General features: G+C 37.3%; 2 long non-coding RNA genes across 2 annotated transcripts; one reads left to right on the forward strand and one right to left on the reverse strand.

Moving 5' to 3' along the window:
* Positions 1-40,121: 40,121 nt before the first annotated feature.
* On the reverse strand, positions 40,122-41,675 carry LOC129643400 (uncharacterized). The gene is made up of 2 exons (XR_008710287.1): positions 41,217-41,675; positions 40,122-40,874 (listed from the first exon to the last, which is right to left on the reverse strand). It is a non-coding gene; the product is annotated as an uncharacterized LOC129643400 (long non-coding RNA).
* A 1,265-nt stretch (positions 41,676-42,940) lies between these two features.
* LOC129643401 (uncharacterized) lies at positions 42,941-55,138 on the forward strand. Its single transcript, XR_008710288.1, has 3 exons — positions 42,941-43,120; positions 44,620-44,699; positions 54,677-55,138. It is a non-coding gene; the product is annotated as an uncharacterized LOC129643401 (long non-coding RNA).
* Positions 55,139-72,089: the final 16,951 nt, after the last annotated feature.

Below are 72,089 nucleotides of genomic sequence, written 5' to 3' on the forward strand. Positions count from 1 at the left end.
AGCACTTCACAATTACATTGATAAATCACAGATCCATTAGGTCAATTAAAAAAATATTGGTGTTCTCTTGAGAAAGACCCCATCAGTACTAACAGTGCTTTACTACCCAATATGGGATGACTCCAACAAAACTGTCCGAGGTTCACAGAGAATAGTCTTTTTGTGTTGACAAAGAGGAAGTTGCAACAATTTCCGTTTAACTGGCATTTAAATATCAATTAGGCTTTCTTCCTTGCCTTGTGATTGAGAGTTTGGAAATCTCAGTAAAGAAAGAAAGTATGGTTTATGTAATTTCCATTGGCCTTCACTACAGTTACATCGGTTGTCTTCTAAATCAACTTATGGTTGGCAGCAACGGAAACCAGAAGTGGATTACCAGTGTTCAGACTCATGTATCAGGTTATGACAATGAAATTAGGGAATAATATACACTAGTAATCATAATAGTCTTTTGCCTTAAAGCTAAAAACACACAACCCTCCATTATGTCCCTGAAAGTATTTACAAATGACTTGAATTGGAACCGATTATTCTTTTCACAAAATGCAATGAATGCTTTTTCATCATGTCTGGTAAGGTTTTACAACCTTCAACATAGTTAACGTCCAATGGTTGATTGGTTTTATGCTTTTGCTGGCCCACTCATATTTTTTAAGTCTAATAATTTTCAGGAGCTGTTGCTGGAATTTCAGAGCATAAAGTATTTTAAGATAGGAAAAGAAAGATAAAGACCAAAAAAGAACTTTGCCAAAAACATATATTGTCTATTTGACCAGAGACATCTAGCCAGTGTGACACAAAAGAAAAACGCTCCATATTAGTGTTTTGTTTCAAGACATGTATAATCATAATGTCACATCTAACTCCCTTTTCCCTGATCTTGACATGTTAGCAACGTTCCAGTCAATAAGTTATTGAAAGGCTATTTCATTACCTGGCATTAGCCTCAGAGATACAGACGATCATCCTATATTTTGAGAGGAACATAAGATAGATCGGAGGACATTAATCTGATGGAGAAACACAGCTCCCAAGTTCTTCCAACAAAATGGGCAATGCACCGTGTTATTACCTGTTGCTGAAAAGGAGATAAAAAATCTTCAAAAATGACCCTTCTTCCACTTCAACAATCTAACTCCCAACAAATTACACTGCTATAAAAAGAATGACTAATTATGTTTCCACTAGGTACTATAAAGTGTCCAATTATGGGTCTAATTAGGAGGGAAGGCTGTAAGGTAATGGGCCTTTATTTAGAAATGTTGTTATTCTCAGGACACCTTCCAAAGTGGTTTCTATGTTTTGTTTTATGTATTACATTTATTCTACCTTTCTGCAACTTGCTCAGATTTATCTCAATAGGACAAACATCTGTCACATCTTGCATATTGCTTTAATTTGATTGTCCCTGACCCCTTAGGCAAATACAGACAGGTGGAAAACATACTGGCTATTTCACACAACATCTGTAGTCAGTCTAGCTGTCTTTTTTTTTTTTATATAGCTTATCACAGCATGGGAGGGCTGCTGAAACCAAACTGCTCTCTCATTGTAGCAGAGAGAGAGAGAACCAGGTGGAAGTCCATCCTCTGTTTGCTTGAGCAACTCTGCACCACTTAGCATGTACAAATGCTGGCTAAGGAAAAGACCCGCCTGCTTACAGGACTGATCCTTAGGCATTAGGGAAGAGGTAAAAAAAAACCAAACAAACAGGGTTAGGGTTTCAATTAAGTCATTATCTTTATTCTGGAACTCCAAAGGAATTTAATAAATGACCATACACACACACACATTCATGCACGTGCTCACACACATACACACATATTCACCCAAAATGTCTTTAGCAGCAATTTGACGTGATTAATGAGGCTGCTCTGGTACATCTTGAGGATAGCATATTAGTCACAGTTAATGACTCTCACATAGCCGCCTCAAAGAGCAATATATCCTTATTAAATGCTTGAGCATAGAACCAGGAAAGACCTTACAATATCTTGTTGTCAATGACCCTATTTCCAATAACGGTGAAGGGACAAACCCCAAAATAGCCAGAACTGATAGATAATGAGGATGAAGGGGAAGTTTTTTTTTTTTTTAAGCAAGACAAAGCAAAACAGGAATATAGATTCTCCAAAATACCCTTCATGACAGTTCTAGCCTAAAATCATTATTTAGGTCAAGAAATCTTTCCTTGTAAATGAGTTTTTACTTGAATCCAAGTCAATTTCTTCTTGTGTAGGCAACAATGGAAATGGAGAAAAATTGCTCAGCTACCCTCATATATACACTTAATATACTTGGAGATGGTTACTAACTCATTCCCTTGTCTTCTGTGCCATAAACTAAAGTTAACTTCTTTAATCTTTCTCACTGAAACTAATATCCATCTTTTAAAATGCTATTTACATTTTTGTCTTCCCAAGTGGCATAGTGGTAAAGAACTCACCTGACAATGCAGGAGATGCAGGAGATGCGGGTTCCATCCCTGGGTTGGGAAGATCCCCTGTAAGAGGAAATGGCAACCCACTCCAGTATTCTTGCTTGGGAAATCCCATGGACAGAGGAGTCTGGTGGGCCACAGTCCATGGGTTGCAAAGAGTTGGACACAACTGAGCATGCACACACACAATATTTCCAGAGTGGCAAGGATTTTCCTCTGTCACTTGAGAGGTTAAAGGCAACTTATGTTGCCTTTAAAAATAAAGGTGGCACCACCATCTACACATGGTCACAGAAGATTGGAGGTTGGGGCCCAGAATTTGCATTTTTGACAATAATTTTTTGAGATCCATATGCATACGGATATTTGAGCACCAGGACTCTAAATTCTCTTCACTTAAAACATCCATATACCTTTTTTAAGCAAAGCACAGAAGATACATGATCTCCAGTAAACTTTTCTATTTCATCATTTCACCATATCTGTATTTCAGTTTAATCAAATGATGTAGGCCCCTCAATTTGACATGATTAGTAGGTCCCCATAAATGTAGGTCCTTCAAACCTACTTAAAACCGTTCAAGATTTCATTAATTGTCCCTAATTATGTCTTCCAAAAGTATTTCATCTCTTCTTAGCATGTCCTCCTAATATGATTGCAAGGTGATTCTTGTTACTCCTTCCTTTCTAGTCTAACATATAAAATTCCTTCTAGCTGCTCCCCCTACCAAGATCTATATTTTTCATTCCTGTTCTTTGCTCAATTTCCTGTAACTTAAAAAAAAAAAAATTCTTGATGAGACTGAATTAATTTACTTTTTTTTTTTTTAAAAAACAGTGTTGTTTTGAATGAATTGGCACCTTTGGAGGAGATATTGTCATAATTGATTTACCAATTAATACACCTTTGCTTCTTCCTACTCCATCTTCCTAAAAACCATTTTATACCCAATCCTAGCATCTCAGTTATCTTCTTCAAATTTTTTTCTTAATCTGGACTTTCTGTACAACAAACCTCCTTTTTTGTTTATTACTAAAAGTTAAATCTCTGTCTCATTTTTCCTCAAACACAGTTGTGCTAATTTCAACACCTGGTCTTTATTTGTATTGCTCTCTGTTGGAATGTCAACAAATATTTATTGAGCAAAATCATTAAGAATATGGTCTTTTGAAGTAAAAAACAACTGAGATGAGCTCTCATTCTATCCTTCCATTAGTAATTCAACTGCTCTACAATTCACTTTTCTCAGCTATAGCTTAAAAACAATGGTGTTTATTATGTAATCACCATTAGATGATAATAATAAATGATGTGACATATTTTTAACTATTTGCAAAATTCCTGGTATAAATAAGTTCTTGTTACTAGTAGTAATAGCAGTGGTAATTGTGATCTGATACTAATAGCAAAGTAATCATAGTAATGTGCAATGCACTATACTACATATAGGAAATACCCAAGAAAGATGTTGCTCTTACTTTAAGGAATCTATAGCTTACAGAGGGAAAAAAGAAAGTTAATTCAATACTTAGAATAGTCTGTACCAACACAGCAGTTAACCCTAAATTAATTTCAACATCTTGAGAGGCCTCGCCAATGAAATGAGGCTGTGAGGTAAGAAAATATCAAAGTCATGATAATTGGAGAAGGGGAGTGGGAAGAAAGGGGAGGCTTAGGCAAAAGGAAAAGTGTGTGTGAAGGCCTGAAAGTTTGAGGCATATTGGACGCAAGTAAGGAAGTTCTGCCTCTCTGAAACATGGTAAACCTGTAAAATGAAATTGTCAAGAGAGTAATTCAGAGAGTTAGAAGGATTCAGACTGTGGGCTTCTTTAGGATTTATGAAATAATTTGTATCTTATTGGAAGAATATAAAGAAGGGTGTTAAGCAATAAGGTGACCTGATTGAAATTTTTTTTTTTTTAATATTATGTTTGTTTCCAAGGACTGCTGTAATAGGTACCTATAAACTGGGTGACTTAAGACAACAAAATGTATTCTTAAAGTTCTGGAGGCTAAAGCTCTGAAACCAAGGTGTCAGCAGGCAGGGCCATGCTCTCTGTGAAGGCTCTAGGAGAGGGTCCTTCCTTGTCTCTTCCTGTCTCCTCTTGGTTTCTGGAAATGCTTGGTGTCCCTTGGCTTGTAGACGTATCCAGTCTCTGCCTCTATCATCTCTCCATTGTCTTGTTGTATTCTCCGTAATCTTTTTTTTCCTGTGGCTAAATTTTCCACTTTTCATAAGGACACCAGTTATTGAATTTGGGCTAGTCCTAACCTGGTATTCAGTTCAGTTCAATCACTCAGTCGTGTCCGACTCTTTGCGACGCCGTGAACCGCAGCACGCCAGGCCTCCCTGTCTATCACCAACTCCCTGAGTCCACCCAAACCCATGTCCATTGAGTTGGTGATGCCATCTAACCATCTCATCCTTTGTCGTCCCCTTTTCCTTCTGCCTTCAATCTTTCCCAACATCAGGGTCTCTTCAAATGAGTCAGCTCTTCGCATGGTGGCCAAAACATGTTATAGCTTCATGTTAATTAATTTCTAAATAAAGTTACATCCATAGGTATTGGGGGTCAGCACTTAAACATACCTTTTGAGGGAACATAATACAACCCACAATACTTATTAGTATTTGGTGGTAATTTGGAGAACTGATTCTAGCAGAATAATTAGAAGCAGAAGAATGGTTAGACAGAATTAGGAGAAAAAAATTCATTGAAAAATCATAGATACACTAAATTGAGTTTTGGAAGCAGAATTGATAAAAGCTGTTTATTGATAATTATGTTGGGAGAGTGGGTAAGGTAGAGAGTTTATGATGATTCATGGTTTCTTGCTTGGGCAAGTGGATCAATGGCAACAATGAGAAGGGAGAGTGAACAAAAGTTGATATGTCTTTGGAGTGAAGGACCCATCATTTTTATTATCCAAGTGTTGGATTTGTGTCTACAAGGTGCTAGGTTGTAGATAAAGCAGGCAGTCACACAGTTATAGGCCTGCCCTCCTGGAGCTTATGACCTTGGGTAGTCACATAGGAGTTATTTTTGCTTTAGTAGGAATTCCATACAAGTTTAGAGTCTAAATCATACACCTACATAGTCATCAATGTTTTATAAAATTGCAACTGCACCTGCTTTTCTGTTAAATCTCTGGCTCTTAATTCTCTGGCCTCAGTATTTTTCTAAGCAAAGATTATATAATCTTTTGATGTGGTAATTTTATAATTATAATTCATCTGGCTATGAAATTGTCTTCTGCATCACCTGACCTTATTTTCTGCATTTCCCTTCTTTCTTGCTATCCACCTGGATTCTGACCCTACTATGATGCATTTTTCTCAGTTGCATTTCTCATTTTTCCTCCTAGCTAGTGAGATTAAATACAAACCTGCTTTGGCCTATGCTATGCAATTTATCCAATCCTCTACTCCCAACCATATGCTTTTGTCCCTGCCTTTGGTTACCTGGTTGGGAGGTACAGCTCAGTTTTTACCCTTTTTCATTGATTCCAGAGCTTCAAAATCACATGCAGCTAAGCGAAATAGGAAAGACCTATTTAGGGTCTTTCCATTGGCCTGGCATTTTCCTCTGCTTGTTCTTCATCATATACTCCCAGGTTTTTCTAGGTTTCAGGTATTATTCATTCACTCATTCATTCACTCATCAAACACATACTGAGTTGTTTCATTTCAGTCATTCTGTGTGCTCTGGAGAGTCCAGAGACTAACATGAAATTTCTATTTTCAAGGAGTTTAGAGTGGAGATACAGACAAGCCAACTGACTATTACAAAATCGTGCAATGAATGCTGAAGATTAAAGAAAGCATTCAGGTTGAGTACATATTTTGAACTGGCCAGGGAAGGCTTATCAGGACAAGAGATAAAATAACTGAGTCACATAGTTCAGGTAGGAACTATCCATGAAAGTGGTGTGATGGGAGGGTGCAGGTGTGGAAGTGAAGCTGATGTAAGGGAGAAAGGGACACAGGAAGGGTGATTAACAAATATAAATGTCAGGATGAAAGAGAGAACATGATTATTAAAACTGCAGAAGTGCATGCCATGAAAAAGTTATAGTAGGAAGAGATAAAACTAGACAGGTAAGTAGAGCCCAAGTCAAGATTTGTATGCCTGTGTGTCTTATATGAAGGACTCATTCATTGTCAGCTGTGTTTCCTGCACTGAACTTAGTCTTGCATTTCTACATTCCCTCCATTGTTTTCTAACATCCCTTATGCAATTTCCTTTCTTTTAATGTTTGTATATAGGTATGGGATTAGAGATATGATTTTAAATGTAGGTTAATGCTAGGTTATGGGGCCCTACGAATGTCATGTGCCATGCTGAAGAGTCTGGCAGCCTGCTTATAGACAATGGCAAAACAAGGAGTATTCCAATTAAGTTACAATGGCTATGTTTTAGAAGGTTGACAAAATAAGACATTAACTGGTGAGGATGAAGTCAGAAAGCTATCTCATGTAGTGATTGAGAACATGAACTCTGTGGGTTGACTTTGTGGGTTTGAATTGATTCCCTCATATAATAGGGATGCTTTACTTCTTTGTTCCTCAAAATAGAGATTATAATGGTAATACTTGTTCTGAAGTATAGTTGTTCAGGAGTAAATGAGTTAATAACAGTAAAGCATTTAGTATTAGACACATAGAAGTGTCCAAAACTCTTCCTTTATTATATTTCCAAAATAGCCAATGATGATAAATGTCTATGGTGGTAAAAAAAATTCATTTTTAAAATAAATCCTTCAAAGCTGTATTTATGTAGTAATCAACTGTATAGTCCATGGAGTTGCCAAGAGTCAGACATGACTGAGTGACTTTCACCTTCACTTTCAATAAAGTAGCTATTAGCTTTAGATTTGTATTACTTTGCTAGGGTGACCAAAAACTGAACATTTCAGAACAGTGGTCCCCAAGCATTTTGGCCCATGCACTAGTTTCATGGAAGACAATTTTTCCAAGAACCAAGGTGAGGGTAGTTTAAAGATGACCCAAGTCCATTACATTTGTTGTGCATTTTATTTCTATTCTTATTACATCAGCTCCATCTCAGATTATCAGGCATTAGATCCTGGAAGTAGAGGACCCTAGCTTAGGAGAACAGAAATGGATTCTCTCACTGTTCTAGAAACTGAAAGTCTGAAATCAACATGTTAGGAGGGCCAGGCTCTCTCTCAAAACTGTAGAAGAATCCTTCTTTGCCTCTTTCAGCTTTTGTCCTAGATATACCTTGGCTTGTGGAATTATAATTCTAGCCTTTTCATAGCATTCTCCCAATGTCTTTTTGCATTGATGTCCCTCTCTATGTGTCCAAACTCCTACTTTCTTTCTTTTCCATGAGGACATGTCATACTGGATTAGGGTACATTGTAATAAACTCATCTTAACTTGAGTTCATTTACAAAAACCCTTTTTCTAAATAGGATCACATTCTGAATTACTGGCAATTAGGACTGGAGGAGGCAATGGCACCCCACTCCAGTACTCTTGCCTGGAAAATCCCATGGACGGAAGAGCCTGGTAGGCTGCAGTCCAGGGGGTCCCTAAGAGTCGGACACGACTGAGCGACTTGACTTTCACTTTTCACTTTCATGCATTGGAGAAGGAAATGGCAACCCACTCCAGTGTTCTTGCCTGGAGTATCCCAGGGACGGGGGAGCCTGGTGGGCTGCCGTCTATGGGGTCGCACAGAGTCGGACATGACTGAAGCGACTTAGCAGCAGCAACAGCAGGACTTCAACATATCTTTTTGGTGATAGCATAATTCACCCCATAACATCCCTTCTGCAATTATAGTAAAATATAAATATTTCTAAAATCTTGCCATTGAACTTGAGTTTTAGAAAATGAAAAGATTATCATTAACCAAAATTGTGCATGGTATTACTAACATGGGCTTTATTAGGCCATCGTCCTAGAATTAGCAAACAGTGCAAGATGTTTTAAATAAGGAAGGAGTAAAGAAAATTAATTTATATTATTTTTTCTTATCAAAAAAGCCATAAATTTAATTTGTGATTCATCATTTAAATATCAGTGAAACCAGAATACTGGCATAGGATTTTCAAATGTAAATTGATAGAGACAAAAAGAAAGCACAACAAAACATGATGATAGGGAAAATATTATATGTGAAATTAGTATGGGAATTCTCAAAAACAACTTGTACTTTCAAAGAATTAAACTTGTGAGCTTCTTTATCACAAGAAACACGTTTGCATCTAATACAACACATTAGGAAAGAAGGGGTGGATCATACATTCAACACATTCTCTCTTAGAAAATAACGATGTAGTAGTACTTGTAAATTCACATATACATTACTTCCATTAAAATTCCATTGATGAAATTGGAGGAGGAAAACAATAACTGGAAACTGGAAAAATAAATTTATAATGATACTTAACACCTATGTACCTAACAATATATTAGACAAAATTCTCACTTTTGAAATCAAAATTTTATAGAATAAAGAGGGAAATAATTATGTTTTAGATTTTATTAGGATATGCAAATAGGGATAATAGAATCACTGCAAAATATTTTCACAAATGGGAGTAGTAAGTGCAAAAGGATTAAAGAACCTAAATGAGCAGATTTTTTTTTCTTCTTATACTACATTACATTCACACTATATTGATTTTTTCACTTAAGAGAGAAAGGTAAAGCAACTGAAAATGAAAACATTAATGACAGCTTTCTCACATAAGATTCCAATATTATTTAATGTAAAAGCAACCACAAAGATGGTCAGTTGATAATTAACAGGAAAAATTTTTGGACAAATTATTAAAAACATATATTAAGGATTATCTGAAGAATTATGATGGTGAAATTTTTTAAAAATAGTTCATGAAAAGGATTAGACATAAGACAGGAGGAAGTACTACTGGCCTTGCTTTTTACATATAAAATAAAGTTATAGGCAAAACATGCAATCCTCAGGATATGGACTTTAGGAAAATCTTTCACTGAAGGATTAAATATTGACTGCCAGAAAATTGACTTGATATTACCAGGAAATAGTGTTCATATTGAGAACAAATAAAAGGCAAAGGAGAAAAGGGAACAAAAATTTAATAGGTATCTACTATATGTGAGTGCTTGGAGAAGGGCATGGCACTCCACTCCAGTGCTCTTGCCTGGAGAATTCCATGGACAGAGGAACATGCTAGGCTACAGTCCATAGGGTCACACAGAATCGGCATGACTGAAGCGACTTAGCACACATGCATATGTGAGTGTTAAGTTGCTTCAGTAATGTCCAACACTTTGCGACAGGCTCCTCTGTCCACGGGATTCTCCAGGCAATAAAACAGGAGTGGGTTGCCATGCCTTCCTCCAAGGGATCCTCTTGATTCAGAGATTGAACCCACATCTCTTGTGTCTCCTGCATTGGCAGCGGGTTCTTTACCACTAGTGTCACCTGGGACCCCATCTACTATAATAGTTTATATATTTATATGAGGCAGTTTATATCTATCATATTGAATCTTTGTAAGAATTCTATGAGATCAATATTATTTCCATTTGCTATATTAGGCAAAGAAAGCATAAGTAGCCAGCCCATGGTTGTATAACTAGTGAGTAGGAAAATATCCATATATTTTGTCAGAGTCAAGTTTTACCCACTATAACATAAACAGCTCCCGGGAACCAAACTTATTTTTTGAAAATTTATAGAAAATGATGTCACGTTTTCATCCAGTCAAATTTCTGAAGGTCTAGGTGACTTTTGCCAACTATTCCCCAAGACAACATTTATTTGTGTTAGTAAATGGTGGTACACGTCTTTGGAATAAAGCAAGGATACCCAAGACAGATGAGACATAGTGAAGATTCTGACAAAACATGGTCCACTGGAGGAGGAAATTGCAAACCACCCTAGTATTCTTGCCAGGAGAACCTCATGAACAATATGAAAAGACAAAAAGGTATGATACAGGAAGATGAACACCTCATGTTGGAAGGTGTTCCCTATGCTATTGGGGAAGAGCTAAGGGCAATTACTAATAGCTCAAGAAAAAATGAAGTGGCTGGGCAAAAGTGGAAATGATGCTCAGTTGTGGATAGGTCTGGTGGTGAAAGTAAGATCTGATGCTGTGAGTAATATATTGCATAGGAACCTGGAATGTTAGATCCACAAATCAAGGTAAATTGGATGTAGTCAAGCAGTAGATGGTAAGATTGAACATTGACATCTCAGGAATAGTGAACTAAAATGGATGGGAATGGGAAAATTTAATTCAGATGATTGTTACATCTACTACTGTGGGCAAGAATCCCTTAGAAGAGATGGAGTAGTCCTTATAGTCAACATAAGAATCCAAAATGCAGTACTTGGGTGCAACCTCAAAAAACCATAGAATGATCTCAGTCATTTCCAAGGCAAATCATTCAACATCACAATAATCCAAATCTATGTCCCAATCATTGATGCCAAAGAAGCAGAAGTTGACCAGTTCTATGAAGACCTATAAGACCTTTTAGAACTAACACTAAAAATGATATCCTTTTCATCATAGAGGATTGGAATGCAAAAGTAGGAAGTCAAGAGATACCTGGAATGACAAGCAAATTTGGTCTCAAAGTACAAAATAACTCTACAAATGGACATCACCAGGTGATCAATACTGAAATCAGATTGATTATGTTCTTTGCAGCTGAAGGTGGAGAGGCTCTGTACAGTCAGCAAAAACAAGACCTGGAGATGATACTGGCTCAAATTATGAGCTCCTTCTTGAAAAATTCAGGCTTAAATTGAAGAAAGTAGTGAAAAACACTAGGCCATTCATATATGACCTAAATCAAATTCCTTAATTACACGGTGGAGATTATGAATAGATGCAAAGGATTAGATATGGTAGACAGAATGCCTAAAAAACTATGGATGGAGGTTTGCAACACTGTACAAGAGGCAGTAACTGAAACCATCCCAATGAAAAAGAAATGCAGAAGGCAAAGTTATTTTCTGAGGAGGCTCTGCAAGTAGTTGAAGAAAGAAAAAAGTGAAACTCAAGGGAGAAAGCAAAAGATATTCCCAACTGAATGCAGAGTTGCAGAAATAGCAAGAAGAGACAAGAAGTCCTTCAGTTCAGTTCACTTCACCCACTCAGTAATGTCTCTTTGTGACCCCATGAACCGCAGCACTGCAGGCCTCCCTGTCCATCACCAACTGCTAGAGTCCACCCAAACCCATGTCCATTGAGTCGGTGATGCCATCCAACCGTCTCATCATCTGTCATCCCCTTCTCCCCTTTCAATCTTTCAATCTCCCCCTTCTCAATCTTTCTCAGCATCAGGGGCTATTCAAATGAGTCAGCTCTTCACATCAGGTGGCCAAAGTATTGGAATTTCAGCTTCAACATCAGTCCTTCCAAAGAACATCCAGGACTGATCTACTTTAGGATGGACTGGTTGGATCTCCTTGTACTCCAAGGGATTCTCAAGAATCTTTTCCAACACCACAGTTTAAAAGCATCAGTTCTTTGGCACTCAGCTTTTTTATAGTCTACTCTCACATCCATACATGACCACTGGAAAAACCATAGCCTTGACTAGATGGACTTTTGTTGGCATAGTAATGTCTCTGCTTTTTAATATGCTGTCTAGGTTGGTCATAACTTTCCTTCCAAGGAGTAAGCATCTTTTAATTTCATGGCTGCAGTCACCATCTGCAATGATTTTGGAGCCCCCCAAAATAAAGTCTGACACTGTTTCCACTGTTTCCCCATCTATTTGCCATGAAGTGATGGGACCAGTTGCCATGATCTTCATTTTCTGAATATTGAGCTTTAAGCCAACTTTTTCACTCTCCTCTTTCACTTTCATCAAGAGGGTCTTTAGTTCTTTTTCACTCTCTGCCACGAGGGTGGTATCATCTGCATATCTGAGGTTATTGATATTTCTCCTGGCAATCTTTATTCCACCTTGTGCTTCTTCCAGCCAGCAATTCTTATGATGTACTCTGCATATAAGTTAAATAAGCAGGGTGACAATATACAGCCTTGACATATTCCCTTTCCTATTTGGAACCAGTCTGTTGTTCCATGTCCAGTTCTAACTGTTGCTTCCTGACCTTCATATAGGTTTCTTAAGAGGCAGGTCAGGTGTCTGGTATTACCATCTCCTTCAGAATTTTCCACAGTTTATTGTGATCCATAGTCAAAGGCTTTGGCATAGTCAATAAAGCCGAAATAGATGTTTTTCTGGAACTCTCTTGGTTTTTCGATGATCCAGCAGATGTTGGCAATTTGATCTCTTGAGCCTCTCCTTTTCTAAAGGAAGCCTGAACATCTGGAAGTTCATGGTTCATGTATCTCTGAAGCCTGGCTTGGAGAATTTTGAGCATTACTTTACTTGCGTGTGAGATGAATGTAATTGTGAGTGATCATGCCATCGTGATTATCTGGGTTGTGAAGATCTTTTTTGTACTGTTCTTCTGTGTATTCTTGCCACCTCTTCTTAATATCTTCTGCTGCTGTTAGGTCCATACCATTTCTGTCCTTTATCGAGCCCATCTTTGCATGAAATGTTCCCTTGGTATCTCTAATTTTCTTGAAGAGATCTCTAGTCTTTCCCATTCTGTTGTTTTCCTCTATTTCTTTGCATTGATCACCGAGGAAGGCTTTCTTATCTCTCCTTGCTATTCTTTGGAACTCTGCATTCAAATGGGTATATCTTTCCTTTTCTCCTTTGCTTTTGGCTTCTCTTTTTTTTCACAGCTATTTGTAAAGCCTCCTCAGACAGCCATTTTCCTTTTTCACATTTCTTTTTCTTGGGGATGGTCTTGATTCCTGTCTCGTGTAAATGAATAAATGCAAAGAAATAGAGGAAAACAATAGAATGGGAAACAACTGAGATCTCTTCAACACAATTGGAAATATCAAGGGAACATTTCATGAAATGGTAAGGACATAACAGAAGCAGAGGAGGTTAAGAAAAGCTGGCAAGAGTATATGGAAGAACTATACAAAAAAAGTCTTAATGAGCTGGATAAACATGATGATGCAGTCTCTCACCTAGAGCCGGACATCCTGGAGTATGAATTCAAGTGGGCCTTAGGAAGAATTATTATGAACAAAGCTAGTGGAAGTGAGGTGATGGAATTCCAGTTGAGCTATTTCAAATCCTAAAAGATGATGCTGTTAAAGTGCTATACTCAATATGTCAGCAATCTGGAAAACTCAGTAGTGGCCACAGAACTGGAAAAGTCAGTTTTCATTCCAATCTCAAAGAGGGGCAATGCAAAGGAATGTTCCAACTACCATACAACTGCACTCATTTTATGCACAAGGAAGGTTTTGCTCAAAATCCTTCAAGCCAGGCTTCAGCAAATCGTGAACTGAGAACCTCCAAATGTACAAGCTGGGTTTTGAAGAGGCAGAGGAAGCAGAGATCAAATTGCCAGCATTCAAAGGATCATGGAAAAAGCAAGGGAGTTCCAGAAAAACATTTATTTCTGCACCATTGACTATGCTAAAGCTTTTGATTGTGTAGATCACAACAAACTGTGGAAAATTCTTCAAGAGACAGGAATACTGGACTGCCTTACTTGTCTCCTGAGATATCTGAATGTGTATCAAGGAGCAAAGGTTAGAACTGGACGTGGAATAACTGACTGGCTCTAAATTGGGAAAGGAGTACCTCAAGGCTGTTTACTGTCACCCTGCTTATTGAACTTAAATGCAGAGTACATCATGTGAGATGTCAGGGTGGATAAATCACAAGCTGAAATCAAAATTGGTGGGAGAAATACCAACAGCCTCAAATATGCTGATGATATCCCTTTAATAGCAGAAAGTGAAGAGGAACTAAAGGGCTTCTTGATGAGGATGAAAGAGAAGAGTGAAAAAGCTAGCTTCAAACTCAATATTCAAAAAACCAAGGTCATGACATCTGATCCCATCACTTCATGGCAAATAGAAGGGGAAAAGTGGAAACAGTGACAGATTTTATTGGGCTTCATAATCACTGTGGATAGTGACTGCAGCCATGAAATTAAAAGATACTTGCTTCTTGGAAGGAAAGGTATGACAAACCTAGATAGCATATTAAAAAGTTGCTGCTGCTGCTGCTAAGTCGCTTCAGTCATGTCCGACTCTGTGTGACCCCATAGACGGCAGCCCACCAGGCTCCCCCATCCCTGGGATTCTCCAGGCAAGAACACTGGGGTGGGTTGCTATTTCCTTCTCCAATGCATGAAAGTGAAAATTTAAAGTGAAATCGCTCAGTCATGTCTGACTCTTAGCGACCCCATGGACTGCAGCCTACCAGGCTCCTCCGTCCATGGGATTTTCCAGGCAAGAGTACTGGAGTGGGGTGCCATTGCCTTCTCCGATATTAAAAAGCAGAGACATCAGTTTGCTGACAAAGGTCCATATAGTTAAAGCTATGTTTTTTCCTATGGTCATGTATGGGTGTGAGATTTTGACCATAAGAAGGCTGGGTGTGGAAGAATTGATACTTTCAAATTGTGATGCTGGAGAAGACATTTGAGAGTCCTTGGACTGCAAGGAGATCAAGCCATTCAATCAGTCCTGAATATTCATTGGAAGGACTGATGTTGAAGCTGAAGGTCCAATACTTTGGCCACCTGATGCAAAGAGCAGACTTATTGGGAAAGGTCCTGATGCTGGAAAAGTTTTGAAAGCAGGAGGAGGAGGGGATGACAGGGGATGAGGTGATTGGTTAGCATTACTGACCCAATGGACATGAATTTGAGGAAACTCCTGGAGATCATGGAGGACAGAGGAGCCTGGCTTGCTTCAGTACATGGGGTTGCAAGGACTTCCCTGGTGGCTCACATGGAAAAGAATCTGCCTGCAATGTGGGAGACCTGGGTTTGATCTTTGGGTTGGGAAGATCCCCTGGAGGAGGGCACAGCAACCCACTCTAGTATTCTTGCCTAGAATTCTTGTCTATGGAGAATCACCATGGACAAAGGAGCCTGGCGGGCTGCAGTCCATGGGGGTCACAAACAGTCAGACATGACTGAGCTACTAAGAACAGCAAATGGTGTTGCAAAGTGTTGGACATGACTTGGCCATAGAACAACAATAACCAAAGTGGCACATTAGTGTGGCAAATTTCTTGGAATAATATACTTTATTTGATGACATTGATGAGAAATTACAACTAAGTTATAGCATCATCTTCATTTTAATGTATAATTGAAATGGCAAGTCCACACATATAGCCATTATTCTCAGAGCCTAGGCTCAAGACACTGCATTTGGGCCTGCTAAGGCCAACAGAGGATACGTCTTAAAGTTCTTCCTCCTTAAAGTGTTGAAACCATACTAGTTCCTCCCATACCTTCCAGCTTTTCTTATATTGTTTTTTTAAACTCACATTCCACAATATATAATTCTCCTTGGTGTCCCATTTCCATATTCTTTTCCTCTCCTCTATGTTAGATTTGCCTTCTCTTTCTAGGAAAGTAGTATAGGAATTTAGTCTGCCTCTGCTCCAATCAAAAGGTTAAGTGGAAACAATTTGGGTAATGTACTTTAAAGAGAAATGACCTTATTCATACCCAAGTGATTTCTATGAAAAATTCAATGGTTTTATTTTGTATATGTCAAATGTAAATTTATTGGAATTGAATCAATGAGAGAAGAGATGAAAATAAAGAAACTGCAAATAATGCATTAACTATGATTAAACTGTTATTTCAATACCATGAAACTAAAAGTTCATGGCAAACCTTTTAAGACTGACTTAAAGCCAAAAGTGTCAAGGTATGTGGCAATATAGATGAAGAAGCATTTACTAGAGTCAATGGCAAATGCTTTTTGGTCCTAGGTCAAATAATTTAAATGTTTGCTGCTGCTGCTGCTAAGTCACTTCAGTCGTGTCCGACTCTGTGCGACCCCATAGACAGAAGCCCACCAGGATCCCCCGTCCCTGGGATTCTCCAGGTAAGAACACTGGAGTGGGTTGCCATTTCCTCCTCCAATGCATGAAAGTGAAAAGTGAAAGTGAAGTCGCTCAGTCGTGTCTGACTCTTAGCGACCCCATGGACTGCAGCCTATCAGGCTCCTCCGTCCATGGGATTTTCCAGGCAAGAGTACTGGAAATTTAAATGCTTACCTGGCTTTATATTTGTACATATGCAGTTGGTATGGTGGGCAGTCTCCAAGGTATTTCCTAAGTAAATTTGTCTCTGAGTGTTCATGCTTAACTCTTCATACCAGTTGAATCAAGGATGATTAAATGGCCAAGGGAAGACTGTAGAAGTGACAGTATATGCCTTTCAAGGCTAGATTATAAAAGGCATTGTAGTTTCCTCCTTGGCCTCTTTTGCTCACTCTGGGACAAGCCAGCTGCCATGTCATGAACACCAGAGTAGTCCACATGAAGAGGAACCAACCTAGTAGTCTTGAGAGTAAAACATGTTGGAAGTGACTCTGCTAGCCCCAGACAAGCCTTCAGATGTCTACTGCCCCAATTAACCTCAGACTCAATTGAGACACTGATACCTTTCTGAATTCTTGACCTGCATAAACTGTTGCTGCTGCTGCTGCTGCTAAGTTGCTTCAGTTGTGTCCGACTCTGTGCGACCCCATAGACGGCAGCCCACCAGGCTCCCCCGTCCCTGGGATTCTCCAGGCAAGAACACTGAAGTGGGTTGCCATTTCCTTCTCAAATGCATGAAAGTAAAAAGTGAAAGTGAAGTTGCTTAGTTGTGTCCGACCCTCAGCGACCCCATGGACTGCAGCCCACCAGGCTCCTCAGCCCATGGGATTTTCCAGGCAAGAGTACTGGAGTGGGGTGCCATTGCCTTCTCTGCATAAACTGTTAAGAGACAATAAATATTATAATTTTAAATCATGAAGTTTGAGATGATTTGTTAGGGAGCAATGGACAATTAATACAATCGAATAAGCTGATACACCAACAAGGCAAAAAGAGGAAAACATCTCAATTTCCTGTTTGCCCAAAAGCCATGTTTTAAATAATCTATAATGGTTTCCTCTAAGAATAATAATTGACAATGATTACTGTATATAGTAGCTAAAAATGATCAGAGAACAGAGATACCATGACATTCTGAAAGCTCCTCATAATTTGATAGAATAGTATTTTAGGCTATATTTTTTAAAGTCTTACAATAATAAAATGACTCACTTGTGTGCTTATTAATCAATAAATATTAATTGAGCAAATAGATGTGCTGGCCACTGTATTAAGAACTAGAGATACAAAAACAAATGATACATTTCTCCATGAAATTTACTCTACATATCAATGAATTTTAATGTTCAATTAAAAGTAAATAGGGTTGCTTATTTTTATTTTTATCTACTTATGTACCATACAAAAATTATATTTTCTGTAGTTTTTTTCTGTTGATTAGTTCTCTCTCAGGTTCTGACAAGGAGCTAGCTGTTTTCTCGGTATGGGGAGAAGAAAACTGAGTAAAAATTTCAAAATTCTTTTGATTTTGGATAAATTGTGGAGTTATAAGTAGACTTTCATTCATTCATTCTAGAAGAATTTATCACATATCACCTACATGCTTCCATACTCTTCTAACATTATTATATTAGAAGATGCAAAAATGACTTAAACTGGAAGTTCCTTATCATTTAAAAAGTTTAAAATATTTTAATTATACTTTATAAACTTGTGACAGAAAATGTAATTAAATATTTTTATTGAAAAAAATATATTTAAATTTTAGCATTTAATGAGTTCAAAAGAGGAAACTATGAGAAATGAGGTGCTATTATGTTCTTTTATTTTAAAATGTATATTCATTTAAGGAGAAAATAAGGTAGATTAGAAGTATGTTGAAGGTCAATGGTTTACTATCTATAAAAGAATAGTTAAATAAGAAATATTGAAAAGCCTAGAATATACTGGTCAGTCAATAATAAATTTTATTAATTAATTTTGGCTTTATAAATAGGAGTCAATATTTACCTCAATTAAAATTATTACATAAATTGCTATTATAGATTTCTGGTTGTTCTTTACAAAACTGTATATGTATTTGCCTTAGGCTATGATTTTTCCAGTAGTCATGTATGGATGTGAGAGTTGGACTGTGAAGAAAGCTGAGTGCCAAAGAATTGATGCTTTTGAACTGTGGTGTTGGAAAAGACTTTTGAGAGTCCCTTGGACTGCAAGGGGATCCAACTAGTCCATCCTAAAGGAGATCAGTCCTGGGTGTTCTTTGGAAGGACTGATGCTAAAGCTGAAACTCCAGTACTTTGGCCACCTCTTGCAAAGAGTTGACTCATTGGAAAAGACTCTGATGATGGGAGGGATTGGGGGCAGGAGGAGAAGAGGATGACAGAGGATGAGATGGCTGGATGGCATCACCGACTCAATGGACGTGAGTTTGAGTGAACTCTGGGAGTTGGTGATGGACAGGGAGGCCTGGCATGCTGCGACTCATGGGGTCGCAAAGAGTTGGACACGACTGAGCGACTGAACTGAACTGAACTATGGATTATGCTTTGTATTTGAGTATAGATAGGTTTCAAGCATGAATTATGTTATCTGAAGAGTCTTGGTTAGAAGTGAAATTGCTTCCATAATTTTTTTTTTTTTTGTCTTTAATACTCACCCAACTTAATTTGAAAAAATTCAAACTCAAACAAAAGAATAATTTGGAGTTCACTTTCAGGCTAATAGTTAATTAACAATTTTAATAAAGAAGTGCTTTATTGAGTATCTCACTCAAGTGCTTTAGGTTAATACCAGAACAGAAAAGTTGAATCATAGATTGGAACAAAATTTCAAGAAATTATTTTTAAGATATTTCTTTGCTTTCCCAGGAGCTCTGAAATTGTTACTTTTCAACAAAATGAACCTAATGATGTGCCTTTTCTTTCCCTTGTGACTTTCTATAGCTTAATTAACTGATTCAGGTCAACTACCTGGTTCATCAGTTTTTGAATATCTGAGACTTGGTCTTAAATTCCCTTTTGAGAAATGAATTCCCATTACAAGGACCTCATGGGTGTATATGTGTGGGAAAATAATTTTGAGCAATTAGGAATTAATGATGACCTTGCAGGGTATAGAAGAGGGCATAATCATAAAAGTTGAACATACATCAGTAGGAATGAGTGATGAACTCCCATTAGCATAATTGGCTAACATAAAAATGGAGGTATGTATAATTATTGTGGTTTGGAGGTTTCTCGAGGAAAGGAGGAAGTACAGGATGGTGCAACCCTAGAAATTACTCTTGAAATCTCATCAGTGATACTTTGGAATCATATATAAACAAAATTGTTAGGGGTGAAATCTGGGAAACTATTTTAGTAGAACAAAAATAGAAAAAAATTACATCGAAAATGGAAATACCAAGGAATATTGCTGTGTACTAGATATTTATTATAAAGAATAGCAATCTAGATCTTAAGCTATGCATTTTGATGATCCTTGAATTTCTCTTTTTGTTCTCTCACCACTTAATTGTGTGATCTTAGAAAAGTTGCTTCTATAATACATGCTTCCAAAGATGATTATTAGTAATTCCTTCATAGGCTTAATAAAAGGAAGATGTGAGATAATAATAGTAACTACTTGTCTCACTTATCTGTTGTTGGGTAGTACACAAACCATGCCAAAACTCAATGACTTAAGAAGTAATTTATTTTTCTCACAGTTCTGGGGGTTGTCTGGGCTTAGCTGAACATTTCTCATTTGGGATCTCTTATATTGACTGGGACTACAACCATTTAAACACTCAAGTATGCTGAAGGTCTAATATAGCTCACTCACATGACTGGTGGGTAATGTTGAGTCTAGGGGCTAAACTTGTTTACATGGCTTGGGACATGACTGGTGGGTAATGTTGAGTCTAGGAGCTAAACTTGCCTACATGGCTTGGGCAAGACCAGTTCCAGTATTTGCAAGATTCAGTGCAAAATGAAAGTACAGGATATCTTGTTAAAATGTATATATATGTATATATAAAGAATTTCAAAACAATGACAGGAGAGTTTGCCTGTTATGAACCTATTCCTAGGCTAGGGCTTCTCAGAATAAAAATAGGTAGATTCTGAGAAGAAACATCCCAAGAACATATAATCTAAAAGACCCAGAAAGAAGTTGCAAGGCTTCTTATGTATGGCCTTGTCAGTCATATTTCTATTTATCAAAGGTACATCACAAAGCCAGGCAAGGTTTAATAAGAAAGAATTAGATCACATCTCTTTTGTTGGGCAGTAGGTTTGTATAGGGACAGAAAAAATGATGGTATCTATTTTTGGAGATTATTACCACATGAACTTGAAGAACTTTTTATAATTTTGAAAGGTGATAATTCATATTATAGAGTTAGCAGAGTGTCTGTCCTGTAAAAATGCTTTATAATAACTCCTGCTATTGTCCCAGACTATAAACTTGGTCAAAAGCTAAAATCCATAACTTTGTATACCTGCTGTATATCTGAGTGTAAAATATATATATTATAAAATTTTATCTTCTTCTTCTATGGAATCTGTCTTGCAGAAATATTAGAAAAGCTAACAGTCACTGCTGTTAGAATCTATAATGACTAAGACACATTATTAAGGTAATCATTAATGAGTTTAATGTTGGTCTCAATGATAATAAGACTTTCTTTTACCTAAAGGTGTTTTGCAGAAGTGGATGGTTTAGTTTTGACTTTTCTGCCTATTAAATAACCATGTGCCACCTGTAGTCTATTGTCTTCCTGCATTTATCACAGATGAGTGCAGAACAAAAAGAAAAAGAAAAAAAATTGCTTTAATATAATACTCTTTTCTCACATTTTACCATAAAGTGCCACATTCCTTGAATGCATCTTAGCTAGTGTGTAACTTGGGATTTCAGGTTATAAAAGCTTTTTATAATCTTTAGTCATTTAACACTACCGACATCTCATTTGATGACTTTTCTTTTCAGTTTGTGCCAAAAGCAATATAATTTTTCAATTAGGAAGAAAACATACTTTTAGAAATGAAATGCTGCTTCTGACATCCAAATTTTGTTTATGAGTACTAACAATATTCTAGGAAACTTTGTGTATAAAGATAATTATAAGCAAAAAGAACTGCTAAATGATCACCCAGGACAACACAGAACAGTTTATACCGTTGAGGTAAAGACAAAAGAATATAGTAAATTACAAAACTATGTTTATTCTACTGTGAAAGGCCCTTAAAATGCACTGAGAAAAAAATATTTTTAGAAGTCAGTACACAATAATGTCAACCAGTGTTGAAGGAGGTCATAGAGCAGAATCTACAGAAATCTATGATATAATTTCAAATAGTTTATATTTCCATGAGTGATTAAGCTATAGATCTTCATATTCAAGTTACAAGAGTACACTCTTTCTGAATTTGTACTCCCTGGATTTTCACTTTTATTATTTTTTCATATTCTATCTCTTCTGAAAAATACCATAAGTACCAGCATAATAAACATAAATTGTATGTAACATAACTGCACACTTTGGTGAAATTCTGAACATATTTAGCATTGCTTAAGTCATCCTCATACTCCTTCCAGAGATTAAACTGTTCTCTTTCCCAACAATACCAACCACTGGCCTGATTTGTACCAATGTATATTGGTATATTCCCTGTTTGTATATTTTATATAAATGGAATCATACATGGATTCCTTGGTATGGTTTCTTTCACTCAATTTATTATTTGGGAGATTCATCCACATTGTTGCATATTGTAATATCATTTGTTCTAGTTGCTCTGTAATCTGTTGTGTAAATATACTGTGACTCATTTATCAATTCCATTGTTACTAAGTATCTATTCAATTTAAGTCTTTTATAACTAGTACAACTACAAATATTCTCTTACATAACTTTTGGTGAACATCAAAAGACAATTTTAGTATTGGCAGTGCTGAGTCTTATGATATGAGTATGTTTAGTTTTCAGTTCAGTTCAGTCACTCAGTCATGTCTGACTCTTTGCAACCCCATGAATTGCAGCATGCGAGGCCTCCCTGTCCATCACCAACTCCCGGAGTTCACCCAAATTCATGTCCATCGAGTCGGAGATGCTATCCAGCTATCATCCTCTGTCGTCCCCTTCTCCTCCTGCCCCCAATCCCTCCCAGCATCAGAGTCTTTTCCAATGAGTCAACGCTTCGCATGAAGTGGCCAAAGTACTGGAGTTTCAGCTTTAGCATCAGTCCTTCCAACGAACACCCAGGACTGATCTCCTTTGGGATGGACTGGTTGGATCTCCTTGCAGTCCAAAGGACTCTCAAGAGTCTTCGCCAACACCACAGTTCAAAAGCATCAATTCTTCAGTGCTCAGCTTTCTTCCAGACCAACTTTCACATCCATATGTGACCACTGGAAAAACCATAGCCTTGACTAGATGGACCTCTGTTGGCAAAGTAATGTCTCTGCTCCTTAATATGCTATCTAGGTTGGTCATAACTTTCCTTCCAAGGAGTAAGTGTCTTTTAATTTCATGGTTGCAATCACCATCTACAGTGATTTTTGGAAAATAAAGTCTGACACTGTTTCTACTGTTTCCCCGTCTATTTTCCATGAAGTGATGAGACCAGATGCCATGATCTTAGTTTTCTGAATGTTGAGTTTTAAGCCAACTTTTTCACTCTCCTCTTTCACTTTCATTAAGAGGCTTTTTAGTTCCTCTTCACTTTGTGCCATAAGGGTGGTGTCATCTGCATATCTGAGGTTATTGATATTTCTCCCAGCAATCTTGATTCCAGCTTGTGCTTCTTCCAGCCCAGCATTTCTCATGATGTACTCTGCATATTAAGTTAAATAAGCAGTTTAGTTTTAATAACTGCTAAAAATTTTCTAATAGCTGTGCCAATTAAGACTTCCACTAATAATTTACAATTATTCCAGTGGCTCTACATCTTTGCAACCTTAGAGTTTTGTCTCTTTGATTTAACTCATTTAGGTGAGTATGTAACACAAATGACTAATGAGGTTAAGCACCATTCAATATATTTTTGGCCATTTGTTAATCTTACTTGGTAAAGTGTGTCTGTGAGTTCAAGTGATTTGATAATATAAATATAAGGAGTATAATTATTAAGAAGAATTCAGTTCAGTGCAGTTCAGTCACTCAGTCATGTCTGAATCTTTGCGACCCCATGGACTGTAGCACACCAGGCCTCCCTGTCCATCACTAACTCCCGGAGTTTACTCAAACTCATGTCCATTAAGTCAGTGATGCCATCCAACCATCTTATCCTCTGTCATCCCCTTCTCCTCCTGTGCCCAATCCCTCCCAGCATCAGAGTCTTTTCAAATGAGTCAGCTCTTAGCATCAGATGTCCAAAGTATTGGAATTTCGCTTCAACATCAGTCTTTCCAATGAACGCCCAGGACTGATTTCCTTTAGGATGAACTGGTTGGACCTCCTTGCAGTCCAAGGAACTCTCAAGAGTCTTCTCCAATACCACAGTTTAAAAGCATCAATTATTCGGCTCTCAGCTTTCTTTATGGTCCAATTCTCACATCCATACATGACTACTGGAAAAGCCATAGCTTTGAGTAGATGGACCTTTGTTGGCAAAGTAATGTCTCTTATTGTTAATATGCTGTCTAGGTTGGTCATACCTTTTCTTCCAAGGAGCAAGCGTCTTTTTATTTCATGGCTGCAGTCACCATCTGCAGCAATTTTGGAGCCTCCGACATAAAGTCAGCCACTGTTTCCACTGTTTCCCCATCTATTTGCTATTAAGTGATGGTAGATGCCATGATCTTCGTTTTCTGAATGTTAAGCTTTAAGCCAACTTTTTCACTCTCATCTTTCACTTACATCAAGAGGCTCTTTCTGCCAGAAGGGTGGTGTCATCTACATATCTGAGGTTTGATATTTCTCCCAGTAATCTTGATTCCAATTTGTGCTTCATCCAGCCCAGCATTTCTCATGATGTACTCTGCATATAAGTTAAATAAGCACAGTGACTATATACAGCATTGACGTACTCCTTTTCTTATTTGAAACCAGTCTGTTGTTTCATATCCAGTTCTAACTGTTGTTTCCTGACCTTCATAAGAAGAATAGCTGTATTTAAAAATTGATTCATGGGAATTTATATTGATTTATAGCATTAAAAATATAACCTAAATATTATTATTTTCATAATCATATGTATGATGAATATCTTCTCCCACACTTTAGGTTATTTCATTATGCTTTTACTTAAATTGAATAAAGTAGGGAAAACCATTAGACCATTCAGGTATGATCTAAATAAAATCCCTTAGAATTATACAGTGGAAGTGAAAAATAGATTCAAGGGATTAGATGTGATAGACTGAGTGCTGGAAGAACTATGGATGGAGGTTTGTGACATTGTACAGGAGGCAGTGATAAAGACCATCCTCAAGAAAAAGAAATGCAAAAAGGCAAAATCGCTGTCTGAGGAGGACTTACAAATAGCTGAGAAAGAAAAGAAGCTAAAGGCAAAGGAGAAAAGGAAAGATATACCCATTTGAATGCAGAGTTTCAAAGAATAAAAAGGAGAGATAAGAAAGCCTTCCTTAGCTATCAATGCAAAGAAATAGAAGAAACAATAGAATGTAAAAGACTATAGAGATCTTGTCAAGAAAATTAGAGATACCAAGGGAACATTTTAGGCAGAGATGGGCACAGTAAATGACAGAAATAGTATGGACCTAACAGAAGCAGAAGATATTAAGAAGAGGTGGCAAGAATACACAGAAGAACTGTACAAAACAATCTTCCTGACCCAGATAACCACAATGGTGTGATCCCTCACCTAGAGCCATACATCTTGGAGTGTGAAGTCAAGTGGGCATCATTATGAACAAAGCTAGTAGAGATGATGGAGTTCCATCTAAGCTATTTCAAATTCTAAAAGATGGTGCTGTTAAAGTGCTGCACTCAGTATGCCAGCAAATTTGGAAAATTCAGCAGAGACCACAGGACTCGAAAAGGTCAGTTTCCATTCAATCCCAAGGAAAGGCAATGTCAAAGAATGTTTAAACTACTGCACAACTGCACTCATCTCACGTGCTAGCAAAGTAATGCTCAAAAAATTCTCCAAGCTAGGCTTCAATAGCTCATGAATGGTGAACTTCTAGATGTTCAAGGTGGATTTATAAAAGGCAGAGTAGCCAGAGATCAAATTGCTAACATTTGTTGGATCATCGAAAAAGCAAGAGAGTTCCAGAAAAACCTCTACTTCTGCTTTATTGACTAAGCCAAAGCCTTTGACTGTGTGGATCTCAGCAAAGTGTGGAAAGTTCTTAAAGAGATGGGAATACCAGACCACCTGACCTGCCTCCTGATAAATCTGTATGCAGGTCAAGAAGTAACAGTTAGAACTGGATATGGAACAACAGACTGGTTCAAAATCATGAAAGGAGTACATCAAGGCTGTATATTGTCACCCTGCGTATTCAACTTATATGCATAAAACATCTTGTGAAATGCTGGGCTGGATGAAGCACAAGCTAAAATCAAGATTGCTGGGAGAAATATCAATAGCCTCAGATAAGCAGATGACATCACCCTTATGGCAGAAAGTGAAGAAGAACTAAAGAGCCTCTTGATGAAAGTGAAAGAGGAGAGTGAAAAAGTTGGCTTAAAGCTCAACATTCAGAAAACTAAGATCATGGCATCTGGTCCCATCACTTCATGGCAAATAGTTGAAAAACAATGTCAGAAACAGTGACAGACTTCATTTTGGGGGGCTCCAAAATCACTGCAGATGGTGACTTCAGCCATGAAATTAAAAGATGCTTGCTCCTTGGAAGAAAACCTATGACCAACTTAGACAGCATGTTAAAAAGCAGAGACATTACTTTGCCAACAAAGGTCCATCTAGTCAAAGCTATAGCTTTTCGAGTAGTTATGTATGGATGTGAAAGTTGGATTGTAAAGAAAGCTGAGAGCTGAAGAATTGATGCTTTTGAACTGTGTTGTTGGAGAAGACTCTGGAGAGTCCCTTGGACTGCAAGGACATCAAACCAGTCAATCCTAAAGGAAATCAGTCCGGAATATTTATTTAAAGGGCTGAAATTGTTTAAGCTGAAATTCCAATACTTTGGCCACCTGATGCGAAGAACTGACTGATTGGAAAAGACCCTGGTACTAGGAAAGATTGAAGGTGGGAAAAGAAGGGAACAATAGAGGATGAGATGGTTGGATGACATTACTAACTCAGTGAACATTAGTTTGAATAAACTCCTAGAGTTTGTGATGGGCAGGGAAGCCTGGTGTGCTGCAGTCTATGGGGTCACAGGGAGTTGGACACAACTGAGCAACTGAACTTAACTGAACTGATTAGTCTTTTAATAGTCTTTAAATGAATAGAGGTTATTCAATTTAATATTTTTTTCCTTTTACAATTAGCTTTTTCTGTGTCTTAAGGCAACTTTGAAGACATTCTATTTTCCTCTAAATGATTTATTTTATATATCCAGACATAGATCTAATGATTATGTGGAATTAATTATTGTGCTTTGTGGGATGGAAGTCCAATTGAGCACACACCATTTATTAAAGAGAGCATCCTTTCTCTACTGTAACACAGTGTCAACTTTGCCTTGAATCTGTTGACTATTCTTTATAGGTCTGTTTTTGACATTCTAGTATGTTTGTTCTTGCACCAAATCTACTCTGTATTAATTAACCAAATATATTTTTATTAAAATAATTTTAATCATTTGACAAAACCACAATGGTTTTCCTTAATAAAAATAATAGTTCTAATTATGTTACTACAAATTCAAATTTAACATTTTGAATAATAACAACTTCTATTGCTTTTCATTTAAATATGAAAAGTATACCCCACTGCAAGAAAGATTAATATGCTGCAATATAGCATTTATTTAACTTTTATTCAACAATTATAATGTTCTAGACACCAGGTATGAAAAAGTAACTAAGACCTGTTCTCTGCTCTTAACATGTCTAGAGAGAGAAACATATATAAATAGAAATATAATAAATGTATAAATGTATAAACACAAAATGAAATGATATACTCTTTCTGTGAAATAAACATATAATAGTCTAGAGTTTGGTGGGTATGGTGACCAGTGAGCTGGATTAAAATTTGGAGGAAAGCTTCAATTTCCTGGTAATTTTCAGGAAACTGGATAGAGGCCCAAAAAAGACTGTGTTGGATTCAGTTCGCTTACAGTTTTCTGCAACAATAAAATTACAGAACAACAGGGGAAAGAAAAAGTTGATATTGAAGGAGGTGTAGTTTTAATGGCATCTAAGTCTCAGACGGTAAAGCATCTGCCTGCAATGGAGGAGACCCAGGTTCGATTCCTGGGTCGGGAAGATCCCCTGGAGAAGGAAATGGCAATCCACTCCAGCACTCTTGCCTGGAAAATCCCATGGATGGAGGAGGCTGATAGGCTACAGTCCATGGGATCTCAAAGAGTCGAACATGACTGAGTGATTTCACTTTGACTTTCAAGTACCTAGTTAAGAAGGTTAACAGAAAAAAAGTACTGATAGGAATAAAATAGAGGCTTGGGAACTGGTAATCCACATAAGGACAAAGAAAAATGCAACAGGATTTAGAGAGAGTAAAAAAGATGGTGCAATTTGGTTGCAGAGTAAAGTTATTTGAATGTAAATTTTGGGTGCATGAGTAATTCAAGTCATTGCTATAGGAGTGGGGAATTTCAGAGGAGTTGAGATAAAGTCACTAGAATTAAGAAAGATAATTGAAAGACTAGGGCCCTGGCTGGGTCTTACTCACAGACATTGAAATAATTCAGGACCATGACACAGCATAAGTGGGAAGAAAATGAATGATTCTGGTACTAAGGTCCCCAGTGATTAAAAGAACAAGGATTTTTAGCTGAGGAGATGAAGAGGGTGTTTTTGTCAGATGTCATGCATCTCCATGTAGCAGTGATTTTGACTCATCATGACTGAGTAATGTCCCAGAAATGGTGAAAAGCTAGAAAGGTGCTCTCTTTATCTAACAACTTTGGAATGCATGAAATCTGAGAGTGAGTATCTTCCAATTGAAAGGATTATATGAGAAATTGTATCCTCGGGAAAAGCCAAGTTTCTGTTAGTCAGGAATGTAATGCAAAGTCACTGAGGATGACTAGTGTTGCTTCTGGTAGAGTTGAAAGATTTGGAAGAGATAGAGCAGTCGGAGTTAGTCACCTCAGGGAAGAAGTCCTGCAGATAGAGAGTCAGGCAGATAGACAAGGAGAAGGGTGTTTGTGAGGTAAAGTGGTATTCGTAGATGACAGGGATTTAAAAATAATTAGATCCAGAAATTCCTTGGAAAATTGATTCTGGTAGATGTCCTGAGGATTGCATATCTTGTCCATAGGTATGCCAAGCATAGTGATCAGAATCCTTCATGGCAGAGTGAATGCACTGATCTCAGAAGTTTGAATTTTATTCTGTATGAAAAAACAGGGTTTTAATCAGACGAATAAATGAAACTAAAGGAGAAAGATTGATTGCAGGAAAATCAGTTGGAATAGTAAGTAAAAATAATTTATATAAGAGAAGACAAAGACAATGATAGTTGAGACGGAAAGGATAGACCAGGTTTAATAGGTGCTTTAGAAGTAGAATCAACAAGATTTATTCTTGGTTTCAGATATAGGATTAGATATGGACAGTTAGATAGAAGTAAGTAGTTGAGATTTACCTAGCTTCCAGATTAGACATCTGAGTGGATGCCAAGCAAGATGATTAACTAAAGATACCAGTTGAGGCAGTGCATATTTAGTTTGGGTATTTGGGGCTGTATTTTTTTGTTTCCTCAACATCCATTGTCTTTTATCTAAGACAATTCATATATTTCTTGAAGAAGGATCCTGCATCCTTTTTATGGTTCATGGTTTAAATGTAGTTAACTCCACTGGCAGTACCAGAGATGGCCAATGGCAATGTGGGAATATCTTTTCCCATATTAATGGAAGTATTGGCAAGGGAGAAGAAACTCTCTTTGGGTTCTGAGCTACCGAGAAGTGATGTAAACCTGCTGCCACCCTAATGAATGGAGACGGAACAGAAGACAGCTGAGATCTGAGATAGGAAAAGAGAAATTATGATGGAATTTTTCTGAGATCCCAAATGCAATTATATCTAAAGCTTCTAAAACTGTTGAATCCTTGGAGCTTTCTGAAACACAGACATTTTGTCTTCCCTTCCATTTCTCCTTCTTTTCTTTCTTCTTAAAATTGCCTTTTTTTTTTTTTTTTTGCCTTTTTGCTATGTTAACAATACAGAGTCTTGACTAGTATTAGCTGAGGAGAGAGTATTGGAGAAGATGTGTTTTCATTAGAAATGCTAAATTAGAGGTGCCCCAACTAAAATACAGCAAATTTTACACCTGTGATTATGTTGGAATATTCAGAATTTTAAAGGAGTAAAGACTCCAACATTTGGTTTTATAATGTTGTGATCAGACTTTTATTATTGATTTAAAAAAAGTAAGTTTTTAAAATAGGTAACTTTGGCAGCTTTATAAGAAAAATGGGAGGTGATTTAGGATTACTGACAATTTTCAGCATTCTGTTATTGGGAAATAAGTGTTTTGCTTTTGTTTGCCAGTCTGGGCTCTGTTTTTATGTTTATTTTTAAAAACTGTTGCATCAGTATATTGTTTCTTGGCATTGTTCAGCATAGGTAATGTGTGTACTTTTTGTGTACAAATATCCATATCTAAAAATAAATGTTTCTAGATGTCAACAAAGGTCCATCTAGTCAAGGCTATGGTTTTTTTCAGTAGTCATGTATGGATGTGAGAGTTTGACTGTAAAGAAAGCTAAGCACCAAAGAATTGATGCTTTTGAACTGTGGTGTCAGAGAAGACTCTTGAGAGTCCCTTGGACTGCAAGGAGATCCAACCAGTCCATTCTAAAGGAAATCAGTCCTGGGTGTTCATTGGAAGGACTGATGTTGAAGCTGAAGCTCCAATACTTTGGACACCTGATGTGAAGAGCTGACTCATTTGAAAAGACCCCGATGCTGGGAAAGATTGAGAGTAGGAGAAGAAGGGGACGACAGAGGATGAGATGGCTGGATGGCATCACCGACTCAATGGACATGAGTTTGGGTGAACTCCAGGAGTTGATGATGGACAGGGAGGCCTGGCATGCTGCGGTTCATGGGGTCACAAAGAGTTGGACACAACTGAGCAACTGAACTGAACTGAGATGTCTAAAAGTAAAATAAAATACAATAAAGATGATTAGTGGGCAGTTACAACTAAAGAGTCTGGGTTCAGAAGAGAAGTTAGGGTCAGAGATAAAAGAGAAAATATATACGTAAAAGACTTTTGAAGTCATGGATACAGAAAATTCATCCAGGATAGGCAGAGAAAGCAAGAATTGATGCAGTGCCCCCCAGCCCCCCAAAGTCTCAGGAACTCAGTATTTACAAGCCACACCACAGGGCAGGCAGAAGAGATAGAGAAGGAGTGCCCAGAGTGGTGGACAGTTGAGAAAGTTTTGGACGTAATCAGAAGTGGGGGGAACCAAGTTTCTAATGCCAGAGCATACTGAAATCTAGAACAGTGCTACCCAGAGTGCTCCTATGCTTAGTTGCTCAGTTTTGTCTGACTCTTTGCCACCCCAGAGACTGCAGCCCACCAGGCTCCTCTATTCATGGGGTTTTTCAGACAAGAAATACTGGAGTGGGTTGCCATTTTCTTCTCTAAAAGTGCCCCCAGGAAAATTGTTTATGGGTGGTAACAACATGAACAGCTGTCCTGGACTGTAAACCAATGAAGCACACTTTAATTCAGCTAGCTTTTGCTTTTGCTTTCTTTTCCTAACAAGACTTTGTCCATGTGGAGGGAAAGACATGTTGATTTACCTCCTGGCACAGGCTTCTTAGACTCGGCAATAGTTCTCTAATCACACTTAGAGCAGGCTTGCGCCAGCACTGATCCCTCTGCTGAGATCAAGTCAGTACATGGTACACATCATAGGAACTACAGATAGATTTGAATCTGAATTGTTGTATGGAATTTTAGATATGAATAATTGACATTTATTCAATTAGATGGTAAAGAATCTGCCTGCAATACAGGAGACCCGGGTTTGATTTCTGGGTCAGAAAGATCCTCTGGAGAAGGGAATGGCAACCCACTACAGTATTCTTGCCTGGAGAACCCCATGGACAGAGGAGCCTGGCAGGTTACAGACCAAGAAGTTACAAAGAGTCAGACAAAATAACACATATTTTGTCTACATACAGTTGACATTAGGGAATGAATTAGATATATACAGATAAATGTAATTTAAAGATAAGGACTTGGGGACTCTTTTTAATGAAAGGAATTCATGATTAACTTTGAAAAATAAAATTCTTAAAAGTAAAATGCTTTAGTTTAAAAAAAAAAAAAAAGTCTTATTGTGAACTATGATGTCCAAAACCCATAACTAGAGCTGTCTACGGAAGCAGGATAAGGGGAGGAATTGGAGAGACACTGTGGTCTGCTTAGGGAACTCCTCCCCTCTGTGCTACTCCTTAAGATTCTGAAATGGAACCCAAGGATCTACATTTCACAGTTTGAAAACCACTGGGGTTGACAAAAAGTAGTTCACTTTGAATTCCATGTTGACTCTTGAACTTTCTGGTCCTGTGACCTGAAGAAACACCACTTGTTTCTTGAGGCTCAGTTGTCTAATCTATGCAACTGGGACATAATAGCAATTTTTTAAAAAGTGCTTCTGACTAATCAGTTGATATGAGTGAATGTGCCTTGTGCAGTTTAAGGACTTGATAAGAGAGAACCTCTCCAGTTCTCCCTGTGTTTCAGGGGGACTCTGGCGGCAGAAACCATGGCCTTGAGTATCTTGAGGTTTGAGTATCTCAAGTTCAGTAGCTCCCTGAAACCTGGTTGTTCCCAGGTGAGTGAAAGAGAAGAGTGAAAAATAACCACCATGTTCTAGTGAAGTCATGTCATGAGCAGGGACTTGCTGAAGTGTGTGAGAGGTCAGGGTCCATACGTGTTCACAGCACTACCAAGTGTATCACTTAAATTTTCAGTCCCTGATTTTCAAAGCAAAAGGACTAACATCAAAGAAGGTAAACTCTTATTTTTCCTTTTAGAGATTTTATTTAGAATTCTGAACTTTTCAGTAATCTTCTTGAATCTCCTTTATATTTATTCTTTTCTTAATTCCTCTCTGTTTCCCTTCGTTCCCACTTTTGCTTATCATTTGCTTCCTCACTCCACATGTTGAACTTGTATTTGGAAGGAGATTGGTACTCATGCATGTGTTGCATGTGTATAGCATTCTTTATTGGATATTTAGAAACTGTACACATATTTCCTTAGTTGTCAGGTGTCCTTTTTGATGAAAAATGGCATTACCAAGTTTCCTGACTTCCCTCTGTCATTGCCCCAATCAACATTTAATTTCAAGGGAAAAATCTGTTCAAATTTCAAAAACTGAAGATGCAACATCCTTAAGAAAAATGTGAAAGAAAATGATCACCTTTTGAAGGTAATCTTCAAAGAAAAGTCACAAAGATGCATTTCAGTATTAACAACAATACGGAAGTCTTAATTCTAACAGTCATTGTTAATTAACACTCTGTATTAAGCACTCTTTTGGTGCTTAATGCAGATTTTAATATTAATACTAACATTAATTCTCATAATAGCTGTATGAAGGTGATACCACCATTATCCTTATTTTACTAATGTGAGTATAAAGGCACAGAAATGTTGAGTAAATTGCTCAGGGTCACACAGCTAGAAAATAGGAAATAGGATTTAAGCCTAGGCCATCTGGCTTCAGAGACCTGCTTTAATAGAACACAATCTTAAGTAAGTTTATGAGATGAGGAATGCCTATTGCTCCCCTTTCTAGGATAAAGATCAAAAAGATATAGTTAAGAAGAAAGCATTTGCACTAGCCTGACTTCTTGGTAAATTTGTGGAAGAGTATATAGAATAGAGGGTGTCATTCTCATTGATTCATATACTCCTGGATCCCACACAGCAGAAGGCTTTAGAGGACTCAACAGATTGTTTCCTAATCATCCAAATCCATGTAGTTTCTCATGAATAAAAGTTTATAATATTTTCAAACTATTTAGAGATTGGCAGCTGGGTACACTATTAATTCCTTTTGGAGCATGCCACTTAAGATGGGCCTTAATGAATGCAGCATTTTATTTTTAATTAAAATACTTAGTTCAGGGAGTATTTATTAATAATTCTAACAGCAGCAGATGGTCTGCTTGTGTGTTGTAACAATCTTTACCCAAAATCAGTCAAAATAATTAACAAAATGTAAATTATTAAACACTTAAATATGTATTATGTATCATTACCATTCCCATAACATATTCTAATCTTTTTATGAGAAAAAAACATGACAGTTAAGCAATTATATATAGGATATTGCATACCAAATGTTCAGAAAACTAGATTTTCTTGTTTTGTTATATTAAAAGTATCATTTATAATGGTAGCATTTTCTAGTATTCTTGCTGCCTAGAAGTGGAAGTAAAGCCAAAGCTAAATAAATAAAATTTTTCTTTAGTAAGAACATCATATAAATGCTTTATGAAAGAATTGTATCTAATATTGGACAAGAACCTGAAAGTACAGTCTGTTGTCGTTTTTTTTGGGGAGTCTGGGAACCATTCTTATCCTGTTCATTGATCTGCAATTTGATCAGTTTGCTCTAAACCATAGTTTCTTTAAAGGGCTTGAGAATCTTTGGCAGAAAACAACCACCAGTGTGTACAGATTTTCTTTCTCTGTCGCCTTTACCCCTGGCTTTCCCTGGTGGCCCAGATGGTAAAGAATCCGCCTGCAGTGTAGGAGACCTGGGTTTGATCCCTGGGTTGGGAAGATCCCTTGAAGAAGGGAATGGCTACCCACTCCAGTTATTCTTACCTGGAGAATTCCATGGACACAGGAGCCTGGTGGACTACGGTTCATGTGGTCACAAAGAGTTGGACAGGACTGAGTGACTAACACTTTCTCATCCCACCCAGTTTGTGTTGCCTTTAAATCTACCTCTTTAACCTTCCAATAAGTGATATTGTTTTTATTTTCCTCATGGTCTAGGGTCATCAAAGTGAGATGCAATTTTGGAATTCCATATCTTAGTGATATTTGGGCATTCTATAGTTTAAAACTAGATGTTAATTAAATGATGATACTTAAAATTACTTTGAGTGAGAACCAGTAGAATGAAAATCAGTTCATGGTTGGGGATTTGGCATAGCTCCAACATGCATCAATTTGGTGCCATTTCGTATAGTTTGGGTCTGTCTTGGAAATTACGGAAACCATGAGTTTCAAAGCAAAGATTCTGAAAATGATGGTTTGCTGTGAAAACAATGTTATGCATACATTGGGATTAAATAGCTCCATTTAAATTCAATTAGTATTTAAGTTCAAATTTTAAAACTGAATTTAATTCTAGTATTTAAATTCAATATTTTAACTCTTTATTTAAGTACTATTCTTCCATTTTAATGGCAGATGTGTAAGGGAACTTAAAGGTCATCCCAAATGTGTGACTTGAATTTTGTCTTCTTGGAGAATTTATTGAAATTTTCTAAGCCTTAGTCTCTTCACTTGTGTACTGAGGATAGAAATAGTACCTACATGACAGATTTGTTATAGATATTAAGTGGAAATTCCTTGCCACAGTGATTGGATATGGTAAGAGACTATCTATTCCACTTTCCTTCTTTTAAAAACTGATGAGGAACCTGAATTCCAAAGGGTTAATTGATTTTTCCTGGATCACCAAATTATTCAAAATGCCAGAAGTAGAAGTAATGTATCATGGAAACCAGGTCAGGGTTCATTTAATTAGACACTTATGATGTTTATTTGCTGGGAAAGAAGATTTTCTCTCTCAGGTTTCAAATTTTAATTTGCTACTTACAGTTACATTTGTGTCTGCAGGAAGAACAGCATCAGTAAATTAGTTTTCAAGAGTATAGCTGCACATTTAAATTATTTGCTTTAAAACGTATCAAACATTATTTTATTTTATTTATTTATTTTTTCTTTGTATACTGTTTCATTTTGAAGGCTTCATTTTCCAAGTTCTTTGGACATTATCAGGGGAATTTGAGTTCTAAGCTCTTTCCTCTTCTCACAAAAGCATACAACTGTACAACTTATTGACTCTGTGTTAAAGATAAATTCATATAAACAACAGTTTCCTGAACTTGGAAAATGAAACATTATTTTAAAAATAGCTAATTGAAATTTTTTCTGGTCAGTTCTAATACTGGCAAATATTTGATGATAAATGTTTTTGTAAATTTAATTTTGTTCTTTACCTATTGTCATTTTTTTCTATTTAAGTTAAAATTACCAAATAATCCCACAGATCATTACTCTATGGGTTTTAACATCTTCACCATTTAGTACCCAAATAAAACAGATTTTCTTACAGTTTGCCCTAACACATAAATCTGCAAAGCCAATTGTGATATTTTATTATAAATGAACAATTCTTTGAATTTTTTAGTCACTAAAAACTTTTGTTTTGCCTTCCAGCAGCTGTCTTCTAGCAGGAACAGCTGCTGATATGTATATATAACATTCGTCAGGTTCCTTTATAAGCCATATAAACTACAAATGCTGTTTTAAGGGAAATTTAAAACTCTACATATATCTATATATCAAATGGTTAAATTATTTGAGAATTTTTGAAGTAATCACAGATCTCACTGAAGCAATTTTTCTAAATGTACCTAGCTGCTTGTTATTCAGGTATTTGTAAAATTTGCTTTTATTTGGGAACCAAAGTTATTCCTTCTGTGACACAGTTTAGCCTAAACTGAGTTATTGAATTATGTAAATTGTTTAAAGATAAAGCATAGGTAGTTATTATCCAGGGTTTTTGACATGGGAGATTATGTACTTACCATTAAAGACACCAATTTACTAATGATGGTGCATTGTTAGGGTTCAGTGTGTTCCACCATCTTGTTACCTTCCTTTCATCTCTGTAGAAACACCTGCGGTCCATTCCAGATGGCTGCTGCCCTGGAATGTAATCAGTCACTACTGTTCAAATGTCATCTGTGGAGATCTTGAGGCTATATGGTCCCTGTAGTGTTTGAAAGCAGCCCCTCATCTGCGTTTCCTTCTTAGGCTGCTCAGGAAGGTCGCTAAGCTTCGCAGAGTGCACGTGCAGTTGCCCTGGGGTATCTAGGGCAGCATTGTGTCTGGAGGGCTGCAGACATTAATTATCAGCCTCTTCTGCTGCATATGGTGGCAGGGAGGAGAATTGGGGATTAAGCAAGCCAGGTAGAACTTGAAGAGAAAAAATGAATTGTGCTCTCTCTGCGTATTTAGCATTCTGTCAGCCTCCTGGTCAACAGATCCTGTGTAAGGCCTTTTTCAAACCCCTAAGTAAAGCAAAGATGCAGATGCTCAGGGCTGGGCAATCAAAAATCTGAGAATTATCTCTAGGGAAGGAGTTTGGCTTCATTAACTACTGTCAAATGTCTGCCTTCTTAAAACCTTTGTACTGCTTGAAGTTTTACGTAAATAAGGCCACGGCTCTTAGGATCAGAAATAAGGAGAGGGAGAAAAGGAGGAAACAAAGATCAATATAAAGAGTTTAATCCTTTGACATTGAAGGTCCCCTCCATCTACCACCTAATCAATTTTCTGAGACATAGTTTATGGGGCTTTCTGCAATTTCTGTAAGCTAGTTTTTTTTTTTTTTTTTGGTACCAATCTAAACATGTTTTCTAAAGTGCAAAGTACAATTTACTTGGTTCAAATTTAATTTAATATCTCTGTTAAAATATGCATACCTAGATTTTTTCTCTGTTCCTGTCCATTAATTATTTTAAAATAACTTCATTAATTCCTAACATATGAAATTGGGATCCAGAGTTCCCTAACTTGTGTAGAACCTATCAGAAAGGCTCTTGTATGGTATGTAGATGTTAATCTTTTAATTTTTCCTTTTTTAATCTAATCATCTCACTACCATTTTGATAGTTATTAGTTTTACTTGCATTTTTGAAAACAAATTCTGGTTTCAATTTTTATTTCAACTCGTAAAGGACCCGTGTGCCACATTAAAATATTTTGTCTTCTATTTGTTTAAATGGCCCTTCACCTAAGGACCTTGATGTTTCCTAGTCATTCAGTCCTCACATCAGCATTTACTTAACATTCCCAAATTTCTGCCTTGACTGTATATTTTGACTATATAATATATATATATATATGCACACTATATATTATATATATTTATATATATTATAAATACCTATAGTATATATATAAGTATATGTAATATATATAGTAATATATAAGTATATGCTGCTAAGTCACTTCAGTCGTGTCTGACTCTGTGCAACCCCATAGATGGCAGCCCACCAGGCTTCCCGTCCCTGGGATTCTCCAGGCAAGAACACTGGAGTGGGTTGCCATTTCCTTCTCCAATGCATGAAAGGGAAAAGTGAAAGTGAAGTTGCTCAGTCGTGTCCGACTCTTAGCAACCCCATGGACTGCAGCCTACCAGGCTCCTCCGTCCATGGGATTTTCTAGGCAAAAGTACTGGAGTGGAGTACCATTGCCTTCTCCGATATAAGCATATACTCTATAATTATACCATATAAAATATATACACATGATATATATTTTAACCAACTCTTCCCTCCCTTAAAGGTTCCCCCCCCCCCCATCTTTTTACAGTCTTCAGACTTGATTTCATTGATTCCTTATTCTGTTAGGGGAAAGACCATATCTGTCTGGGTGCTGAGCAAGGTCTCTACACAGAGTTAATGGTCAGAACATGCTTTTTGGGTGAAAAAATGGGTCATCAATAAACAGAACACTTCAGTACTTTCCAATTCTAATTCAAGTCAACAGAGGAAGATATAAAATTTTCTTAATATGGAATTCGCCAAGAAGAATAACAATTATTTTCCAGGAACTCTAAAACAGTGGAGAGTTTGAAAATCCTAGTTGAGCATTTAAGCCAGTTATAAAAACCTTAGATTTTCAACCATCTTTAACAATCCTATAGAAAGTGTGGCCCAGGAGTTGAGAGTTAAGGATATTTATCAAAGCTGTTACTTTGAATTTACTGAATAAATCATTCTGCAAAAGTAGCCTAGGGATCTTTTTCTTAGCTACCAAATTTGCCTTCATTATTTCATTGGGAACTAACTTGCAGATGTAGGGATTGGCCCTGGATGGATATTGTATGACTTTGTAATTTAAATATGTGATTGTGTTGGCCACAGTAATCAGGCCATACTAGAGCCTTTCTGATAGGTTCTACACAAGTTAGGGAACTCTGGATCCCAAATTCATATGTTAGGGGGAGGGGACAGCAGCAATAGAGTTCCTAAGGACATAAAGACCAAAGGTTTGCCACTCTGGAGGGCTATGTGTATTGTTTTGGTGGATTACCTTCATTTTTTAGCCCACACCTATTGTGGGGAAAAATTAATTGAAGCCCTCTCAGAAATTATACATGAGTAGATTTTAGAAGTCTGCCAAATAAATGCCTCCTATAAAGGAAAGTTGGCAACTTGCAGCTTGGAAATCACGAAGCACTAACCACTCAGAAACAGCACTAGGTCATTTAGGGTCTTATATAGAAGACTACTATCTTCATTGTAAACTATGATTAAAAAGTGTCATTCTCTAATACAAATACATGGAAAATTCATCGTATAGATATTATTTATTGCCTACAAAACTTAGTCTGTCATTTTTCTCTCATTTAAGATATTGTATCAAACAGAGGCCTCTTGAATTGAGTAAAAATAGAGTCTGGCCCTGGTTTTGGTTGAGTGTCTGTCCTAGCCTTTGGCCTATAAAATGTAAGTGGATATTCACAGGGGTCCCCAGCCCCTGGGATCTAATGCCTGATGATCTGAGGTGGAGCTGATGTAATAATAATAGAAATAAAGTGCACAATAAATGTAAAGTACTCGAATCATCCTGAAACATCTCGCCTATCCCCAACTGTGGAAAAATTGTCTTCCAAGAAACCAGTTCCTGGTGCAAAAAAGTTTGGGGACTGCTGCACCAGAGGCTTCTGGGAAGGTTTATCTTCCCTGATGAATCTTTCTTAACAGCCAAGTATTGGCATGGCTTGTTATGGACTAATAGATTAACAGAATAGGGACCAAAAATAAATAAAATAATGCTATATCCCTGGCAAAATATTTCTACAATATTGAGAAAACTTGAAAAGGGAAAATATTTAAATTATTAAAAGTGGAAAGGTTAATTTTGGTCTATCATCTGGTTCTCCTTATACATGAATTCATTCAAAAGAAACACCATATATCTATAATACATGGATGAAAGACTGCTCAACATTATATATTGAGATGTGCATAGCCCCACTGTCTCTATGTCCAGTGGATTTAGACAACTTTGCTCTTGACTTTAGAATATCCCATCATTCTGTAGTTCCAATCGGTGATGCAACCAGCAACTTGAACATTAGTATAAAGATTTCCTTTTCCTCCTCCAGAAAGTTCTTGCCCTTGAGCAGGATTCAGTAGAAAACTGCAATATTTGAAGCAGTCACCTAGCAGTTGTTTAATGTGGATGACTATGCCCTGCAGGTTTATACGGAAGGAGATGGAGCAAGTTGTCAATTATTTCTGCACTCAGGGCTATGGACTAACAATATGCTAGAGTGAGGCAGAGGTTACACATCAGCTGCAATCCCACAGGCAATCTGAATCTGCCATTAATGGTGAAGAACTGAGGGTTTCAACAAGGTTGGGTTTCCTTGGTAGTGAGTTCCCAGTGATGCAAACTTGGACCAGGATATAACAGGTATTGTTAAGTCAGAGCATCAGCTAGAAAATGAACAGGTAGAGGATGGCAGTAACATGTCATCAAATTACAGTTAACACTCCAAGGCCTATGTGTTGTCAGGCCTTTATGACTCTGAGACCTGCATCTTACTGATAGCATATGCAGTCAGAGTTCTTACACCTGTTGCTTTCTCTGGAACACAAGTGTGGCATGAATTTAGCTTATTGAAATTCCATAATATAACCATTTTTGTGAGGTTTAAGCCATGGAAATACAGAATGGAGTGATTAGGGCATCTAATAAGTCCCAGGATCAGACTTTGGTATGATTAGTCAATGGTAAATACATTTTTATTTTATTTTTTTAGTTATAGAGTAAGACACAGTAAGACACAATAAAAATAAGTTATAGGTGAAGACACATCAGCCATAGATGTTCTGTGGGAACTGTTGGTAGCAGGTACACTGATTTAACACGTTTTTGAAGTTAAGCTAGTTCCAGGACAATAAATGACAAAGCAGTCCACAAGGCACAAGCCAGTTTTCCTAAAAATTATTACATTATCTAACCAAATGAAATCTCTTTATGAGAATGCTGTTCTCTTCTACAGCAGACTCTGGGGTGGTCTCAGTCCTGTTCTTCACGTGTTTCTTCTGATCCTTCTTGTGTCAGATCCAGAAAGAGTATCAGTTTTCTGTGGATAGATATGATAAAGTGGATGAGACAGGTCTTTATACTTTTAGATCCTCTAAACTATTTATCGTCCCTTCCCTCTTGACCACCAGGGCTTCCCTGGTGGCTCAGATGGTAAAGTGTCTGCCTGCCTGCAATGTGGGAGACCTGGATTCAATCCCTGGGTCGGGAAGATCCCCTGGAGAAGGAAATGGCAACCCATTCCAGTATGCTTGCCTGGAAAATCCAATGGACAGAGTAGCCTTGTAGGCTACAGTCCATGGAGTCACAGAGAGTCGGACTTCAATCCTTCTTGACTTAGAGCTCAACAGAGAGGGTTTTGTGGTGTTAGTCATAGTCCTACCAAGGTTTAACTTCTTTTTCTCTCCGTTCTCTCTTCCTTTTCTGAGCTTTTCCTTAGTATCTTTTAAAAAATTTAATTAACTTTGGAATTTGGGAAGTAGATGAGAGGAAACACTCCCTAGCAGATTGTTTTTCTTCCAAATTTCTCATTTGGAGGGACAGAGAACAGAAAGGAATTAGTGGAAATGAAAATGATGGGGAACAAAATCACTCAATTATATTAACATTGTTTTCCTGTTTTATCAAATATACTGGTGCTGGGCTGCACCCCGCAGGCATGCAAGCTTTGTGACTGCCCAATTTCGAGACCAAAGAAAGACATGGGAGACAGTGACAGAGACATCAGTGGTTTACTGGATGGGAGATCTTATAGGTCTGAAGCAAAAGGTTCTGTAACAACACCCCACTGTATAAAGGAGAAGGCAGATAGGATAAAGCAACAGTCTTCCCTACTGTGGGTGGGGGAGTTGGGGAGAAGGAGACTACCACTTAAAAGGGGAATTGATTTCAGGCCAGCTTACCCATTACCAGGGAAACCAGCAGCTAGGACATGTTTGTTACAGCTCTTGTGTTAACCACCCTCACAAGGGCAAATGTTTCCCTTTAATAAACTAGCAGGTGGAGCCATTCTGGCCTAAGGATTAGAACAGTCATTAGCTGGGGCAGGGGCCAAGCACCTTCATGTGATTAGTGTGCTGAAGGGTGTAGGTGGAGCAGGAACTGGTGGAGCAGGGGATGTACAAAGAGCAAAAGATCAACCATCTTGAGTGGCCTGACCATACAAGTGGTATACCCACTTTAGATTTTGAGGCATTTCATCTTTTAGCTGCATTCTCACTATTTTTATTATGTCTATTTTCTATTTCTGAATAAGGACCTAGCTTACTTATAATACATGGGGTGTGTATTGGTCAGAATTCTCCAGAAAAATAGAACCCATAGGAGATATAGAGAGATGGATAATCTTTTATTTACCTATTTATCTATGAAAAGATCTATTATAAGACATTGGGATACATGAAGGTTTAGAAGTTCCATGAACTGCCATCTGTAAGCTGTAGACTCAGAAAATTGGTTGTGTAGTTTAGTTCCAGAACCTGAAAACTGGAGAGCTGATGGGTAGTTTCCAGCAGAAATTGGAAGGCTTGAGAACCAGGAGCAATGAGAAGGGAAGATCAATTTCTCAGCTCAACACTCAGGCAGAATGAATTCACCCTTCCTCTGACTTGTTGTTCTATTCAGGACCTACATCATTGAGGGCCATCTGCCTTACTCAGTCAACCAATTCAAATGTTAATGTTCTTCAAGAACATGCTCACAGACATGCCATAAGCAATCTTTAACCAAATATCTAGACATCCCATAAGCAATCTTTAACCGAATATCTAGACATCCCATGGCCCACTCAAGTTGATGCTTAAAATCAAATATCACAGGATGTGACTGACTCTTTCCTAGCATTTAGCTTTATTCTTTAATAAAAAATCTAAACCAGTAATTATTTTTGCTTATTTTGCTTTCTTGGTAGAGAACTCTGATGGTCAGTTTTATGTATCACATTGAGTAAGCTATAGTCTAGTAGGTAATTATTTTAATCAAATGTTAATCAAAATATTACTGTGAAAGTATTTTGCAGATGTGTTTAAAGTCCATAATTATCTGACTTTAAATAAGGAAGATTATTGTAGACTGGGTAGGCCTGATTGAATCAGGTGAAAGGCTTTATAAGCAGACCTGAGGCCTGATTGAATCAGGTGAAAGGTGTTAAGAGTCGAACTGATGCTTCCCTGAAGAAGATATTCTACCCATGAGTAGCTTCTGCTTGTGCCTGAGGATTTCCAGCTTGTCCCTCCTAAGGAACTGTCCTCTAGATTTCAGAGTTGCCTCTTCATTCACCACAATCGTGTAAGTCAATTCTTTTCAATATAACTCTTAATATAAGGTACCTGCTGGTTCTGTTTCTCTGGTTGGACCTGATTGATACAGGGAAATGAGTTGATGGGTGATAATGGTGTAATATATTATCATCTTGTTGATCTTGGGTGGCCTAGCCTGCAGCAGCTTGGAGCAGGCTTTGGGTTCCCAGCCAGAGACTGGGCTGGGTCGTGGCAGTGAAAGCACCAGATCCTAGCCACTAGACCAGTGGTCAGTGACAAGGACCCTGGCCCTATGGCTTTGCAGAAAAGAATTTCCACAAAGACAGAAAGTAGTGAAGCAAAGTGCTTATAAAGAGGAAAAAAGAATGCAGTACCTGTAGGATAGACACACAGGTGAACTCAGGGAGAGTCACTGAGTTGTGCCCTCATGGCAGTTTGAATTACTCTTATGGGGCATTTCTTCCACTTTTCCTTTGGGTAGTCATTTTGATTTTTCTGGTTCACAGTTCATATTTAGAACATCTCTGTATCTGTCCATGTGTGCACACAAATCTCTTAGACTAGATGGATTTTACCAAAAAGGCATATGGGTAGGGAACATCCCTTGACACAGCTTCCCTTTAGCCTCCAAGGAGCCTCTTCTCTGTGTGTGGGGTCGGGAGATCTCTCGACTTTGAGAAAAGAAATATGTGGTCTGGGCAGGGTCCAGCCTCCTCCCCTTTGTCCTGCTATCCTCATCTTGGAGTTTCAGTCCACAGGGAATGAATCTCCAATTGCTTTATCCTCTACCTATACATAAGAGTATGGAAGAGGATTGGGTATTGGAAATTGAATTTCTAATTCTGACACTGGAGAACAGCATAAACAAGGCTGAATTGCCAGAGACAAGTATTTTCCTGATCCTCTGAGACTTACTGTTCCTTTAGAGCTTAAGGACCACATTTACTGACTTCAGTATGAGACTGGTTACCCAATAATTTCCTTGTATGTGCAACTTTTTCTCCTCCTGTATTTATTCCTCACTTACCTATTTTTGTAGTTTCACTTAAATGATTCAGCAAGGAACTCTCAATTCGGAAATTATTCTAATAAAAATGGGATCAACTGGTTTGTTAAAAAGTTTCTCTATCTTCATCAGGTCGTCAAAGGAAAGTTTAGTTAAGATGTTTAAATAATACGCCAGAGTACCCTTTAACATAATCTGGAAGCCCCGAACTAGCCAAAATGACTTAGAAAAACATGCAGCTTTTAAATTCTCTCTAACAACTGTCAGTGCTGCCGTGCCAGATCACCAGCACCACATGTGTGACCCCGTGGTATGCTATCCTTTTAAAAAGCATGCTCTGTTTTGCTATCCCCACTCCTTTTTTCCATCTGCCTGCTGACCCATGTGGCTGTTTTAACATACCCCTCAATGGAAGTCTCATACCTGCCTGGCCAGCAGAAAGTAACAGAATGACAGCAGTTTCTATGGGACCACAGAGGAGGGAATGGGAAACCTTAGAAGGCTTGTCTTTTTCTGGACAGCTAAAATTAAGACAGAGGACAGCTCTGGGAAAAGTCATGCCCTGGAATCTTCAGTTGGTGCACAGCAGTTTAGAGAGTGGGTGAGTAAGTGCACAATCTATCTCGGGGCAGTTTCCCTTCTGGAAAAAGGGGCAATTTGTTTTAGGGTCATATGCAGGGCATCTATCTGCATAAGAAACCCTAATAGTTTCTAAACACAAGTGTTTCACCATCGAATCTCATGACCATTTTCTCAGGCAGGTGAGTTTGTAATGAGTCAGTCCGTCAACACACTAATCAGGATTGTGTTCACCCTGCTGCTGCTGCTGCTAAGTCGTTTCAGTCGTGTCTGACTCTGTGCGACCCCATAGACGGCAGCCCACCAGGCTCCTCAGTCCACAGGATTCTCTAGTAGTCACCAAAAGTGTGTTGTGGGGCGAGGGGGTGGGGTGGGGGGGCGGTAATTGCTTCCTTTGAGAGTATACAAGGTTATTTACAGGTTAATTTTCATCCAAATTTCTTCTACATTTCCTGACATGACATTTAACTAGTGTAATTTCTTCAAAAGATCATGTAGGCAGTTGTTAAAGAGAATCCAATATCTGTTTACTGAATTATCTAGCACCTAAAGCAAAATAATATTTTAAAAAAAAGGAAGAATTTTAATCTCTTGCTCCCCCCAGCCCCCCACAAATTGACCTTTGCTTCACATGAAGTGGATGGAGACAAATAATTTGCTAACGGAAAAAGGAAATCAATCATCTTTTGAAAATCAGCTTAGGCTCAGTGGACTCTTAATTACTGAATATATATGATTGGCAAAAAAAAAGCATTTTGGGGGAGTATCACTGATGTAATTCACTGATAGTTTTAGAAAATAATAGCCCCATAATTTATCTGATGTACAAGCATTCCTGAGCGAAACTTGGGTCTGCTTGCCCACGCACGGTAAAGTCGGTCCACTGACACTGAGTTGTGAAGTGCAGTGTTGATTGCAGGGCACAAGCAAGGAGCCCCAGCAGCTAGTGCTTGAAAGGCATGAACTCCTTGAAAGCTTTTAGGCAAAGGGTTTTAAAGACAACACGAGAGGGAAGGGGATTATGGAGCCTGTAATCAGCTCGTGATATTCTTCTGATGGGTTGATGGTGAGGTAATCAGGACTCAACAACATCATCAACCTTCTGGTTCCAACTGGCCTGGGGTCTATGTGCTTGTGGGCAGTATACAGTTAACTTCTTCTACCTCGTGGGGTTTTCAGTATTTGTGTAACAGCTCAGAATATTATCTATAGCCCTGGAGGAGAAACTGAAGGTCCTTGACATTGTTTAACGATAAAACTATTATTATTTTGTCTTTCTTGACTGTTTTACTTTCTGCATTTTTAAACTTTTCTGATTAAATTCATTCAATGACTACAGTTTTTCTACAGACAAAAGATAAGCAGAGGGTAGGGGGTGAGAGGTGACTGTGTTCTGGGACGGCCCCACCAGGCCCTGCTCAGTTACACATGTTCAAGGCTAAATTGTATTAAGGTCAGTAGACATCTTCCACAAACAGGCATATGGCTGCCAAATTTTCTTTGGAGGGTTTAAATGTATTAGAACCCCAAAATTACATGAAAAGCGTCATTTGTAGTAAAATACAAAGTTTATCTTTAAAGTTCTGTGAACTGAAATCTCCAAGTCTCACAAAGCTTTAAACTTTTCCTCAGTCACGCTTGTGGTAAGATGAAAGCTGTGTTCCATGACAGCGTCTGTGGCATTGTGGTTCCAGTGCTGCACCTCGAACAGTTCAGTTGGTGGCTTTTGTGCCTCTGCAGGGAGCTCAGGTGACTTCACTTTCACTTTTCACTTTCATGCATTGGAGAAGGAAATGGCAACCCATTCCAGTGTTCTTGCCTGGAGAACCTCAGGGACGGGGGAGCCTGGTGGGCTGCCGTCTATGGGGTCGCACAGAGTCGGACACGACTGAAGCAACTTAGCAGCAGCAGCAGCAGCAGCAGGGAGCTCAGGAAATCCATCTGATGGAACACCCAACTCCAAGTTAACTGATCAGAAAATGCTTACAGATCTTGCCAAGGCTATCAATTAGCTTTCGATATGCTCATCCTATCAAAACAGAAATTTTCCTAATGATAGAGAAGACAATTTATCCATATCCCTGTGTCAAAAACTTTATTTGATCCCTGATGACCCTAAGACCATTCCTAAAAAACGGAGCTGGTCAAAGGCGATCAAGGCCACCTCATTATTTGGGGGAGAATTCAGACTTCAGAGCAGCTGACTACTCTGTTCAATAATCACAATCTCTTTAATCACAGTTAGGTCAATAGTGAAATATTTACTGCACATGCTTCCAGAATGATTTGAAGCCAGCTCTTAGGAAAGCATTGATGATCTCAGGGTAATCCGAGGCATCGTTATGTGAGGTGTCAATGTGCCACGCTGAACAATACCTCTGATGCACATCTGTGGATCATAAATAATAAAAAGCTGTTTTAAAGGTTTCATAGCCCCAGTAGAAAATTACCTCTGACTATAAACAGGGCAGGGCAGCTCTCAGTGGGGTGGAGGAAAAAAAGTGTAAGATTTTATAATATGAGCAGTGAAGATCAGAACATGGTAAAACCCCAATTATTTCAAATTTGAAGAAACTTTAAAAACTTTTTTTTTCTGGTAAAAATAGTTGCCTTTTTAAATTTCAGTGTGTGTGGTAACTTCTGCTCCGTCTTTTGTTAGATAGCCTTTTATTGTATCTTTCCCTTATATTACTAAATGTGCTTCAGTTCTTCTGGGACAGGGATTGTGGGTTTTTCTATATTTAGTTGATCTCATCCAGTGAATTTATTAAAAATTAAATTTTTAGAAAGATGTATTGCTAACAACAAGTGATGGGTCAGTTTTGATGAAAATTCTATTTAAATTATTGATGTGTATCTTCAAAAAAACAAGCTTAATAGCCTATTATGAAGCATATTTGAATGAAAGGACAAAAATAGTCACTCACAGAAATTGTCTAGCAGCACTTCACAGACAATTGCACAAATTATCCCAAAGCAACCGTGACATGAGCTCCATTTATAATATGACATAGATGATATGGCCCACTGCTTACAGGGCCATATCTCAGTTATTTTAAATAGAAAACTTTAACAAATGCACTCAATTAAGAGCCCAGTTTTAATCAATTGCAACCTGGCCAAGGCAGTACCACTGTTTCTTTTTTTAAAAAGCAAAAACCTTCCTTCAAACAATTACGGGACTTGAAAAGATCACATGTATAGGATGAAGCTATAGTTCTAAAACATTCAAGGTTCTTCTGCAGAAATAGTGGCAAACCTGCTTTGAACAACGTAATTGTAGAGAAAACACTTTAGTGGGCTCTCATGTGTTCCCAATGGCCATTTAGAAATGGCTTTTAGTAAGTTTATAAATGTCAACTTAAAAACTCAAGATTCTAGACTGTGACATATTGTATAGAATGATTATGTTTATGTCTCTTATCAGTAAGATTAATGGTTTATAACTGGTAGAGCATCAAGATCTGAAGTAAATACCTCATGGAATCTCAATGAATGAATTATGTCTGAATGAATTTTAAAAAGAAAATGATAGTCATAATATTGGTATGTTCACATAAATCTAAATGTATTATACTTAAAACGTGGTTGAAGATACCTGCCAGGTGTTGAAAGATCTACATATCACGTATTAACTGAACCAACTCCATGAATCATCTGGAGAACATGCGAAAAGTCTTCAGAATGAAATAAGAACCTCCATGTGTGCACAACACAAATTTCTTACAAATAAAGGTATCAGTCAATTTTTTAGAAGGGTGCTAATGATACTTCTATAATTTAATGGTCTTTCTTGATTGGCTTTTCATCAAGCCAATGTTTAATACACACAACTCAAAAATAATAGTTACATGACACTGCAAGAAGCATTCTACAACTTATCAAGATATGTGTTCATGTGTGTTTATAATTACATGTGTGCATGTATATATATAATTTAGTGTTCAACATCAGATTTATGTTTATCTGCCATGCTCCTGTGCAGGGCCTGATTATGGCTGATTGGACAGGTGTCTGCTCTGATGTAATTATCCTGATAGATATCAAATATTTTAATATAATTCTATGCAAAACCAGATGATCAAGTGTTGATAAACAGCAATACTTATTCTAATACTCTAATACATTTTACTGTTAAAGTAAAATTTCATTGCCGACCCAAGTAATGAAGATTTGAGGAAATAGGTTTATAAACACTAGATACAATGGGAATCATTTAGTTTAGTGAAGAGAAGGCTTAGAGTTGAAAACATTTCATGTTCAAAGTTCCCTCTTAGTCAGTAAAGAATCTGCCTGCAAGACAGGAGACCTGGGTTCGATTCCTGGGTCAGGAAGATCCCATGGAGAAGGAAATGGCACCCCACTCTAGTACTCTTGCCTGGAGAATCCCATGGACAGAGGAGCCTGGCAGGCTACAGTCCATGGGGTCGCAAGAGTTGGACATGACTTAGTGACTAAACCATGACCAATGTTCCAATCCAAGTATGGTAAATAGAAGCTGGATATATATAAATACAACAAGTCTAAAAAAATGGGAGGGCTTCCCTGGTGGTCCAGTGTTTTAAGACTCTGCCTTGCAATGCAAGGGACACCAGCTCGATCCCTGGTCCAGGAAGATCCCACATGCCATGGAGTAGCTAAGCCCGTGTGCCACTACTGAGCCAGCACTCTAGAGCCCATGCTCCACAATAAGAGAAGCCACCACAAGAGAAGCCTGTGTAGTGTAATGAAAGAGTAGCCCCTGCTTACCAGCAACTAGAGAAAGCCCTCTAGCAACCATGAAGACTCAGTGCAGCCAAAACATAAAAATAAAAAATAAATCAGTCAAAAAAAAAAAAAAAAAGCAATTGGTATAATTGCCAGGAGTCATTGCACACCCTTCCTGAACCAAGGGGTTGCTTTCCATCTGAAATTTTCTGTGTTTGGTTGAAAACCACAACTCAATATATCAATATCTCTGAGAAAATAAAGAGTTAAAGTTCACATTTTAAAATCTGTCTTTTTGTAAAGCTTTTGAACTGAATGTATATAGCTTGAAATTTAATGTCTTTAATATTTGCATTATCCTTTATTTAATTTTCACAAGAAGTAAACTGTTTAATGTCTAGTTAAAATGAAAAATCCTTTTTTTTTTTTTATTTTAACCCTAGCTCTAGCCATTCTTGTCAGTCTCACTGTCTATCTATTTATCCATCTAAATTGATCTCTTCTCTGGCACAAGTCCCTGCTTTCTGAAAGTGCAAATCACTAATGGCTGTAAGATCTTGGTATTTAGAAAGATTATATTGAACCAAGATTCATTTTTTTTTAAATAAAATTTTTAAATGTGTTTGGTATGCAAGTATAGGGCTTCCCTGGTGTGACTCAGTTGGTAAATAATTCACTTGCAATTTAGGAAATCTAAGTTTGATCCCTGGGTGGGGAAGATCTCCTGGAGAAGGGAATGGCTACCCACTCCAGTATTCTTGCCTGGAAAATCCATGGAGAGAGGAGCATGGAGGGCTACTCTCCATGGTGTCGCAGAGTGGCACAGGACATAGCGACTAAACCACCAAGCATGCAAGTCCAGTTCAGTCATTCGGTCGTGTTGGATTCTCTGCGACCCCATGGAATGCAGCCTGCCAGGCCTCCCTGTCCTTCACCAACTTCAGGAGCTTGCTAATACTCATGTACATCGAGTCAGTGATGCCATCCAACCATCTCATCTTCTGCCGTCCCCTTCTCCTCCTGCCTTCAATCTTTCCCAGCATCATGCTCTTTTCCAATGAGTCAGTTCTTGCATCAGGATGCAAGTATAAGACAGTTGTTTTTTAAACCATAGTTATTGAAGGTTAAATGTAATTCAAGTCCACCCCATCTCAATTTTTTTCTTTAGTTATTTAAACTACAAATGAGTGAGGCAAAAAGAGATGATGGTTTGTTTGCTTCTACTGAATACCATACAAACCTTTGGTAAAAATTAGTTGCTGTTTCTTACACTCTTCTGCAGTTTCACAGTCTTAAATAGATGTCTAATAGGTTTCTCCCCTAAATTTACCATTCTGATAAAATCTTGAAAACTATGAGAAGAAAAAAATGCACTGTTGAAAATAATTCTGTTGTGGGTGGTTAAATGCTGATCTGTACTAGAGGATATTACTACCTGTCTTAGCTTTTTGATTACATGCTGCCACAGATTACACTTTATAATACATTTTATGACTGGGGTTAAATTAAATATAATATAAACTAATTTGATACTAGATTACAGATATTTCAAGACTAATTTTTATTAAAGTTATAAAATTATATATAAGGTGAAAATTTCCAGATCTCTATAGTCATTCATCAATATGGTTTATAAAATTATTTTTGCTGATGTGTTTATATATAGGAAAAGTGATATATTTATTCAGTGTACCAAACTAGTTGCTAAGGAATTTATCCCAAACCTCTCGCTCTTGAACATTACCTGGTGAAACTTTTTCTCCTTTATAGTTATTTCAGCTTGACTGAATAAGTTTCTAGATTGAAATGGAACATTAGAAAATCAGAAAGAAGATGAAGTTTCACAGTCAGTATTTGATTTGATATTCCTTGAAATTTAAATCATGACCCAGCTGAATCCCTGAAAGAGACTTTTTTTTAAAAATTTAATCCCAACTTGCCTTCTATTGAGTTGCACTATGAACTGACTTCAGAAATATCTGGGAACAGAGAGGCAGGTGAAGAAATGGCTTAGAGATTGAGGGAAGGGCTAGGATCAAGGCTAGGATTCTTCAGCTCCTCTGTGAGCAATGGGAAATAATAAATGCCAAAAAGCAAAATGGCTGTTTGAGGAGGCTGTACAAATAGCTGTGAAAAGAAGAGAAGTGAAAAGCAAAGGAGAAAAGGAAAGATATAAGCATCTGAATGCAGAGTTCCAAAGAATAGCAAGGAGAGATATGAAAGCCTTCCTCAGCAATCAATGCAAAGAAATAGAGGAAAACAATAGAATGGGAAAGACTAGAGATCTCTTCATGGGAAACAGATGGGGAAACAGTGTCAGACTTTATTTTTTGGGGCTCCCAAATCACTGCAGATGGTGATTGCAGCCATGAAATTAAAAGACGCTCACTCCTTGGAAGAAAAGTTATGACCAACCTAGATAGCATATTCAAAAGCAGAGGCATTACTTTGCCAACAAAGGTCCGTCTAGTCAAGGCTATGGTTTTTCCAGTGGTCATGTGAGAGTTGGACTATGATGAAAGTTGAGCACCAAAGAATTGATGCTTTTGAACTGTGGTGTTGGAGAAGACTCTTGAGAGTCCCTTGGACTGCAAGGAGATCCAACCAGTCCATTCTCAAAGAGATCAGCCCTTGGATTTCTTTGGAGGGAATGATGCTAAAGCTGAGACTCCAGTACTTTGGCCACCTCATGCAAAGAGTTGACTCATTGGAAAAGACTCTGATGCTGGGAGGGATTGGGGGCAGGAGGAGAAGGGGACGACAGAGGATGAGATGGCTGGATGGCATCACTGACTTGATACACGTGAGTCTGAGTGAACTCCGGGAGTAGGTGATGGACAGGGAGGCCTGGCGTGCTGCGATTCATGGGGTCGCAAAGAGTCCGACATGACTGAGCTACTGACCTGAACTGAACTGAGAGATCTCTTCAAGAAAATTAGAGATACCAAGGGAACATTTCATGCAAAGATGGGCTTGATAAAGGGCAGAAATGGTATGGACCTAACAGCAGCAGAAGATATTAAGAAGAGGTGGCAAGAATACACAGAACTGTACGAAAAAGAGCTTCAGGACCCAGATAATCATGATGGTGTGATCACTGACCTAGAGCCAGACATCCTAGAATGTGAAGTGAAGTGGGCCTTAGAAAGCATCACTATGAACAAAGCTAGTGGAGGTGATGGCATTTCAGTGGAGCTGTTTCAAATCCTGAAAGATGATGCTGTGAAAGTGCTGCACTCAATATGCCAGTAAATTTGGAAAACTCAGCAGTGGCCACAGGACTGGAAAAGTTCAGTGTTCATTCCAATCCCAAAGAAAGGCAATGCCAAAGAATGCTGAAACTACTGCACAATTGCACTCACCTCACATGCTAGTAAAGTAATGCTCAAAATTCTCCAAGCCACGCTTCAGCAATACATGAACCCTGAACTTCCTGATGTTCAAGCTGATTTTAGAAAAGGCAGAGGAACCAGAGATCAAATTGCCAACATCAGCTGGATCATGGAAAAAGCAAGAGAGTTCCAGAAAAACATCTATTTCTGCTGTATGGACTATGCCAAAGCCTTTGACTATGTGGATCACAATAAAATGTGGAAAATTCTGAAAGAGATGGGAATACCAGACTACCTGACCTGCCTCTTGAGAAACCTATATGCAGGTCAGGAAGCAACAGTTAGATCTGGACATGGAACAACAGACTGGTTCCAAATAGGAAAAGGAGTATGTCAAGTCTATATATTGTCACCCTGCTTATTTAACTTATATGCAGAGTACATTATGAGACACGGTGGGCTGGAAGAAGCACAAGCTGGAGTCAAGATTGTCGGGAGAAATATCAATAACCTCAGATATGCAGATGACACCAACCTTATGGTAGAAAGTGAAGAGGAACTAAAAAGCCCCTTGAGGACAGTGAAAGAGATGAGTGAAAATTTTGGCTTAAAGCTCAACATTCAGAAAACTAAGATCATGGCATCTGGTCCCATCACTTCATAGGAAATAGATAGGGAAACAGTGGCAGACTTTATTTTTTGGGGCTCCAAAATCACTGCAGATATTGATTGCAGCCATGAAATTAAAAGACACTCCTTGGAAGGAAAGTTATGACCAACCTAGATAGCATATTGAAAAGCAGAGACATCACTTTGCCAACAAAGGTCCATCTAGTCAAGGCTATGGTTTTTCCAGTGATCACGTGTGGATGTGAAAGTTGGACTGTGAAGAAAGCTGAGCACCAAAGAATTGATGCTTTTGAACTGTGGTGTTGGAGAAGACTCTTGAGAGTCCCTTGGACTGCAAGGAGATCCAACCAGTCCATTCTCAAGGAGATCAGTCCTGGGTGTTCTTTGGAAGGACTGATGATAAAGCTGAAACTCCAGTACTTTGGCCACCTCATGCGAAGAGTTGACTCATTGGAAAAGACTCTGATGCTGGGAGGGATTGGGGGCAGGAGGAGAAGGGGACGACATAGGATGAGATGGCTGGATGGCATCACCGACTCGATGGACATGAGTTTCAGTGAACTCTGGGAGTTGGTGATGGACAGGCCTAGTGTGCTGTGATTCATGGGGTTGCAAAGAGTTGGACGTGACTCAGCGACTGAACTGATAGTAATTAAAGTCTTCCACCTGTGGAAAGGCAACATGAGTTGTCATTTCTACTCACTTTGTGTAATTTCTCCAATCAGCTACATTCTTAGACATTCTGGCCTTCTGAGTTATTCAAAATAGAAGACAGAATGTCAGTTTATGTGCCAACAACAGGTCTCCAAACCTGTATCTTCTTTAAAAAGCCAATTTATATTGTGACTACTGTGTAACACATTTGAGTTAGATTTAGAGTTATAAAAATGAAAAACTTAAATCAACTCTGATTTTAGAAGTAATCATATATCTATGCATAATTTCTCTCTTTTAGGAAGTTACTGCTTTATTTGTCCCCATTTCTATTCTGTTTTCTCTAGAGATCTCTATAAAATTATGTTTTCATGGAAAGCTCACAGCACAGTTTAATTTCCAAGAGCCATGCACAGATTTCATATATTTGTAATTATGTAGTAGTCTCTCTGTAAAGCCCTTTTGGTATCTAAAATTTGGAGCTCAGGGAAGTTAAAATATCACCTATCAGCATTCTTGAGGACACAGAGGAGGCTGTGAGGGGTTAAGCTCATCCCTGAGACCACACTACTGCCAGTAATCCTACACCCGGACAGACTTAAATTGAATTTTAGCCATCTGTGTACATGTTCAACTCTGAGAGGAAGTTTTGTGGTTTTTGTTTTTATTTTAACAGCATGGGGGATTCAGGCAGAGAAAGTGGCTGAAATGGAATCCATTGCATCAAATGGCTTATGTGCTGACTGAATTTAAAATTGGACTTTCTTATTCTCTGATTTTTGCTTCAAAGATGCGTAAAGTGGGAGGCAGGTGTCTTGTAAATTAAAAAAATGTGAATCAGCTACAAAACATGGAATGGGGGAGAATAAAGAGCTTCCACTGTTCATTAAAAAATAAGAAGACGAAGAATAGGAGTTTGTACAACATTAACAGTCTTGGCAGTTTCCAGAAATCAGTTTTTGTACAATGATACAAATATCAAGATGCTTCTCAAGATCTAGCTTTCACTAAATTTTACCAAGAGGGTTGGGATAACTTCATCTGAAAAACAACACTACGAATCTCTAAAATATGCTTTTCCCTTTATGTACCAAGATTTTTTTTTAAGAAATAGAAATAAAATGTCTATCTTCCAGAAGAGTCTTTGGAAAATAAGATATATTTGTAGCATGATAGAGGGAAAAATGTCTACCATGTGCCCTACGTATTATGTCACACCTAAATATTTGCAATATAAGTTCCATCCAATATTTTGAAAACATATTGGTTAACTTAAATGATTAACACAAACTATATTATTTTAAAGAGAAGGAAGGTAGCCAACTTCAGCCTCAGTAGGATGAGGCATCATTCTGTTGCAAGGTAGCAGATCTGAACATATTTTCAGTATGTATTAGAGTTTCCTTACTTTGGTTTTTCCATCAAAATCATACACTAAAATTCGATATTCCCCTTTCAAATAAAGCAAATTCCCTGTTGTCTTGAAGAAAGTTGTTCTTAGCCATCTTGAATTTAAAAAGGAAAGCTCCAACAGCACTCAACAAATAAGAAACACACTGGTTACTTAAAAATACTCTCTTGGGTATTGTCCAAGAAACTCTGGGGACCCCAGGGAAATAGAGTATTTTAAGAGAAACAAAAACATACTTCAAAGAAAGAGGTATTGAATTTCTTCCTGAATGTTTTCATGTCCAGCCTCTGTTGAAATAGGGAATAGGGATTTTAATAGCCTGTATCTTCTTTTCATGGTGGATCTTGGTTGTACAGCCTCAAATGATAGAATCACTGAGATCGGGCATTCTACTTGATTGAAAAAGAATAAGAGCATGAAAAAACTAAAAGTGTATAGATGATGGGAAAAAGTCTTAACTAGAAACTAAGCTCCCAGTAAGAGTACATCAGGTAGGATCCAGGCCCAAAAACAATCAGGTACAAATGATGAAGAAAGGAGCAAGAAATGATCTTGAAAAAGGAACTAGGAATTCTAATGATGAACTCAGAACTCAGAACATCCTTCATCTAATGATGAACAATAACAATATCAGAAAGAGTAAAGCTAAGATATTCCTCTGAACTTTGTATTTTATACAAAATAAATAAGTATCTTTGATAATAATTTTATCAGATCACATGGACAACATATTCACTATAGAAAACCAGAAAACGAAAATAGACTATATAGACACACAGACAACTCCTATGAATGTTTTAGCATATTTTCTTTCATTCTCATTTCTGTATAAGTTTGCATGAATGAAATAATAAAAGATTACTTCTCCCCCATCTTTCTTTATCACTTTATCCGACAGCACCTTTCAGATGACAGGATTAGCTTTAAATGCACCCTGCCCTGAATGTGAGGTTATATACAGCCTAAACATTTTCTGAAGTGCAAAATGAGATTTGAAATGTATTACAATATTGAGAATGAAGCTTTTATTTGTAAGTACCACCCTTATGGCAGAAAGTGAAGAGGAACTAAAAAGTCTCTTGATGAAAGTGAAAGTGGAGAGTGAAAAAGTGCACTTAAAGCTCAACATTCAGAAAACGAAGATCATGGCATCCGGTCCCATCACTTCATGGCAAATAGATGGGGAAACAGTGGAAACAGTGTCAGAGTTTATTTTTCTGGGCTCCAAAATCACTACAGATGGTGACTGCAGCCATGAAATTAAAAGACGCTTACTCCTTGGAAGGAAAGTTATGACCAACCTAGATAGCATATTCAAAAGCAGAGACATTACTTTGCCAACAAAGGTTCGTCTAGTCAAGGCTATGGTTCTTCCTGTGGTCATGTATGGATGTGAGAGTTGGACTGTAAAGAAGGCTGAGAGCCAAAGAATTGATGCTTTTGAACTGTGGTGTTGGAGAAGACTCTTGAGAGTCCCTTGGAGTGCAAGGAGATCCAACCAGTCCATTCTGAAGGAGATCAGCCCTGGGATATCTTTGGAAGGACTGATGCTGAAGCTGAAACTCCAGTATTTTGGCCACCTCATGCGAAGGGTTGACTCATTGTAAAAGACTCTGATGCTGGGAGGGATTGGGGGCAGGAGGAGAAGGGGACGACAGAGGATGAGATGGCTGGATGGCATCGCTGACTCGATGGATGTGAGTCTGAGTGAACTCCAGGAGTTGGTGATGGACAGGGAGGCCTGGCGTGCTGCAATTCATGGGGTTGGAGAGAGTCGGACATGACTGAGCGACTGATCTGATCTGATCTGATCAGGCTTTGATAATGTGAAATAGGATTCCGAGGTTCCAAAAAGGCAGTGTCTGGAAGACATAAAGTGAGATTTTATGAAATAAATCATAGAGTAATTTCTTTAAGAGTTCTTTCCCTTCTGATATAATATAACTACAGCTAATTGGCAAGGGACAGGATATCTAAGAGCATGACAGTGGAGCAAACAATAATCTTGCTGCTGCCCTCTTCTAGCATTAAATCACTGTATGTGAGTGTGATAGGACCCTGAGCAGAATGCTTGCCAAGGTAGAACTATGAGGGCTCCAGGGCTGTGAGTTTTCATATGTATCCCAGTACCTAACACCATTTGAGCCATAGTAAGAGAGGGATCTATGTATAAAGTCTTGAGAATTTCAGGGAAAAGAGTTGAGGCCCCTTGAATCTCATATTAGAAAGGGAGAAGAAAATGCTAAGGGGTCACCCAACTAGTAGAGGATTGGAATTGTGATTAGGCAGACTCAGAGAAAAGGGACTATGAGTTCAGAAGCTGGGATGGGACCATGGATAGTTTCAGTCAAATGAAAATTATATGGGTGGCATACCAATACTGTCATATATTTACTGATGTGCTAATGTTAGACACTTTATTTATATAATAAATACTGCATTTATATTTTAGTGTGCCTTGCTGATGAGTCTATAATGATAAATTCCTAAAAGTATAGTTGCTGGATCAAGAAATATGATTATTTTATAGATTATAAATTTTAGAACATGCCAATTTTTTCTCCAAATGATATTGACAAAGAGTTTCTTTTGTCCCAACACAGGACAATAATATTTAAAATCATTTAGTAATTTGAAAGGCCAGGATATGGAAGTTTCTTTGATTGCTAAAAGATGCTAAAGTCTGTGAAGTCATAGTTAATATAGCGTTGGGAGAAATCTTTGAGAACACATAGCTGCTAACTGACATTCTACCTGGACCTGGATAATAGGAGATACTTCTTGGAATGTGTTCTTCTTGCCCTTTCATCCTCAGAAGTTACCCCAAGGATACAGCCTTAAGATAATAATGTGGTGTTCAGACACACAACACTGTGTATACACATTGGGCATCTGGATGGTATGCACAATCAAATCCAGTTTTAAGGCCTCTACATAAATTTCTGAGATTTGGTAGGCAGGTATAGAGATCAACTCATCTTGCAAGTACCCAAAACAAATGTCACATGTAAATTCCCTTGCTTATTTAACCTCCCACCTGCCAGTATGGTGTAACTTGCTTTTTCTTCCATCTCTCTCTGCCTTACACATTTGTGGGCCTATTTCAGATTAAACCTGGGATGTTCCCAAGAAGGTTGGGATTTACTATAGATTTTATAAAGTTTTCTTCTGATTCTTCAAGTAAAACAGGGTTATCTCATAGGGAAATGTTTGTTTTGCTTCTCAGATTGGCTCCATTCATGTATCTGAGTTGGTCTCTGTTTGCTTATATATAATAGAGCAGAGGAGGCCTGTGTTCAAAAATGGAGTCAAAATAAATTGGTTCCATGACTGTATGAGTCCCTGTTCAAGCGTGTCCATGATGAAAGGAGAAGAGAAAGTTGAGATTTGCAGGAGTCTGAATTTGCCACACTAAAAATCTAAGGGAAGTAAGGAAGGAGCTTCAGCTGTCGGTGTCTATATGGAAGGGATCTTCATTGATGTTCTGAAGGTTTTCTTTTTCCCTTTTTTTTTTTTTAATTTTGTTTTTTTGGAGTAGGCTGAAATTAGTTTGAGCACTGTGCCCATTTGCTGATTGGCATTTTGATTATAAAGGGAGAAAATTCAACACATGTACTAAGTTGAATCATAAGTTGAACAAGTTGAACCAGAAATTAGTATACATGTGTTAAGGCTTTTTGTTCAGAGAATTCTATGATTTATATCACCATCAGCAATGCATGAAAATGTCTGTTTGTGTATACCCCTACATATTTCAGTGTGTAATATGATAGCTAAAACTTTTATGTTATTGTTGTATAAATTTAGATTTCATTGAATGAAGGTGATTAATTTCTCATATGATTTTTATCTTATTTTTTTCTTTTAATATTTGCTAACCAGAGAAATATCAATAACCTCAGATATGCAGATGACACCACCCTTATGGCACAAAGTGAAGAGGAACTAAAAAGCCTCTTGATGAAGGTGAAAGAGGAGAGTGAAAAAGTTGGCTTAAAGCTCAACATTCAGAAAATGAAGATCATGGCATCTGGTCCCATCACTTCATGGGAAATAGATGGGGAAACAGTGGAAACAGTGGCGGACTTTATTTTTTTGGGGTCCCAAATCACTGCAGATGGTGATTGCAGCCATGAAATTAAAACACACTTACTCCTTGGAAGGAAAGTTATGACCAACCTAGATAGCATATTGAAAAGCAGAGACATTACTTTGCCAGCAAAAGTCCGTCTAGTCAAGGCTAGGTTTTTCCAGTAGTCATGTATGGATGTGAGAATTGAACTGTGAAGAAAGCTGAGCACCAAAGAATTAATGCTTTTGAAGTGTGGTGTTGGAGAAGACTCTTGAGAGTCCCTTGGACTGCAAGGAGATCCAACCAGTCCATTCTAAAGGAGATCAGTCCTGGGTGTTTGGAAGGAATGATGCTGAAGCTGAAACTGCAGTACTTTGGCCACCTCATGCAAAGAGTTGACTCATTGGAAAAGACTCTGATGCTGGGAGGGATTGGGGGCAGGAGGAGAAGGGGACGACAGAGGATGAGACAACTCGATGGCATCACCGACTCGATGGACGTGAGTTTGAGTGAACTCCGGTAGTTGTTGATGGACAGGGAGGCCTGGCGTGCTGTGATTCATGGGGTCACAAAGAGTTGGACACAACTGAATGACTGAACTGAACTGAACCTATTTGAAAGATGTATAATGAATTACCCCCAAACTTAGTAGCTTAAAACAATAAACATTTATGCGCTTAGAGTTTCTCTGGGTAAGGAATTCAGAGGTAGCTTCATTGGGTGTTTCAGGATCAAATACTCTCAAAATGCTGTAGTCAAGATGTTGCCTTGGGATAGAAGGCTTGACTGGGGCTGGAGGACCAACTTCCGTGATGACTCACTCATGGGACTATTAGCAGACAGCATTCTTTGCTGGTGGCTGTTGGCAAGAGGCTTTAGTTCCTCTCCAAGTGGAGTGTCTTCATAGTATTGAAGTTGGCTTACCCCAGAGCAAGTAACTCAAGATAACAAGACAGAATCCTCAATGTCTTCTATGATTTTGCTTCAGATATCACAATCCATAAAAAAAATAATTTAAAAAGTTTACAATGGTAACAAAATTATGTTAACTTGAATTAAAACTAAAGCCTGTGCCTGAAACTGAATAAAAATTATAAAATTACATCAAAAGACATTAAAGGAGATTTAAATTAAGTGATTTTATATGTTCATAAAAAGACTCTGTAACAAAATTTTTATGTCTTCCTGTTTGGCCTATATATTTGACATAACTGAAATGTTAAAAGATGGTAGATAGTAACGAGATATTAATTCTAAGATTAAGAGTTGTAAGAGTTGGACTTTAAAGAAGGCTGAGCATCAAAGAATCAATGCCTTCTAGATGTGATGTTGCAGAAGACTCTTGAGAGTCCCTTGGGCAGCAAGGAGTTCAAATCAGTCAATAAAGGAAATCAACCCTTTTACTCACTGGAAGAACTGATGCTGAAGCTCCAATCCTTTGGCCACCTAATGTGAAGAATAGACTCATTGGAAAAGACCCTGATGCTGGGAAAGATTGAAAGCAGGAGGAGAAGGGGACAGCAGAGGATGAGATGGTTGGATGGGATCACCGACTTGAGGGCCATGAGTTAGAGCAGACTCCAGGAGATAGTAAAGGACAGGGAAGCCTGGTGTGCTACAGTTCATGGAGTTGCAAAAGAGTTGGACAGGATTTAGCGACTGAAAAACAACAAGTTCTAAAATGTATATTACAGAGGAAACTGCTAATAATAGCCTAGTCACTCTTGAAAAAGAATAAAAAAAATTTTCCTTATCTGTTATCAAAGCTTCTGATAAAGCTAATATAGTATAACATTAAGCCCATGGCTGTATACACTGACACACAGAACAGATGATAGAATTTAGAAACATCAATTCAAACTAAAATTCAAAACTTAATTTTTTAAGAAATATTTTGGTTATCTTTCCTTTTTAAAGAACAATAATTATAGAAAAAGAACTGATGAATTTGATTATATTAAGATTAAGAATGTTTCTTCATCAAAAAGTAGAAAGATAAGTCACATGCTAGCAGTGGATATGTGCAACATAAATAACTGACAAAATAACAATAGCTACAAAAATAAATGAACTGCCAAGGATAAAAATATCATATAAAATAATAGGCTAAAAACACGAACAGTTATGGCAGACCTGTGCTAGGGTGGCCCCTGCCAACTTTCCTGCCTCCTTGTATTCAAGCATTGTGTAATCCCCTCCTTTTGAGTATGGCCAGGGCCCATGAATTACTTCTAACTAACAGTATGTGGCAGAGGTGATGAAATGTCAGTCTCAGAATTATTTTGCATAAGATTGCTAGCAGACATGCTGGAGACTTCTTGCATACTTAATGAAGTGTAAACTACCATTCTGAGAAAGTTCTTATGGCAGAGAAATGTTGGCATACTTTAGTAACTAGGATAACTTCTAGGGACTATAGGTATCTTCCCATGACAGTTGTCAAGGAACCTAGGCCCTCAGTCCTATAGTCATATAAGATGAAGAACGCCAATAGTGTGGATGAACTTGGAAATGAATTCTTCCCGAGTTTTAAGTATCCAGGTGAAAATGCAGGTTGGCCTCATTTTGCATTGTGAAACTCTAAGCAGAGGAGCTAGCCTTGCCTAGACTTGTGATCCACGGGAATGCTGAGATAATTTTTTTTTTTAAATGACTTAAGTTTGCGTGAAAGGGTGGGAATATTTGGGAGAATGGCATTGAAGCATGTATAATATCATGCATGAAACGAGTCGCCAGTCCAGGTTCCATGCACGATAGTGGATGCTTGGGTCTGGTGCACTGGGACGACCCAGAGGGATGGTATGGGGAGGGAGGAGGGAGGAGGGTTCAGGATGGGGAACACATGTATACCTGTGGCAGATTCATTTCGATATTTGGCAAAACGAACACAATATTGTAAAGTTTAAAAATAAAAAAAGTTTGTGATGAGTTGTTACACAGCTATAGGTAACTAATACAACATGTATTTTACTGAACTTGAAAAGCATATGACCAAAACAAATATACTTAATCTACTTAGTCATCAGAAAAAGGCAAATCAGTATATTGAAAAAATGTAAACATCTGAAAATAACAAATGCTGAAACAGAGTAAAGTAGGATTCAATTCATTTTCTTTGGATATTTAAATTTGTTCAATCACTTAGAAAATCAGTTTGAAATTTTCTTGGATAGTTGAGCAGTGGATTTTTTCTTAAAATGGAAGGATAAGGGGGCTGGACTAGGAAAAGAGGACATACATGAGACTAGGGAAAGAATACATACGTATGAAAGTTCTCATGCTTGTGCTGAGTGGCAACTGACAAGTGTTTGTTTTGTTATTATACTTTCATAATTTCTTATATGTATTTTGAATATTTTATGAATGTTTTAAATGTTATATGGTGTAAAAATTATGAAGTGCAGTAGTAATAAAGAAATGCTTTAAAGTATTTTAACATTTAAAGAGATTTTTAAAAAGAGACAAAGTTTGCTGTTGGAAAAATATCAAAACAAAATACCGACCCCTGCTGTCAATGTGTATGCACATGTGAGTGTGTGTGTGTTTGTGAGAGGATGAGAAAGTATTAGAAATCAGCAAAATTGTGATGAAGTATGAATGATACCATGAAAATATTCTAATACCACCTTTCTCAGAAAATATATTTATGCAATAAAATTAAGATTATTTTTCTAATTTCAGATAATATTTAATCTCCTATATTTGAAGCTTGATAGTCCCTGCTCTTTGCACCTCAGAATTGTATGCTAATACTCCCTTGGAGATAAATACCATGACCATCATTTAAGATCTGAAAAAGTGTCATTTACTATTTTTTAAAAATTGTGTCAGATGACCAGATAATATATTAATCTACTTCTCTTTTTCATAAGAACATTCAATGCTACTCAGAAGTAGATGATATGAATCTTAATATTATCACTATTAAGTAGAATGAAATATTGCATGACCAGAAATGAAGTATCAAATGTTTATCAAGTTAATCTTTTAATTTTATTTTCTTTGTATAGTATATAATAATGAAATATTTCAGAATTCCAAAAATCCAGTCATACACAGAATCTTAGAATTGACCACATTAAATATTAAAATTGAGTCTTTGATACATTAAGAATGGCAAAATAAAAGTTTTGTTATTTGAAGTCAACTCCACTGACCCAGCAATTCTATTTTCCCACTGATTTTTTCCAACAATTAAAAAATGATTTTTCAATGAAATATTTCATAAATTAATGGCAAATTTTTGTGTATATTTTTCAAAGGTCTCCAAATTTATACACACACACATATCTATATGTAAATGTTTCCAAAGTATGTAGGCAAGTTTTATTTTTTTCCATAGGGTGATTTTAAGTAAGACATGGCCACTAAAATAGGTGACTGTAATATTTTTGTAACCCTAAAAACAAAACAAAAAACTAGAAGTGTCCTTGTATAACTTCAAGATCTGTTTGACTTTCAGGTAAAATCAAAGACTTTTCTATAGTTTATTCCCATTTTTATATTGAGCTTACTTTAGTCTCAGTAGAACTATGATGTACTGTTCTCAGTGGAATAAGAAACAAGTAACATGGATGGCTTAATAGGGAATTTGACTTTGAATTTATTTCCTATTTAAGCTTCAAGAAATTTTCACAAAGACTGAAATGTTTTGGACTATTTTTAAAAGAACAGACAGAATTCTCGCTGCTCATACACTATCTACAGGCTAAAAAGCACTCTGACAGCTAAAAAAAATAAATCTCTTTGAGATGGCAGAATGGAACCCTGAGTACAGTACTTCCTCTAGCATAATGTCATTGAACAGTTCTAAGTCCTTTGTTCTTTCTAAGCCTACTTTGAAAATGGAAAAGTTAAAGATGTGCATACGATATAATGGAATTCTTTGTGCTGTCTTTTATGAGAACAGGATATTTCATGATTGAAGAAATCCATGAAATTTTGCTATTGAAGGTCCATCCTTTTCTTTGAGTTTGAACATGGAACTAGGTTAGTTTTTTGTTCTTCCATGTATTGACAAATCCATTATCAATTCTCTTTTTGATGCTTATTTTTCTCTAATGTCTCTGTCAAAACAGATGCAACTTCTGAGTATAAGATAGACAGAAGGTGACTTTATTTATAACAAAAGAAGTAGATTAAACAGGAAGTGATTTGTCCAAAAAAAATATTTTTCACGTTTTAGCAAGTAACAAAAAATTTTTGTCAATAGTCTTAATTCTAGAAAGATGTGATAATATCATTAAATATTTGTCAAATAAATTTTGGCTTATTACCTGGTTATTGCAAAGGAAGAGATTCTTCACATATCAATTCACAAAACAATACATTTTAGAATATTCTCAAATAAAACATTTAACAGATGCCATGCAAAAATCAACACAACCCACTTTTTAAAGTTATTTTAAGTGACAGTTTAACCATGATTGCTCTCACTTTGTAAAATCTGACTTACAAATATAATTTAAAAAAAAGTTTTCTTGAACACTTCCTCCCAATTCCAAGTATGAAAGAATTTTGTTTTGAAAATTACTTGAAATAGTACAACTAATTACATTAATTTTATTATTCTAAGATTTTACTTTGTTGTTTTCACAGTCTTGATTTTAAGCATCATAAAGCCAAAGAACACCACTGTGCAGCCATTTCTAAGCTTGATTTTTCATTAAATCCCTGGAAAATGTGTGGCTCTGAAAAGGAATAGTTCAACTGAGACTTGGCATCTGTAACTAAGATTCAGATCAGATCAGTCACTCAGTTGTGTCCGACTCTTTGTGACCCCATGAATCGCAGCACGCCAGGCATCCCTGTCCATTACCAACTCCCGGATTTCACTCAGACTCACATCCATCGAGTCAGTGATGCCATCCAGCCATCCATTGCTCTGTCATCCCCTTCTCCTCCTGCCCCCGATCCCTCCCAGCATCACAGTCTTTTCCAATGAGTCAACTCTTCACATTAGGTGGCCAAAGTACTGGAGTTTCAGCTTTAGCATCATTCCTTCCAAAGAACTCCCAAGGCTGATCTCCTTCAGAATGGACTGGTTGGATGTCCTTGCAGTCCAAGGGACTCTCAAGAGTCTTCTCCAACACCACACTTCAAAAGCATATGTAAAGTTTAAAAATAAAAAAAAAAAAACAAAAAAAAAAAACCATCAATTCTTCGGCGCTCAGATCATTTGAGACTTTCTTATTATGTTGCCATTTTTGTACAAGGCAATTACATAAAAGTATATTCTATTCCTACAGGTTTAACAAACAATTTTTTGTTGTCTAGTTGTTCAATACATTTGAAAAGACAGTGAAAAACAAATGTCTTACCATGTAATAGATACATGTTCTTGGCTGGCATAGATTAGAGGATTTATTGTACTAACTTGACCTAAGGCTAGATAGGACACAACATGATTTGTTAGTAATGATTCACTAATACAGTTCGTTTACCAAACTATTAGCAAATATTCCAAGATAGGAGTGCAGATATAGTTTCCTCACAGATCGAAGTTATATTTTTTCTAAAGTATTACCCACAGCTTGACATGATGTAAACTTATTCCATAAAGACAATATGTTGCTATTTGAATTTTGCATGGAATATTAACTAGATCAAGGAACAGCATTTGTTGTTCAATCACCCAGCTGTGTCCGACTCTTTGTGATCCCATGGACTGCAGCACGCCAGACCTCCTTGTCCCTCACCATCTCCCAAAGTTTGTCCAAGTTCATGTCCATTGCACTGGTGATGCTATCCAGTCATTTCATCCTTTGACACCCTCTTCTCCGTCTGCCCTCAATCTTTCCCAGCATCAGGGACTTTTCCAATGAGTCAGCTGTTTGCATCAGATGACCAAAATACTGGAGTGAGGAAGAGCATGGTATAGCTTAAATTCTATCTTGGTAGGCAAAATGCATGACTAAACTGGGATGAAAGATTAAAAGTCCCTGCATCAAGAACAATTTAAAATGATACAAAAATAGACTCAGATATAGTTTTGGATTAGACTGCTACTCATCAGTTCTTCTTATTCTTCTTTTTTGTTCTGCTTCTCCAGTTCCTTATGTATTATCTTACCTTTCAACTGCTGTATTTATAAGTCTGAAATTCCAGTATTTATTAGTCTTGTTGTCTAAAGTTACCCTTAAATGCCCCCTAATAGTGTGGTTCTTTTAAAGCTTTTCTGGACCTGATCAATCTTTCCCCAAGAGTTGTTAGATTTTTATTCATAGCTGATGCTAAAAAAATTACCTGTAGTTTAAATGATAGCTGAATTCTTTTAATGCCCTATTGCATATTAACATGTATTCCTAATAATTAATCTGAAAAAGGATATTTAAGAAAATTATGTTTCACCTGTATGTTGTTGGCATTTGTTGGATATAGTATAAATCACAAATAGAAAGATTTCTGGGATTATATGGATACCTTGATTAAAACATTGAAAATACTTGCAACTATAATATAACTCCTGGATGATAACATTAAATTATTCTAATGAGTGATTTAAAAGTTAATTGACTACTTTTATAACAGTAACAAATGGAAAAAGATATTACATTGCCTGAACATTTTTCAAAAAATTAATGAGGCAATAAGAGCTATGTAAAGCAGGTAATCACTTGTTAATTGATCTGTTATTAGGATTATATTAAACCTGGAGTAATATATTTGCTTCCAGGTATCTTTAAAATGGACAAGGTGGTCACACCCTTCCTGAAAAATCTAGGCGGTTGCTTAGGTAACCACTTAGCCATTTATTACAATAGGGAGAGGAGTTGACAGATCATTAGTGGAATAAATAAATGATCTCTGTGAACTCATATCTATCTACATGTACTGACTGTCTTGTGATGTGAGAATACATTATAGCCCTCAATAGGCATGCCTCCAAAGTGTTTTATGGGAAGAGTGTTATGCTGGGGAAAATAAATGCAAAGAAAAATTACCACCCTGTGAGAATTAATTTGCTTTGATTTCACTTGAAAACTTCCAGATATATTCAGCAGGATTCCTTAGTGAAGCCCACATGTGAGTTAGCTAGTAGGATGAATGGAATAACTCACCTTTCAACATTACTTTGTTGGCATCCTTCAAACATTAAAAACTATTAGGACCCATTATAGTGTCTTTACCCCCCTCCCACCCCAACTTCATATTTTAGACCTAATTATTTCTATGAACAAGGCTATGTTTTCAGATATAGCAATTATAAAAGATTCAAACTCATCTACACACCAATGTCACTTTTCTTTCATCATATAATTTATGGGGAATATCTTTCTTCTCAATCCTTCACTTGAAATCTGAAGTATGTTTATTGGTGACCTCTTCTTTTCATACACTTTTCAGAAATACTTCCCCCATAATTTTCACATAAAACAAAAATAACCCTTTTTATTGGTCTGTTTTAAAGCTTGACATAAGAGCCATAAGATCTGACCTGTCCAAATCAGACATGCTGTCTTCTTTCACCCTAACAAACAAGAACATATTAATCATGTAGTGAACCAATAAAGATGAATGCCTGATTAACTCCCTGGCTAGAATTAATTACAATGGAAGCAATTGTTCTTACAACCTAAATTAGAGCTTGTAAATGATATGGGTAGTCAATGAATTACTGCTTCTGATATGGTGTTAAAAAATGTGTACTAGATATATCTTATTCCTACCAATAACAGGTTATCCAGTGGTGATGAGATTCACATTTCTAACATAAACTAAAGTATAACTATACTAGCCATTTTTATTAACATTGAAATGAGTCAGAGTTATGGGTTTTTATTTTACCTCCTGTAGGCAAGTTAGCTATACTGTTAATTATTACTGATTTTTGTCCCTAATTATTTAAAGTCTAAGATGTTGATGTGTCAGATTGAACCTGCAGTATTAGAATATTGCATGATATATCATAAAATAAGAGGTACCAGTCATTTGGAATAATTTTTTTCTGTGTTTCAAAACCTATTTTAATTTTCTCTTCCAGTAGATTTTTCCCTCCATCTTTTTTCATGAGAATGTTCCTTAGTTCAAAGAGAGAAGCATGTTTATTGATTTTTCTGGACATTTAACATTGCAGTCCTTTGTGGAAATAGTGAAGAAAATTTCTCACTAGGTACCTTTTATATTGTATAATTTTTTCTTAACTTTATGAAGTAAAATAAAAATATATATGGTCTTCCCTGGTGGCTCAGACAGTAAAGGATCTGCCTGCGGTGCATATTTCTCAACATTTTAACAAAGACTTTGAAACTCAAAGTGAAAGTGAAAGTCGTTCAGTTGAGTCCGACTCTTTGCGACCCTGTCGACGTCCAAGGAATTCTCTAGGCCAGAATACTAGAGTGGGTAGCCTGTCCCTTCTCCAGGGGATCTTCCCAACCCAGGGATCGAACCCAGGACTTTTTCATTGCAGGTAGATTTTTTTACCAGCTGAGCCACAAGGGAGCTCAAGAATACTGGAATGGGTAAAGGGGAATAACAATTAGTCTGTACATGTACTTATGTAGAATGTATATTTGAAGTTTTTTATTTAGTGATTTAGAGAATTTGAGAGGAATAGTCATCAAGGTTCAAGAATTTATGGACACACACAATTTGTTGTGAATATATGTATGTTCTGTACCTAGTTATTCTAACTTTAACCTTATAAAAGCTTTCCACTCAAAGTTGTTTTAGACTTGCAAGCTTAAACATTTTAAATATTAGTGTTTTTCAGTGATTTCCTCTTCTGATGATCGGGCACTAGATAAGTAGTACCTATGCTTAAAATTCAATAAAATATATAACAAAACAATTTCATTGTAGACATATTAGTTATATCTTGTGGTATAGCAAGCTAACCCAAAACTTAATGGCTTAAAACAGTAACAATTTAATTTATGATTTTATGGGTTAGAAATTTTGAGTGTCATTTTGCAATGAACCAGGTTTATCTGAACTCACATATCTTTAAGACAATGTTCCTTGTAGTTGCTTGGTTTACTTGCCTTGTTTGGAATGACTGGGGTCTCTCTCCTCAGTCTTTTATTGCCCAGCAGAATAGCCTGAGCTTGCTTGTATGTTGGTTGGTTGTAAGGCTCCTTTAAAAGCACTCTAACCTAAATCCTCAACCCCAGCCATTCTGTGGGTAGAGAGATTGGCTCACTCTGCTGCCTGGGTTGGGGTGGAGTGGTCTGTTTCACTAATGTTTACATGATACTTCTTTGATGGAATTGGGTTACATGCTTTATTACTGCTAAGCATGGGGCCCTGAGACTTATTACTACTGAGCATGGGGACTTCCCTCATGGCTCAGATGGTGAAGAATCTACCTGAAATGCAGTAGACCTGGGTTTGATTCCTGGGTTGGAAAGAGCCCCTGAAGAAGAGAATGGCTACCCGCTCCAGTATTCTTGTGTGCAGAATTCCATGGACAGAGAAGCCTGGCAGGCTACAGTCCATGGGATGGCAAAGCGTAGGACATGACTGGGCGACTAACGCTTTCACTTTTCATGAGGCCTCAGAATTTTGACAGCATTGGCTATCTCCCGGGGGTGTACTGAGTTTAGGTTAGTTTAGTTTAGGTTTGTCTTGTCACCACTCTTAGGGGTTTCCCTGGTGGCCCCTAATTAAGGGCAGGGAACATCTTCATCCATCTTCTCTTTTATCTGAGAAATTCTATGTCTATGCATCTATATACAGTCAGAATTTTTTACACAGAAATTTATTGGGGAGAGCAAAACAGACTGGGCTGTCTTCTTTAGGTTTCCCATTCTTTCTTGGATGTTCTTTTTCCTCCATTATCATTTTGCATTTATTGATGTCTACATCTATGGGAGCTGCTTAAAAAAAAAAAAAGAGGGATGGAATAGTGTTTATTCTTATCTGACTTATGACACTGGATTTGAACTTCTCCAGTTAACATATGAAAACTGGAAAAGATCAGAACTTTTTTTTTTTTTTTAATGGGAGACTTAGACTGAATCTTGCAAGTACAATCACTAACAAAGACAAAACACTCCTACAGCGTTAAGAAACTCTGAACTCTGGAGAAGGCAGAAAACCATGAAGATATACTACAGGCAATTATCTGACTTCATGATAAAAGGGTCATGTGAGAGTGGTTTTACAGTGGTGTGAGACATATATCATCTGTCATGGGAAATGGATCCTGAACTTATATATACTCACATTTTAAAATTAGAAATCAGAAACTAAAGTTTCTAATGAGAAATCTTTATTTTCCTTTTTCCCACCTTCCTGTTTAACTTTTCTCAGCCCTCAGAGTGCTCTCAAAAGGCCTAATAACTACAGTGGTTAATCTTAGAAAATGTTTTTCATTGAAAAAGGAGGTGTTTAGAAAAAAAAATCAATCTATTGTTCTATTTAAAACTTTATTATGCTCTATACAGATATATTTTAAATCCCAATAAAGACTGGGATTTCTCAATTTTGATTGTTTGTATGTTGAAAATATCAGTGAAAATATACTAATTAACAGAGAAGCTGAGTTTCACACTATTTCTTGAAGAAGTCATAGTGTTTCCATAGATGAGAGCTCCGTTCTTTGGTTTTTTACTCCTAATAAAACATAAAGACATCTTAAAAAATTATTATTATGAATCATAAACAATTTTACTATATCTTAGAGGGATTATATTATAAACTAAAAGTGATTTTCATTTGCTTGGAGTTTATATAACTTTACAAAGAAGTTTAAAATAGATATGCTTTAAACAAATTCAGCATTTGGAGATACAATAAATTTGGAGATTATCACTTATATTTATAAAAAATTTTCACCAAGGTATTTATATTGAATGCTGTAGTGTGTCACCTAGATCTCACTTCAGGAATCAGTTCCCCTAATGACACAAGAGTTACTATTCATAGCTAATTCTACCCTCAGGAATTGCTCTCAGACAAAGGAATTTGCCTCACACATGCTTATCTTCCCTGAGGCATATATCTTGATTGAATCCTGTTGGGAATAATCTATGTGGTCCCCTTGTGTTTTTTGGATATGATTGTGAACCGTTGCAACTTCAGAAGTCTCATAGAATTGATTGTCTCTTGTTAAAACAGCGTTGTAGCTTAGATTTTTCCTTGGTCCATTCCTACTTGCCTTACTCCTCCATGGGTGTTACTCTCAATCACATTAAATTTCTTGAATTCAAATCTCTATCCCAGGTTCTGCTCCACAGTAAATGAAACTTAAGAGTTGGTACCCAAATTTGGGTGGTCTAAGGAAACAGATTCTGAAAGATTTTGGAGCTTGATCACCTGCCAGTCAGATGGCAATGCATACTTCATTATGTGTGATGATATATATCAAGACATATTCCGTGATACGACGTAATTGTGCGATTTGTCAAATTTTTACCAATGATGAACTAAGATACACACCAGTAGAAGGGAAGGCATTGATGGGTGCAATAACTCTGACGATTGAGAAGCGCAGTCAATCAGTTCAGTCATTTCGTTGTGCCTGACTCTTTGTGACCCCATGGACTGCACTACGCCAGGCTTCCCTGTGCATCACCAACTTCTGGAGTTTGCTCAGACTCATGTTCATTGAGTCCAACTCTTTGCAACCCCATGAATCGCAGCACGCCAGGCATCCCTGTTCAT

This window comes from Bubalus kerabau, chromosome 2, assembly GCF_029407905.1.
Source record: "Bubalus kerabau isolate K-KA32 ecotype Philippines breed swamp buffalo chromosome 2, PCC_UOA_SB_1v2, whole genome shotgun sequence".
NCBI lineage: Eukaryota > Metazoa > Chordata > Mammalia > Artiodactyla > Bovidae > Bubalus > Bubalus kerabau.